Below are 72089 nucleotides of genomic sequence, written 5' to 3'. Positions count from 1 at the left end.
TTAAAGCCCTTGAATGTCATCCTGACAAACATCCTGGAAACCCCAAAGCAGGTATGTATTCTTCCTCCTTAAAAACAATCTATTTTCTTTTTTCTTATTGTAACATGACTAAGATGTTAAATTCAGCTTTAAAACTTTATTAAATGTTATTTTCCCCCAGTGTAATTTGTCAGGTGTATTGAGTATACTGTTTTTAAATAGCAAGCTTTAATATTAATTTCTAACACTTGCACACTCCTAGACACTAGAGCAGGAAGGCACTTTTTTTTTTTTCCGTAAGACTTCCAATTTTTTTTCTTTCTATGGCAAAACATCTTTTAATCCAGAAAATATTTATGGAACGTATCCTTTTCTAGTCCTGTAAAGTTGGCTTGCTTCCATGCTCAGTGGCATTCAAGTGCCATACTTGCGTCAACTAGTTAATTTGCTTACATGAACAAGCCCATCAGGAACACATTAAATGTACTTTAGTTTCTTTTAATGTAATTTAATGACTTGAAATAAAGAGAAACCAGCACCAGATGAGTAGCCATCTGTTTGCAGAACAGCAGCCAGCATTTGTGTTTATGAAAGTGTGCAGTTCATCATACATGTGACAGCTAAGCAGCACCTGAGTTATTTGGAGGCAATCTTACTGGATTCATAACCACAAGATAGCTGTAATCAATGCTCACTAGTATCTGAATAGTTTATATTCTTATAGTAAAGGTGGTTCTGATCATATTTATGATTCCCACCAGAAATTTGATGTAGAATAATTAAATATACTTCTTATTTTGAGTAATGCATAAAGGTTTTCCTTTGGATTCTTCCTATTAGTTTTAAGCTGAACAACTTACATATAAACGGAACATCCTGGCTTACCTACTTGTTTGAGTTTGACCTCATCCCCACTCTCCGCTGAAGCAGCAGAGCTGTGAATAGAGTAGATGTTAAATGAGACTTGTACTCCACTGCCTTGAGCTGAGCTCTCAGCAGGGCTTGGCTTTCCTTATTGATGTGCTGTCCTAGCCTAGAATCAGAAAGCTGATGGGATAGAGAGGTTAAACAGTGAAATAGGTGGGGGCTTTCAGAATGCCTTACAAGGAAACCCTGAGATTTGGTGTTTGAGAGGTGATCTACCACCTAATAACAGTAACCTGGTAAGTAATCATTTATTATAAATGATTTCACAAGTACCAAGGAAACCAATGGAATCAACCTTGTCTGCTGGAAATTTTGGCTGTTGCAGCAGGGAAGCAAGAGACTATTCCAGTGCATGGTCCTGTTCTGTTTGCACCACCCCACAGTCCATGTGGTTCACGCCATCACCACCCACAATTAATTGAAGTAACTGAAAGAAAGCGTCCAAGTGACAAATGTTAGAGCAGCCTTGTTTGACGAGAAATGTTGTGTTCCATTTACCCGAACATGCTGTATTTATTTGAAATAACTTTTTACAGCAGTAGTGAAAGTTTACTTTTTATTGTTTATTTCATCATCTTAAAGTTCAGTAAGGAGTAATTAAAGTAGACCTCTTATTTCTTGAAAAGTAGTAACACTAGAAAAAAGAAACCTAATAGAACTGCCCCCTTAACCTGTTGTTTGATTTATAGTTATCAATTTTGATTAGCATTTGGGCTTAGTGTATTTCAAAAGAAATCTCTCTAATTTGTAGACTGGAATAAATGAATAGTAATAATAATAGATCACTGTAATACAGGTGACTCATAGATAAAATCAAAGTCTTTATAGCCCTTCTACAAATAGTAACATGCAGCTGCATCCTTAGTAACCATTTAATGACAAATTACTCTGTAGGGAAAAAAAATAGCTCTCATTCATGCAGCCTGGTATTCAGGACAGCATTTTAGTATATGTAGAAAACATCTAATAAAATGCACAAGTTATTTAAATTATATTTCGATTTCTCTTCTTGTTTGTCAATTTTCGCTTGTGTGCTGTGACCCATCCTGTCCCCTTTCCCCCACTTATGTTTTTTCTTGGTGGTGTGCTTTGCTCTAACTTCCTTGCTGCTGTCGATGTAAGCATGTTTCTTCTAAGCATTCTGACTGGTTTAATTTTCTTTTTAAAGGAAGTCTGAAGGGGGCGAGTTGTGCCTTTTGCCTGCTGTAAGTTTCTCTGGACTTTAAATTGAGGAGATTTTGAAGATGGTAGACAAATGAGCATAGAATAGGTAGGGTTGGAATGGACCCCAAGATCATCCACTTCCAACCCCACGCCATGGGCAGGGACACCCCACACCAAACCATACCACCCAAGGCTTTGTCCATCTCGGCCCCAAACACTGCCAGGGATGGAGCGCTTACAACCTCCCTGGGCAACCCACTCCAGTGCCTCATTTGAAAAGTGTATCAGTTGTCCACCAAAGGTGCTATGATCCTAAAGTCAGCTAAACTGTGCAAAGTTGTAAGCAGAACAACCACACACATACCTTTGTGATTTAGTTCTTGTGCCTCGTTTACTCTGCTTGCTCTAAGCCTTTGTTGGCAGCTCCCCTTTCACATCTGAATTAATTTATTTGAAAAGAAATACTGACTTCAGTATCATTTTGGTTTTTGTTCTAGTGGAGAATTTTCAGAAGCTGCAGCAAGCTAAGGAAATTCTTACTAATGAAGAGAGTCGAGCGCGTTACGATTACTGGCGACGAAGCAAAATTACCATTCCATTCCAGCAGTGGGAGGCCTTGAGCAATTCTGTGAAAACGGTTCGTGGTGTGTTAAGTCTGGGCCTTCAGGAGCAGGGGGAGGTAGGACTGGTCCAGGGAAAATGCAGCAGTGAGTGGGGGTTTAACTTGAGGGTTAAGCAACTTAAGGGTTAAACACTTCAGCACACTTTGCTTTTGTAGGAACCTTTTATTATTTTCAAAATTAAAGCTAGGACCTGTGTATAATATATTCTCCTTCTGGTATGTTGCTTATCAGATGGGTTTTCATGCTATGTGATGAAATAAAGAGCTCATTGAAAAATCTAGGTTCCCTGGAACCCTGGGCTTCATACAGGTCTTTGGAGGGGCCCTGCTAGGCTAATGGGGTGATTTGTGACAAGCAGGTGTTCTGATGGTTGTTTACCCTCCTAATTCTGTTAGTGAATTAATGTGGTGGCATGTTCCTGTTAGATCCTAATTATGTAATGTTTGATTATTTTTTTTTCCTTCCTTATGAGGGTGAATGGTAGCTACAAGTCTGCATGGTCATATTTTAGGGCAGGTGAATATGTACTCATATTGCCAGTTCTACCCACCTCAGTTCTGCTTATGAGAGAAGCTTGAGAGCCTCTTCAACTAAAGCATTATGCCTAAGTTTAAATGTTTGCTCGAAATACCCTATCAAGCTTAGTTCAGTTCCAAATAGAAATAATTCCACAGACTTCAATAGTGAATCTTTCCAAATCATCTTGTTTTCAAAAGGCACCTTAAAGTCAAAGACAGCTTTGAAAACAGACATTTCTAAGTCACTCTAGCCCTCTTTAAAAAGTGTCTAAAGACATAAGAGAAGAAACTGATCAAAACACCCTTGGAATTATTTGGTGCACTTGTACTTTGTTCTTCGTCCCCTGACATAAACTATCCTCTCAAATGCTATTTCTGTAATTAGCTGTGCTTTCCTCTATCCTATTGTCCTGCAAGTTTCTCTGTAATATATGCTTTGTTTGACCATTCATTACAACAGTGTAAAAAAGAAGAGAAGTTCAGTAAAAATCTTTTAAAGCATAGTACTTTGTTCTTTATTTGTAATTTTTGCATTTCTTTAGTCAATGCATTGGGCTGTCCAAAATAAGAAGGACCAAATGCTGGAAGCTCCTGGCTCGAATAATAGCAGCATCGTAACTAGTGAGATTTGGACCCAAAAGACTGAAAACAGTGAAGAAGGACTGTCAGATGGGAACAAGGAGCAAGATGATGTTGCAATTCCTGATGGGAAACCACAGTCTTCAAAGAATCCAGACTCCCCAAGTAAGTGAAACCAGAAGTTAGAGAAAACTGCATTATCCAGGAATTGGCCCGAAAAGCAGGCTTTGTCATGAGAATTCTTCTCCAGAATATGTTTAACTGGGAGCTTTTTTAATGTGGGTTTGGGTTGGGATTTTGTTTTGGGTTTTACGTTGTTTATTATTTATTTAACTTTGAAGCTTTCAGACCTTTCTTTCTCCCTACCCCATGTTTTTTTGCTTGATTGCTAGTAAACCCTAAAACTTGAGAAGAAAAAAATTAAACCAAAATGGAAAGTTCAGTTTTACTTCTGTATCAAAATAAAAAAAAAAAAAAGAGGGGGTGGAGGAGGGGAATTATTTTCAGTGATTTTATTTAAAATAACTTTAAAAACTGTTAAAATATTTAGGTATTTTACTTTTTTTTAATGCGTCATTCAGTGTTTCTGCACAGTTTGCACCTGACGACTTAATGAGGACTAAAAATTGAGAGTTGAAGGTTTCTTTTCCATTTGAACAGTTTGTTTTTAAATAGTGCATGCAGCAGAATAAATGTGTATTTTAAAAGCTGTCATTTGACCATTTCCTGTCTGCTGCTTAGGTTTGTATGCTTGAATCAAAGTTTACTTACCACAATGGCCACCCTTTGTTCTGCTTGATTCTTCAGGGGTTTTATAACCTTAGGCTTATGTTATCAGAGAACTACTATTAAACAAAGTTCTGTAATTTCTTCCCAGCTTGGTCAAACAGGAAATTATGTTGAACTATGAGGATAGCAAAACCTGACCGAATCCCAAACATGGGTGGAATGCAGAAAAAAGATAAGAAAATTGTACAAACGTATGTGAAGTGCAACTGAAAATTTTACATTTTAAAAATATGCTTTATAACATTATACGATTGGCTATTTTTTGGTAATGAAATTGTCACTATATCCTTTGTAGATCAAAAACATTTCAAAGTAAATAAACCATCATCTTGTTCCTTGTAATGGTGATCTTTCTTTGCAGGCATCTTCTTTCTCATAATATTTTTTAAGTTTTAGTTTAATTTCCAGAGATCTGAATGGTAAAAATATCAAACTCATCCAATGCCTACTTAATTTATCCAGTAGGCATATATTTATATTAATAAATGTTAATATTAAAAGATATTTGACAGGGCCTGTATGCCCTTCAGTGTTCATAGTTGTTGTTAGGACATTGATAATGGTTTTGTCTTGGTCCAGGAAAATTTTGTATATAGAATTCCACTATTAAACTGGGATATTTTCAGTTCATATCTGCTTGTTTGTAAGAATTATGGCTACAGTACTCATAGTGAGTAAGAGATTGTAACACAAAGCCTGGTAATAGGTTTCAGCTTCTTGATATAGAAAGATCACATTTTAGCATTGAGAGGCCATAGATCATAAATTTTGCACAGTGAAAAAAAAAAAAAAGAAAGCCATCTGTGGCTTCTGTCCTCACTGCTGCCTTTCATGTACTTGAGATTTAACATGTCACTCTCCCTTTTTCTTTAGACTAAGCAAATGCAATTTATTCAGTTTTTCTTTGTAAGCCCTCTTTTTCTGTATAGCCGTTATTTTTGGTGTTCTCCTTTAGACTGTTTCCAGCTGATATATATCTTGAAGATTGGTGTTTGCTTGAGTTCTTGTTCAAGTGGTGCCAGGAATACAGGTTGTCCCTGCTAGTCAAGATCCCTGGAAGTAACCATTCTTTTACTTTTTTCTTGATAAGATTATAGAGTATTACTTCAGACAACTTAGTTTTATACATGTTTATAATAATGTACTTGTCTTTCTCTTTTAACCTCAGGATTTTCAGAGGCAAATTATTGGCACTTGCGTTTCCGCTGGTCAGGGGATGCTCCGTCAGAGCTTCTGAGGAAATTCAGAAACTATGAGATCTAAAAGTACACATAAGATCATCTGTTCAACGATTCAGTATTGTTTTTTCCAGCAGTTATAAGCTATTTGTATTTTGTATTGATGCATTGCGATGTGAACGTTGTTTGAATAAATGTTTTAATACTGGTTTGCTCACACATGATATGAGCATTATGGGTGGAGGTCTTTTTGTTTAATGAGCAAACTTAAATAAGCAAAGCCCTTTTCAGTATTAATATAAAGTAATTTTGTGACGTTATGTAACATCCTATATATTGTTTCTTGTACTCTTAAGTACTGTGTAGTGAATAATATTTTTCTTAATGCTGTGATGTTATGAAGAACATACTCTTGGTAGAATCAAAAGTCAATGTTAGACTCCAGCAAATGATACTATTATGTAATTATCTTCCAAAAGCCATATGACAATGAGCTTTAAACAAAACTGTGCTTATTTCTAAACTGTGTATTCTGGTTCACTTCTCCACTGCATTGTTCTTCCTGTAGTGATTTATAGTGCACACATGCCTAATACTGTTACAAACTTAATCTGTTGGAGAATTGTGATCTTACAGTATGAATTAAATAAGAAGGTTCTTATTATTCAGGAAGGTCACCGTGATAGATCAAGCACTCCTAGAAATCCCTTCACTTTCTTATTTGTTAAGCAAGTATACTTTTTGCACCAGCTGTTTATTGTGGAAGGCAGTTTCTGAACTTCAGTTCTCCAGTTAGCAACTTTCTTCTTAAGATTTATTGGTGAACAACTAATACCCTGGTGTGTGTGCCAGCATTGGCCTGCCTGAACCTAGAGACCGTTTCTCACACTGTGGCTTAATATTAATTTACCTCCTGGCTCTGGCTGGGTAGACAGGGTCTTATCGAGGTTTTGTATGGTGAAGAATGAAGAATCAGGCTAGTCAGCATTAATATGTTTTCCATATTTTGGACAACTTTTCATATTCTACATTGTTTATTTTCTTCTTTGTAAACCCAGATAATGTGTCGGGTATTGACATTGTATTTTTGTGCAGGCAGGTAATTCCATCAGCAACAAATAAAAACGCATGCATACAAAAAGGGGTTGTTTTCATTTTTTGTTAAATTAAAATCCTCTGCCCACCACAGAGATCCCTTTTGAATTTCTTATTTGTACCTGCAGTGGTTAAAAGCTTAAGGGAGTCCAGTTATGAATCTTCATCTCCGTGGAAAGTCTCATGTGAAAATTCCAGTCTTCTCCCAGCGTGGAAACAATATTACAATGTCTGTCTCTCCCTGCCCTGGAGTGATATATTTGGGTATGATGTGTGGAGTGACCTCCTGACCTTCTCCTGTTTGGTGCCTGTTTGCTATGAATTGTAACACAAGTGCCTGCCAATGGAATCCTGATAATATGTTCAACATTAACCTTCTTAGAATATTTATCCTGGTGCCAGTTTTCTTTATGGGGAATGATACCAGTGCTTATGCTGGCTGTGTTTGTACCACTTTAAAAGTTCAAAGTACTAGTGTTATGCTGATAAAATGACATCAATCCTAGATTTGATAGCATCAGTAGCAATAGCTATTTTTACAGCACATCATCCTGATTATCCAAAATCTTTTATTTCATCCTACATGTTTTTCCCTTGCATATTTTGCAGCTGAAAATGTTATAGAGATTAGATTAATAATTCTCTGTAATATCTGCTAAATGGAATTACAGATTTTCTTCTAGTGCATATACTTCTTTATATAAAGGTATTTTTACTCAAGAAAGACTGTCAATCCATTTTATAGGGAGGGACTGTAAGGAATGTCAAACAGTAGTAACTCTAGTTCATGTGAAGGATATAAAGTAATGGGGTAGAATTTTTCTATAACAAAAAGATGGAAATGCACCCAGCTGCATTTCTTTAAATCAGATGGCAGCTCAGATTCTCCTCTCTCAATTTCACTTGCTTGCAATGGTAAAAGGCGTAGTTGGAAGGATGATATAGCGCCTAACCAGCTGGTTTCCTGTGAGAAGTGAGTATACAATAGACCTTTAAAGAGCAAACTCATTTTTCATGTCATTAGAACCGATGTTATTATTAGCCAATTATAACATAGTTTGTTTTGGCAAAACACCTTTAGATATCCTGAATAATTGCAGATATTTGGAAGACTCTTAGCCCAGAAAAAAACTGGTAACAAAACCTACATTTTGCAACACAAAAATGCGAGTACTGATCTCTAACAGGTATTTGCCTAGTGAAGGGGGCAGATTATTAACTGATGCTCTAGTGCACCAGTACAGCCTTTTTTTTTTTTTTTATTTTTCTATTTATGTTTGTATTTAACTTGAAGTGGTCCAATTTTCTGTATTTCTCAAATAGAGTTGAATTAACCTATTCCTACCAGAGCAAACCCAGAGGCACTGGAAAGCAAGAGGAAGCTGTGCAGCCTGTTTTGCTTTTGGGAAAACATTGGTGAGACCTGACCTGTTTGCCAGTAAGAACATTTAACTGGAGTAACTGGGATGCCCAGTTCTCCCTCACATTAGTAATAGAAGAAATAAGCTGACAAATCAGTCTGTTAGATGATTCAGGGTCTACCTCCCAAGTTTGAACTGCGTTTTTTTTCATTTTTATTACTATTTTATTTTAAATACATAGTATTTTTAGAAGTTTTCTGCAAGTAGCATAAAAAGATCCAGCAAAAGCCCCATTATCCACAATAACGTGTGCCTTGGCTTCTGCATTGGTAAGCACATAACATGCTTAATATGCTTAAATACTAATTGAAGCAGGGGTTGTAAGGTGGATCTCTAAAGCTCTGTGAAGATGTGATTAAGAGGCAAGAGTTGGGTACACACAGCTTTTCAGTGGCAACAGAAAATTTAACTTTCTTTGCAAAATGGAGACAGCTGCATAAGGGACAGTTGTGGGGTGGGGAACAACAGCAACAAAGCAGATGCTATGTATTAGAAGTATCTAAAGTTGGAGAAAGAGGGCTGCTACCTGTAAGGGATGGCAAGGTCCCATTTTCTTCTTTAGCACTTCTTCTGAGTTGTTTAGCTAGGTAGCAAAGGGTTCTGAACCTTCTGGATACCTGAGGAGTCTGACTTGGAGTGTGCTTTCACTACGCAGTGACTGAGCATTAACATGCTTGAGTGCTTTGTTAGCTGTAGCTCCAAATGACTTGTCATAGATTGGTATGAAAATAAGCAGACCTGTGAGGTGCGCCTAGTTCCTCTGAAGTCTGGTCAAAAGTATGGATTAAACTTGGCTGTAACTGGACATTAGTGAGGGCTAATGATATTTCAGCCGGAAGTTATGAGGTAGCAGATGGGGGTACAGGTAGATGATGACAATAAAATACAGAGAATAGGGAATGTTGTTTAATACTGTTTCTAGGCCTCTGAAACTCTGTCAATCAATTCTGTAATATTAAAAAATAAGCAACTATTTAGCCAGCTGTTTGCAATGAAACAGAGCAGCTCGAGGGGAGGGGATGTTCTTGAATTGTATAAAATCAATATATTTTTTAATTACTGCTGTCTTGTCTGTTTTTGTGCAAATGCTGAAAATGTAGGATTGACAATGTTCTAGTTCTACACAAGCTTTTTATTTTGCCAGTATTTGCCAAGTTGTTTTGCCAGTGTTTCCCAAGTGGCAATATAAGAGTTTGAAGTTTTGATGATGAATACAGATAGTATATGACTTGAAATCTCAGGCTGAATAATGCTTAATGATAGGTAAGGTCATTTCCTGAATGCTTGTTTTCCTCTTTAAATGGGCGTGGAGGACAGGGGGAAAAAAAGGCAGTATATATGTTCTGTAATAGAAGCAAGTATCCTGATGATTAAAAGAGATAGTGGGTAGTTTTAATTTCCTGAGCACGAACATTGCTATCTTACAGTTTCATATCTGAAATGAGAGACAGGACTGCTGGGAAGGTAAGCAGTGAAGCTGTTGTGAGGCTGATAAAATTACATAGCAAAAGATAAAGCAATTCACTAAGTCAGCCTCTGTCATTGTCAGATGAGGTGATATTTATCAGTTAGTTTATGCTGGGTATTTTTATTGCAACCCAGTGTACGTGCTCATCCTGCTGTTATAAGAGGTACCGAGCCTCCCCCGTAATGGGAGACACTGTGTATGTTTGTTCTTTCACCTTCAGTTATTAGTCTTTTCTTCCGCCCATGTTAATGAAGATGAGGCTCTTCATGTATTTTTTTTGTCCCAGATTTGAAAGGCTTGTGTCTGAGTCATTATGATAGTGCACAATACACACTGGGAACTTTTACACATTTTATATCTCTGATGGATATCCTAACCTGTCACAGGTGATGGATGCTGGAGAAAACAAATTTTCTTTCCTCTTGATTCTATCCTCACGTGGTTTGATCTTGTTCCCTTCTTCTGGTGGGGCAGTAAGGAAGAGGGGTTACTTCTAGAAGAAATTTGCTGCCAGTGTTTGTTAGGTTTCCAGTCTTGATGTGCTTTGGACAAAATTATTTGCTTGTTGCTTTGTCAAAACTGTTTCTCAAAAAAATATCAAAGGACTCTTGGCACCAAAGGGAAACATCTTTCCTAAGGAGATGGATGCAGTTTGACTATCAGGCATTAATCCTTACAGAAACTACATTTATTTTGCCAGGATTGTCAGAGCTGGTCCTTCACTGGCAGTAATTTCCGTGGAGCCCCCAAGAGGAGGACTGTCAGCTTCTCGTCATAAGCAACTTTGTGTGAATAATATTGATGGGATCAGGGGGGGCAGGAGGATGAGCAGAAAGTTCCAGAGGAGTAAGAGACTGTGCCAGATGGTTGGACCTGGGTGCTTTTGGTGCTTTCTACTACTTCCAGTCCTTGCTTTCAAAGTCTTCCCATGTCCATCCTTGGCCTGCCACTGCCAAAGGACTAGGCTGCTTGCTTTAGTGTGGATAGTTGATGATGCAAGGGAACTTGACATCTTGAGCATCTCTTTGTTTAGATGTCTGGAGGCACCTTGATCCCTAACGGTACTGTGCAGTGAGCCTGAGCCAGGTTTGGGGAGGAAAATTGCACTGAGGGGCAGAGATGGTACATGTTGGTAACATGGGTTAAGCCCAAATGCACCTTTCGGGGTCTGTACTCCAGCACCAGAGTTATTACTGCCTTGCTCTTTCTCAGTGTTATACCTGAGGTTTAAAACGGAAGCAGATCAGGACAGTACTACTTTAACTCTTTGTTATAAAATGGAGATGAAAGTGATAGGTGTCAAGAGGAGAGCACTGAACTCCAAACACTAGTGTTACTAATGCATATGTAGCTTTAGTTGGCCTTTTAGCAGTCCTTACTTTCTTCTGGAAATACAAAGAATTATTGCAATTAAAACCATATGGTTCTTTAGTGCTTTCATGGAAACATTTTAATAAATCTTGCTGAAGGGTGAGGGTGGAAAATAACTTTTTTGTTTGCTTATTTTTGTGGCTGCTTTTTTATTTTTCAACTGCAAATTTTAAGGAAAATCAGTTTCAAGGAGAAAAGGTTCATTGAATGCAAATACATCCTTAAAGGAGATTTTTGCTACTTTTCCAACAGCCTGCTTTTCAACATAAAATTCAAAATAACCACATATTTTGGTGTCAGTCATTTGACATTTTCATTCCCACAAAGCTCCAGTGAAAAGGACATTTTGAAATTGCGGACTTCCTAATAATATTTACTGGGTTGGTGCTTTGTCTTCAGATCTGCTGAAGCAGTGAAACATCTTTTGGAAATAAGACTGAATGGCCAGTAAAAAACCTGGCAACTTCTTCAGAGATGCAGTGAAAAAGAAGGACTTAGTGCAAAGCTTGCCCACTCTGTTTAGTATTTTGACTCTTTTAATTCTTTTTATTAATTTGGAATGTTACGTAAAACTGCATTACATAGTTTCTCTCATCTGTTCTAGATTACAGGCATGGGTGGGACCTATTACTGCTTTGATACTGCTTTTATTTCTTTACAAAAGCAGGGCAGGAGTGTATAGGTGTAGCCTAATGAGTTGCAATCGGATAAATACCACACAAAAACGCTAACCCCCACGGGGCCGCAGCGAGCAGGGTTCGAACCTGCGCGGGGAGACCCCATTGGATTTCAAGTCCAACGCCTTAACCACTCGGCCATCGCTGCTGTTGGTATCAACTCCTCTGGGCTGAAATCCTTACCCAGTGTTCCGGCGGCGGAAGTTCTGCCTCCACCCGTGCGAGGAGCCAATGGGCACCGCCGCTTCTCACGGCTGCTCACCCCCGCCCGCCGTCGTGGCCGCCTCGCAGTAGCAGTGGCGTTGCAGCGGACGGGTGTACCCTGCATCTCAGCCGTGCCCGGTTAGAGGGTAGTCCGGGAGTGCGTGCCGGTGGATTTGAGAGTACTGTTTGAGCGTGGGGAAGCAGACGTGTTAGCAACCACTGTCACCTTTTAAATTTCCTTTCTTTCTCCCCAGTTAAAAGAATTCCATTCTGCTCAGTACCGTGAAGCTTTAGGCAGCTGAAATTAGCGCCATCTTTCATACAGTAATCTTTTCACTGCTATAAACATCAGTTCTTGCTGTTGAGAAGACAGCCGGTGCAGTTCACTGTACTTTTTCCAGAGTACGGAGTAACTTGACTGAATTACTCATGCAGCTTTTCAGCTCAGGAAAAAATAAATGCCACTTTATATGCTGCTAGGGTTTTCAACCTAAAACGTAAAGCCTCTGTGCTCCTGCAAATTCTGCCTGGGAATGTTTGCAGGCACGCTTGGATTTGCTAGTTTGAATGCAATCAGTTTGTGCTACAAAATCAAGTAACTATCAGGCATTGCATTCATTCTTACAGTGGTGCTGTAAATACCTTTCCTGGTTTTACTGTTCTGTTCCTCAGCTATAACAAGAATTCTGTTGTAACTTTTATGTGTGATTTCATTCACTGTGGTGTTTTGTTTTTTTTTTTTTTTACCCCAGCAATAGTTAATTGTGTCAGGAGTAGTATAATGAAAATTAAATCTTACTTGACTTTATATAAATGCTGCAGTAGATACAAATAATTTCCCTTTTCATCCCTTCAGTTTGCTGGGTATGCTTATGCTAGGAATTTTACCCTATTTCCCTTTCTAGAGTCACAGTTTTTGTTAACACTTTTTTTTTTTATTTAATAGCTGAAGGGATGTTGATGATTGTGCTTCTCTTCCCAGCCATCCACCCCATTTCTGTTTTCTAGGTGGGTTTTTTTGTTTTGTTTTGTTTTGTATGGGTTACTAATTAAGAAATACTCTTTAATAATTCCTTAACTTTCCTCAGCAGTAGAAGTATTGCTGGATTCATAAGGATCTCAAAATAGTCTTATAAAATTAATCTTTTAGGACTTTTCTCTCCAACCTAACCTGGGGAATATAGAGGACAGAGAGACATAGAAAGCACAAGGTGTTTCTGTAATTTCAAAAGAACTCAGTTCCCCGACAAGAGGGACACAGACCTGCTTGAGTGAGTCCAGAGGAGGGCCACAAAGATGATCAGCATGATGGAGCAGCTCTCACATGAAGATAGGCTGAGAGAGTTGTGATTGTTCACCCTGAAGAAGAGAAGGCTCTGGGGAGACCTTATAGCAGCTTCCGGTACCTAAAGGTGCTGACAGGAAATCTGGAGAGGGACATTTTACAAAGGCATGTTTGCTAGGACAAGGGATAATGGCTGTAAGCTGAAAGAGGACAGATTTAAATTAGGTATCAGGAAGCAGTTCTTTCCTGTGAGGATGGTGAGACACCAGAGAAGTTGTGGAGGCCCCATCCCTGCAGGTGTTTAATGCCTGTTTGGATGGGGTTGAGCAACCTGGTATAGTGGACAGTGTCCCTGCCTGTGGCAGGGGGGTTAGAACTGGATGAGCTTTAAGGTTCATTCCAACCCAAACTATTTTGTGATTCTATCATTCAGCTGTTTTGTTGTACTCCCACATTTATCAAATTCTCTTTACCATTGAAGTTGTTACAACTTTTAAACAGGTTTTGATTCCTCATCTTTAATTGCCCATTAACAATTGGGACTTAGGTCAGTTTGTGGTCATTGTCAGCCAGCTGTGGCTGTTCAGTTCTGAGTTAGGAAAACAGTTGCAAATTTATCATTAGTTTCAATGGGAAACAAGAATGACAGCAGTGTTTATGGACCACTGTGTAGGAACATGGATGGTCCCTTATATGTATTCAAGCCTGTTGTGGTAACAGACCTTTAATCATTTCTCTAAAGTAGGCAGTAGAAGGCTGGATTGACACAGAAAAATTGACACTACATATTAGTGATTTGTTGTTTTTCACTTCCGTGCATAGGGTTCAATGCTACTGTTTCTATTATCTGTGTTTTTCTTCTTTCTCTCCTGTATGTCCTTCTGTCTTATTTGGGATATTAAAAAAAAAAGTAAAAAACTTATGTTTTTGCTGTTTGCTGTGTTTTAGGTAATAAGGAACACCTTAAACACATTAACATATGAAATGGTCCTTATTATCCTGCTTTATATCCCCCTATCCAACTCAGTAGTTTAGTGTCATAATAATCTTCAGTTAAATTGTGGTTGGTTGATGTGCTTATATTTAAGAGTGATTTGGACAGTTTTGCCAATGTTCATCGAGTTTTGTGTGTTTGGGTAAGGCTCTCATAAACTGCATTATGCTTGGTAAGATGCTGTCTTTATCCCGTAGTGTACCTAGTTTCATATATATGAAGACGAAAAGCATGATTATACCAAATTTTTATGATAATGTAAATAGCAAGTGTGTGAAGAGCAGGGTGAGGAAAAGTACTGCCCTCAGTATACTGCATTATAGCCACAGGGTACTTCTTAAAGAACAGCTATAGAGGTGGAGACAGTCAGAGATGATGTCTGCTGGTAGAGAAACAAGTGTTTCTCAGGTGTAAAAGCCAGAAAAGACTTGTTGGGACTTTTAGTCAAAGCTGCTGCTTTTTTTTTAAATTTTTATTTGTAAACTGATTTGCAGACAAAAAGTGGAGCTCTTTACTTCTACACTAACACATCTGCTGAAGATTTATTTTCTTTACAGAAAAGAGACTAGAAATCCATGCAAGTAGTTTGTTCTAGGAAAATCTTACAGAATGCAAGAACTTCTTAGTACTCAAAGCCAAAGGAAACCAAATTGTAACAACACGTCAAAGTTAAAATTTGGTAATCCCCTTCAAGTAAAGTATTTGTTCCAACTGTTCCTGAAGAGACTGAACCATAGCTGTTGTTCTTTGGTTGTTCACCCACTCCCCCCGCATCCTCCTCACACAGAAACAGCTATGACTGTGGTCTAAGGGTCTGGATCTGGAGCTTGAGGGAACACTTGAGTTCAGTTGTTCTCCCTCAGGCTTTCCTTGAAAGGCGAAACCCTACACCCTAACCATTCTAAGTCCATAGGCTTTTGCCAGCTTACAAGGAACAAAGAATTGTAAAGAAACATACAGAACATACATGCAGTGCTCTGTGCCATTGAAACCTGGAAGCAGAATGAGTGTTCCTTTTTTATCACAATTTGCAATGTCCAGCTTCTATATTTTGAATTTAGGAGTCTTTATTTCCTAGGAGGACTAAGAAGAAATATTTCCTTTAAATGATAGGTGCCTTTATTTTGTGTTGACAGGATCTAGGACTTGAGTTAAATGTGCAAGTTCAGTAAAACATAATAAATCATGAGAGTTGTCTGACTTGTATAAATGACACAAAAAATATTATATTTAACCAACTGAATTCAAGTTAAGTCTTGAAAAACTTGGTATCTGTCTCTATTTAGAGAAAATTGTTACTTGAGCAATGCTAGAGTGACCTCCAGTGTTAGTTGTGCAAGCTGCAAGTAAAAAATCCAATAGGATGTGTTTGGAGGTACCACATGCAGAAAGAGCAGGTTTAAGCACTTTCATATAATAATCTTTGCAGATGAGCAGTGATCAAAAAGGGATTAGGGAGAAGGTTATTATTTTCTGAGTGCTATTTGAATTCTAGCGCTTCACTATGAAGATACTGTGCTCCCAAGACAGAAAGTGATCTTACTACAACAGAAATCACTAAAAATATTCTAAAGAAAGCCTCAACTAAAATAGCATTCCGGTGTTAAATTACTGAGATAGGGAAGTTCAGTATCTAAAAAAGTCATTAAAACCTTGAGATACAAGCCTGAAGTAAAACTCTGAAATTCCTGAAATGTAATAAGGTCTGCTAGCAAGTACTGGAGAGCCTCTGCAGGTACAGGTGTTTAATTAATAAAGCATGGCCCTGCTCTACATAATCTTAAAGACCTTAAAGTCTGAGATATTTGGCTACCTTAAGGGGCTGAAGCAATGTAACGGGAGAGAGAGAAAATGGGTAGTTTGAGTAGAATAGATCTTCCACAGCATTCAAGTAAGCACTTAGCTTTTAGATGCTGCAGCCAGCTGCTCAGGTCATCTTTTACAGACATCAGAGAGGGAGATCCTTGTCCACGGTGGGCAAGGGTAAGCTCACCTTCTTCAGAGTGGTGTGAGAAATTCTTCAGAAATACTTTCCAGTAGCCATTGAGCAGTCCTTAAGATGACTAGTTATGAGACTAACAACCTACTAAAGCATTTGGTATGTCATACGCTAAAATTAGCTAAGTTTATGCATATATATGGTTAATGTGCATACAATGATATTGTCAAAGAATTGGTTCATTATCAGAATTCATGCATATAACATGAATGTATGGCACCTGTTTTTAAGTGGGAATAAGAATTACAGCTGACAGCCTCCAGGATTGTGGTATTTAGAAAGTTTTCCTAAACTGAAAATGAAATTATAATACACCTGCTTTGGAAATTCAAACTAAATGAAAACCATCAGTGCCCAGAATTTTTCTTCATGGCAGTACTACAGGTGAAGTAAACACACAAAAAAGCTTTCGTGTATCTCACGGGCTTTTAATGAAGATGTAACTGGTCAAAAAAAGAACATGGGTAACAGATGACATTTCCAACCGGATAAGTGCATTTAGGAAAGTAAACTTACCTCCCAAAAGAATCTTAAAAGTTTTATTTCTTAATTTATTACTTTATTACTTAAAACTAGCAAGAGCTGGTCTCTGGAATAGATAACAAAGAAAATTTTGGTTTAGGACTTAGATAAAATAATGGTACTAGATAGCTTTGCCCATATTTTTTCCAAGTCTAACTTCTGTAAGTGAAGATGATAGATACTGCAGAATTTTTATTAGGAATATGGACAGTTTAACCAACCAATAGAAAAAATGTACAAGTTATAATCAGGTTCAAATGTATTCTTCAGCATTAAGTAATCTTTATATTGTTACTGTCTTCTTTAAAAATACAGGACTGAGCCCCAAGCATTTCAACACTTCCGTTTTCTTGCCTTTTTTGACCTCAAGTGCAACTTTCATTCAGTAATGCCTAATCCACCCCTTATCATGCATTTCCTCTGTGGCTTCTTACTTAATCAGTCTCTATCAGCTTCACAAATGCAATAGTTTCAACATTTATTCCTGATAGAAATATTAATATGTTGTATCTGTGATGCTTGCAACAGAAAAATTGGCTTAGATTCTGCCTGAGTTAGCAAGAAAAACAGCCATGTCAGTGGAACAGTAACTTTGTGCCTATATGTAATTTAAAATATTCAAGAGTAAATTTTACATCTCCCTTGAAGAATGTGAGTGAATTAATGAACCCGACACAACTTGTGTATTAAAACATCAGAAAATCTCCCTGTTGATAAATGACTGGCTTAATCACATTTATGCCTAAACATAAAATCTATTTGTAGTATCAGCAGGTTGCAATTATTCTGGGTAAACTACCACTTTACTTTTAATTCCTGTTAAGCCTCAGTGGTAGATTGTAGGAATAAACTTTTGCAATTCTTTACACATATAAAGTAAAATACTTTGTATATTTTGAATTATAAAACCTTGAATGTAGGAAAGCTAAAACTGAGTCACAGAAGAGATGCAACTTTGATTATCCTTTGAAGTCAGTTTACAAGTCTTTCAACTCAGTGTCCTCCTTGTTTCAAATTAAGCTTCTACATATACATGTTATACAATATTAGAATATCTACTAATTACACATCTACTGTTAGCATTTTGCTTGTGCAGAAATCTATGGTATACAATATTAGCACTCATTGTTAAAAGTTTGTTATAGGTCTATATTGATGATTTATGTCACTGGCAGGCTGCATGTGGAGAAACACGATAAGGTGCTTTTGTGGCATTGAGAACCTTGTGATATTCATGATATTATAATAATTTTTGCTTTTTGGTTATTCCTACCTTTATAGCTTGTGTTTCGTACTTAAGAAAAATATTCCTGGTGAAAATTCCAAAAGATAGTTTTAAGAAATAAACTTCAAGCAATGGAAGTATTGAGATTTGTGTCTTGTCCTTGTGTGGATCCCTGGAAGATTTAAACATGGGTTCAGGAACTGCAGGCAGTGCTGTTTTCTTTCTGACACTCATGGTGATATGATTAATTTTGCAATTAAGCTTCCATACTGCTAATTTCATACTGCACGGTATGGAGTAGTAATGGGAAGTAGTGCCTTGTAAGCAGGCTGTTTTTAGAGAGTTCTGTCTTTACATAATATTATTTATTGTTTGTATAAAATTACAGCTTATGGATTCAGTTAGAGTTCTGACAAGTTTGGTTAATAATGTATAAACGTGAATTACATTAGGTCTCCTCAGTACATCTATGAAAATTGAATAAACTAGTAAAGCAACTTAGAAAGAAATTAGTAATAACTGAATTTACTTACAAATAACAGCTGAAGGCAAATGGGCAGTTGGAATATGGGAAAGTGCTGTCTGTAAAAGAAAAAAATATTTCTGAAGTGATTCAAGTGACAGCTAATATCAGGAGTTCCTGCAGCAGTGTGAAATTTTGCTAAGTAATTCGGGTTTAAAATTTCCTTTGGTTTAGCATGTTCCAGATTACTGAAGCAAACACGGCACTGCACAATGCCCATTGTGGTGTCAGATCTTCACGCGAATGTGTTTAGGAGACAGCTCTCTTGTTTGCAAACACACTGCAGAACAAGAGCTGTTTGTCACACGGTGTAAACGAAGAAACTTCGTCGAAGAAGCACCAGGCCGGCGGGCAGCGGGTACATGAAGAGGGTGAGATTCCCTCTGTAAACTACCTGTCAAGGTACAAACGGAGAACGACAGGCAGCGCGCAGCATGGCTGTCAGTAGCTCGAGGGAAGGCAAACGTTGGGACGGGTGCCCGGTCCTGGGGCTGTGGCGTGTGCCGACCCGTTGGGGCGGGACCGCGGCCTTTGGCGCGGGTTGAGCGTTGTGGCGGGGTGAGGTGGACCGCGTTCTGTTCCCGTTCAGGGAGAGGCGGGGCAGAGTAGCGTGGGGAGTAGAGGGCAGCAGGAGGTGGGTTCCCTTCACCTCCGGACCACCCTCAGCCCGCGTGGGTTTTCGAGCTTACCCCAAGTAATAGGGCAAGAGCATCTGTGTCCTGTGGAGGGGGAGAAGGAGCAGAGAGTGGGAGAAAGGAGCGATGGAAACGGGGAGCTGGGAATGTTAGAATGCAGGTTGTAACGGGAGTGTGTGTATGCAGCAGGCTGTTGAGGCAGTTCCCTCAACATAGAAACTGGGAAGACACTTAGAGGCAAAAAGAGGTACACGAATATCCCTTCTTACTGAAAAGAGAATGTGTCTCAGAGAGGTGTTTCTAGATACAATGGTAGTGCTCTGGTGTATTACAGATCTGGTTGCTTTTTTGCTCAGAGCTGTTCTGGCATTTTAAACTGACTTCTGTGGCATGAATGGTACGAGCATGTTAAGTAGGTGAAAATATATTTCGTATAGGGGCTCTGACAACTGTGTTTTAGTGTACCATCTTTCATCTGTTTTGCCAGCCCACTTCCCAGGGAAATGCATGCACTCACCTCTGATGCCCCTGTTTCTGTCATATCACACATATCTTTTCCAGGAACTCCCTCAGCAAAATTTGAAAGTGCTTTCAGGGTCTTTTGGGACAAGGTGATTATTTTCAGTGGTTTGGGGAGGCAAGACCCTTGTTCAAAATCTGGCTATTCTGACTGCGGCTCAGAGGTTACCAGAGCTTTTGAAGTAATCCTTAACAATCATCACAAACTGGGGACAAAAATGGAGGGGAAGAAGGGTTGGGAGTAGGGTTTTGAGTCCTTTTGCTATTAGCTTCTTTTTCTCTGTTGGGTTAAACCTTTTAATATTGCTTAGTGGCTATGCAGCTTGGTTGGTGCATTGTGTTTTAGAAAGTTCAAGAGTAAAGTACCTTGGTATGAGAGAATAAAATGACTGCAGTGTATAGAGTTCTTGCAATTTGTCAGAGGAATTGGCAAGTTTATGGCCTGGAAGAAGCTATTGAGTTCTGTAAGTACCCGAACAATGATCATGTATTTTGTAAAGTTCTTAGATTTAACAGAAAAGGAGAAAAATAGTTGAACAAAGGAAAAATAGTCTATCTAAAAAGATAGTTTTTAAAATAAGTGTAGAACAAGGGAGTTGAGGAAAAAATCCAACAAGTGTTATTTTGTGATTAGTTTAATGTAGTTTTCACAGCAAAATGACTGGTATTTCTGTGATGAGAGCTTATTTTTTTCTGTGTGGATGCCATTGGATTGGATTGTCCAGCAAAACACTGCATTAGTAGTGAAAGATGGGCTAGGTATAGAAGTTAAAGGATTAAATTTCACAAGATGTGAAGTTATAGGTGGTTGTGACTAGGTAATAGAGAGCAGATGTTAGAGGCATGGACAAGGTTACATGAAGGCTGTTAAGGAAATCTGGAAGACAGCCAAAGTGGAAAAGTGTGAGGATGGAGGCACGGACCCAGAGGTAGAGTGCAAGCTGGATCATCTATTGAAAAGTCACTCTTAATTGCCTGCTGTAGTTCCTCCTTCCCATGGTCTCTGACAGTTTTGATACATTCTGCCCCCCACAGAAAAGTACAGTAATATAGTAGTTTACAGTACCCTATACTGTTAACATATTTTTAGATATTGTGTGTGGAGCTTTTTAAAGGTGCTTAAGAAGTGGTGCTGCAGTGATATTTGCAGTGGCACTGCATGACTTCATAACTTCTAATGACATGTGCCTGCCACTTTCACAGGTGATCTTCACAAGTGACCTATTAAAGCCAGATTCAAGTAGAAAAGCTTTGTAGCAACAAATGAATAGGAGGGGTTATTTTTTAAGCTAAAGACAACTTGTGAATGATTCAGGTGCCAGAGCATACATGTCTAGAGACATTTTAAGACACATAGGGCCTCATAAAGCATCCTCATATCCAGCCCTGGCGTATGTAGTTGAAGTCTGTTGGGAAACCTACAGTGCCCTGGGGGCTTGTATTATGAATACCCTACAGTACCTAAGGTGGCACTAGCAGCTTAGGTTAAGCAACTGAATCCAGAACAAAGAACTTTAAATAAAACCAGTATTTTTCACACCTCTCCTTAGTGTACCTGTTGAAATAAGGAGGATCTTCACCACTGTAGTAATTTGCTTAATTTATGAAGCACTGATGTAGTTACAAAGATTTAATGATTGAAAAATAGGTATCAGCTGCATAACTCCACTTGCCTATATTCAGTCTTTCAGTTAAGTGAATTCTGTTTTTGTTTGTTCTTAACCTTCAAATAGCATTTGTGAAGTAAGAGAGCTGAGAAATGCTGAGAAGTACTGTAACTGCAGTTAGTAAGATTTAGACTTGCCTTTTATCACTCAGATTTAATATAGTGCCAAGAAAATCAAATCTCTTGTTCTGGAAGCTTTCTGGTCTGACTACTGTTGTTCATGCTTTCTGAATTCATGAGTTGAAGGTTTCAAGGTTGAACCCAGAGAAAAATTCTGAGGAATGAATTCTGAATAAAATTGTAAGTTTAATATGGCAATAGTAGGTACATTTCCCCATATTAAATTATTGCATCCTCTGGGAAAGCGTGCTTAGTTTCTGTGAATAGTATTTGTTCTGTGGATAATATTTATTCTGTGAATAATATTCGATGCTTTTACAGGGGAACAAAATCTGTAATATCTTCTGTATACACATTTTATCTGCCTTTCAAATCTTTCCTTCTATGCTTCAAGCACAGAAGATGCTACTGAAATCTGTTGGCCACTGAATGATAGGGCCTAATGTGATTGATTTCCCCTCTCCCTCATTCCCTCCAGTTATTTCAGTACTCTCTCTTATGCTTGTCCAAGGCTTGTTTTTTTTTGCCTCACCTGTGAGTAGTCACATGTGTGCCCATTGCTCAGCTCTCTTTTTTTTCCTTTTTTTCTCTTCCTTTCCTTCTAGTTGAGCCTCTCCAGTGGTGTTAGCTGGTGTCAGATTACCTAAACCTTCATGCTGTATCTACCCTTTTTACCTCTAAATCAACTAAAAATAGCCAAATTCCTGCGCTTGAAATTTTCCAAAAAGAAAATTCAGCCTGACACATGCTCTTTATACAATTTTTCTGATTGAATGGTTTAGTACCATTAAGATATTAAGCAGCAGAATGGAGAGTCTCTAGCAGAATAGATAGAAGTAGTGAGCAACCTCTGCCTTTTCAGAGTTTCTAGATTTTTTTTACATGAATTCTTTTGCATACTACACTTAAGGGTACTCAAATTTGCTATAACTTCACTCATGTCCCTTGCTCGAATGGCTGCCCTGGTGGAAAGTCTTATAAATGTGGGGTTATCTGTCTAGAAATATATTTTGAATATTTTGTGACGGTAAATGAAGAAGGTTGTCATGTAAAGCATGGTTCATATGAACTTTTATAATATGTACATTGCAACTATATTTGACCTGAGTTTTACAATAATGGCCTTTGCTTTCCTTCTTCCCCTTTCCTCTCTAATGTTTGAACTAAGCCTCATTGATTTTTCAGGGGCCTTTGCCACTGACTTAAATGGCGTATGATGTAAGGTCTAGAAGCTCAGTGCCAAACTGTGTTTGCAAGTGTAGGAATGAGCTTGGGTTTTTTTAAGTGGTATTTTCAGTAGCAACTTGTCAGTCCAGACAGGAATTAACAATTTAGGAGGAGGTCTCAAATCAGTATAGCCCTCCCCATTTTGACTCTCTTGCCCCCCCCCCCTTTTGTTTCTCAGAGACTAGGAATGACAGGAACCATTTGCTGTCTCACTGTCAGTGCCTCTGGAGTCAAGCTGCATCACGGAGCTGTTTCTAGGATCTCTTGTTAGATTCTCAATTCTAAAGGTAAGGTTGAAGAGGAATGCAGGGAATTTTCCACTTAGTGAAAGTACATGAAGCTATGAATGGAACTATAGTTGCTTAATCAAATAATCAGCTCAAAAGTTTGAGTTAAAAAGCTGAGTTTTCTTAACCAACTTTCTAGAAAAAGAAGTTTTAAACATCATTATTTTTTTTTTATGTTCTGCAAATTTTTAAATCATAGTGGCCTTGTCACTTGAAGCCAGTAGTCAAAGTTGTACAATGTGTTTGCCTATTTTCCAAATATGAAAAAGCATGTTGGAATACTGGAAAAGGAAGTATAAATGTTTCATGGGTGCTGTTATTGTAAAAAGTTTAGCTTGTCTCTTGGTACTTTACTTGATTTTGCATATAATTCAAGGAAGGTACCTGTAAATACACATTTATCATCTCAATGTTAGAATACTGAATTACTGTACAAGGAAATTTTATGCAATTACTTTTGATTTTAAAATATGAAAGGCACTTGTTTAAGAGCGAGGAGTAATGGAGGGCTGTTACTTTCAGTATAACACTTGTCATATTTAAAAAACTTCATGTACACATTTTTCTGTATGTAAAATCCATTTGGATTCCTTTTATTAAAGACAAGAACTATGCTCACAGCTAGTGAAGTCCAAAAGGCATCCAACAGTGAAGCATTAGGCCTGGTGGTAGGCATTTAGAAAAAAAAGTGTAATGAATTGTTGCTGTTCTCTCCTATTCCTAATCAGTTGGTTAATTTTAGGAAGCTAATCCACCTCAAAACAAACTTGGTTTTGTTTGTTTTTTTTTCTATTCTTGATTGGTGTTTGGTTGTTTTTTATCTTTTATCTTTTTTTTTATTGGCTGCTTTTTTCCAAGTCCTTTTGAATTGTAATGAGAGCAGATGTATAAATGGGCAGGAATGTCTTTAGTCTTTATTTCTGAAGTCTTTATTTCTGAAGCTGTTCTACCAGAAATGATGTATCAACTAAGTAGGCCTTTTCTTCTGAGATGCATTTTGATTTGAAACTGGTTGTTTGAGTTGATAGAGGAAATAGGGTGGCATACAGCACCAGGAACCCCACTGGAAGAATTAATCTGCATGTCAGAGGTCTGGCCATGTATACAGGCGTGACATGGTGGGATTATGGTTTTGCTTAAATACTGTATTTCCTGTTCCTTATATTTTTGATGGTGCTTCTGTAGGTGTTAGCTAAGTAGCTGCTACATCGAAAACAATGCAGTTTGAGAAATTTCTTTTGTTTTCATGCATTTCTCAGGATTAATATATACGCTAGAAGTATCAGTCACATTTGTTACCTTTAATTTTGGGATTGTTTTGTATGTGTCTGTAGGCAACAGGGAAGAAGGGTTATACTGTTGGGGTCACTGGACAAAAATAATGCAAACCTTTATGTCAATTTGAAAATAGTTACATAAAGTGGTATGTAATGGTGACCCATCCTGGGGTAATGCATAGGTATGAAACTACAAAATAAGTTTTCAAGAGTAGCAGCTCTAAAAAGAAAAGGGAAAACCATGGGTTTTAACTCATTGCAACTAAGACATTTATTAAGCAAAACAGTGTAGTATAATGTTGCAATAGGTAACCCTCAGCAAATAACAAAAAGGGGAAATGAGGAGACTGCATTTAATAAAAATAAAATTTAAAATCCTTTTAGTAGCTCTTAGTTGATATTTTTCTTGTCCATTTTTTTAATGAGTTGAACAAATCCTATTTTTAGTGGAAGGTCAACTTGAACTTTATTTAAACAGAGTCTCTGGTTCTGAATAGAGATAGGAACACTTTAAAAGTGATAACAGAAGGAAGGGCTTGGAGCCAGACCTCTTAACCTGTTGTTACCAGCACAGGATAGCCATCCATGTAGGAACTTTATGTCACTTAAATAGAGAGGGATCCTTGTTCTGTGCTCAAAGTGCATGTGGTGAAAATAGCACAGAGATTCATGTGAAAGAATTTTTCTTTAAGAATTTGAAATGGGTCTAAAGAGTATTAATGAAAACCTTTCAATTTTGAATGAAATGCTGCGATATTACTTCACACCTCTGTCTTCTTTTGTCTTTTTTGAAGCAAATGCTTTTGTAGTATTTTAAATATTACAGCTACAGTTCTGAGACCAAAAGCTACAGTACCTCCAAAAAAATACCTGGAAGAAGTGTTAAGAAGATAAGATTGGCAAAGCATTTCTAAAACAAGCAGGATAGGTATTGGTTAAAAGGCAGAGTCTGGCATGCTAGTGCAAAGCCAAAAGTTCTGTAGCTGTAGGCCATAGAATTCACACCTCTGATGGAACATCTAGAATTTATCAGTGTGTGTATGCATTCAACCAAGGCAGTAATTGTGATAGTATGTTTAAGGGAGAAGAATTCATTAACTGACCTTATTATGACAAAGTGCTAGCATCTGGGTAACTTTGACCTGAGTATGAAAGGTGAGATTATAGTCTTATATTTCTAGTGTAAATTGTATCTGGTAATCCTTAGCCTGCTTATTGGCCCCAGTTAAGGTGTGAATAAGGTAGTCTACTGACCAGATGGTTGTATCCCAGCACGCCATCCCTGATTCTCCCAGTGGCATTTTGTGTGATCTTAAGTAAATAATTTTTCCTCTATGACTGTATTTCCTTATGTGATTTTGGAAAATGACCTCTGCCTGAAAAAGTGCTTTGATGAAATATGCTGTAGAAAAAGTAGAGATGACTGTTAAGGAAGAGAGCATGTTATGAATATTGTCTTAATTTGTTATATCACTAGACATCAGAAAGTCTGCATGACACAAGTTCATTGAGTTGTAATACTTTCACCCATCTCAAACTTTTTTCCAGAAACCTTAGTTAAAGGTTTCCATGCCATTAGGTGAGTCGTAACCTGTTCCTTGCCATATGGAGTTTCCAGCATCCAGTAAGCGCAGGGCTTACACTATGTTTTTTTCCGTGGTAGTTTCGGTGTAAGGGATGACAAATGACACTGTTTATGCTGAGAATGATGCTGAAGAACTTGGTGAAAATCTTGTGTCCTTGGGATTTTCAGCTACTTTTCAGAATGTGGTTGAATTTGGCCAGTGGGTTGAAAAAGTACTGTAGTAGACACAGAGGCAAGTGAAAGGGAATGTAAGAGAAAAAAATGTGTTTTTTTTTTTGTTTTTTTTGGGTTTGTTTTTTTTTCCCCTCTCAGCATTAAAAATGATCTTCTGGTTACTTCACTGCGTATCTAAATTCCGAAATGTAAAACGTGTTTGAACAAAGGTAGTCTTCAGTGAATACTAACAGATTCAAATTTTGGTGCTGCCCTCAGTTCTCCAGCTCTTTTTTCCTTTGTGATGTCTATGCATTAACAGACATGTTTCCTGTTACTAGTGATAAGAGGTGATAAAATCTGGGATGATTAGAATGAACCTGACATGTTTGTGTGGAAATCTAAAGAATTTGGCAGGTGCATTATAGGTTTTCTTTGGTGTTAAATGGGCCACATCCTTCCCAGCTGTCAGAGGTATCCGTCTATACCAGGGCGTAATCTGGCCCACAAAATACAGCAAGTCTTCAAGCATAAAACAAAAAAAAAGTCCATGCTGTTGTATTGCAAACAGGACTAGTATATTTTAGTATTCTGAATGTCTTACTTCGTTTATCAGCTAGATGATTAAAAACACAGTGACTGTTGTGGCTTCTGTAAAATGTGATTTGCACTTGATGTACTGACTCTGTAGCAGTGTTGGCACCAGTTAATGAAGCTGTATAATAAATATTGAAATTAAGAACAAATATTAAAGCATACTCTGTTACATATACTCAGCCATTTTTCATGTCTTCGAAATCTTCAGGTGTCCTGTCCATGTGTACCTTGCTTAAAAATACTAATCCAGACTGGTTTAATATTTTTCTTGTCTTTCCTGTTTTTTAGAAGGCAATAGGCCTGTGCATTTTATGAAATTGATAGGATAATATATTTTATGTCAGTGTAGTGTAATGTATAATAGAAAAAAATGAACCCAACTGCATAAAGAAAACAAATTTGGTACCAAGTTACTGGGTGACGGCCTTATGAATCTCTTTGCTGTCCAGCTCAGAAGTCTGAAACTGAGTCATTGCCTTGGGGCAGAAGCTGGCGTACAGTCAGAATGGATGGGAAAACAGTAGCTGTGCTGAAAATTCTAAGTACCAAAACTATCAGTAATGACATATTTCATGTCTTGTAATTGCTCATAAGCTTTTATATTTTATTTTTTTTTACATATTTTGTGCTCTAGTATATAGCTTTAAGGATGCCCATCCCCCTGCCACCCCTCCAGCAGCCACTGTGTCCTGTCAGTCATCCTGAAATACACTGGAGAGCTTGTCAGAAAGTCCCTTGTAGGTGCCTCAGAAGCCAAATAGTGAGGCGTAGCAGTTGCACTGTAGTTCCTAACACAAGGAAATTACATAGACAGTTGTTTTAGTGCTGAATATGGACCGTGTATATTCTAGGATAGGTGAGTGATGTGCTATTGGCTTTCTAATGATCTAGCAGGAAATGGATTCTAAAGTTAACGCTTTCTAATTTATGCAGAATGTATTTGGCTCTACTTTCTAATTAGTTTATCTATGCCTGTATACAGTGTACTTACAGATTGTTTAAAAGCTGCAGGTACTGTGTTCACATTGTGTTGCAAATGAATACTGTCTTTTTTTTTTCCTACCCCAAAACACTCGTCGGTTTCAGTTTGGATGCATCTGCTGAAAAGACAAAATTCTCATTATCTTAAAGTTTGTAGCACTTGGTAGGAGTGTGCAAGTGGCTGCTTTTCTGACTGTTCTGAGACACAACTGTATCTTCTGACACATGCTTAACGTCCTAAGTGTTGTAAGAGCTACTGGTCTACAGTGCTGAAATCACCTACTGTAAAGGTTAATATAGCCGAGTGTGGGGTTATAGCAGTCTTTTACCAAAATATCTTGCCATGAAGATCCCAACTGTAATTAGAGGGCAAATTATACTGGAGTAAACATATGTATTAAAAAAAAAAAAAAAAGATGGCATGTAATTCTTACTTTCCTGAGGCAAGCACCAAAAAAATTTGTCAATTAAGAAGATCTAGAAGGACACAAATTCACTTTCTAAGTGGAAATATCAGCAACCCCTCCCCAAATAATCTTTACTGAGTGCATATTTTCTTAATCACCTGTTACCCTTGATTAAAAAAAATCCTATATAAATACTTACTAGCTAGTATGGTAAATAACAGTAAGGAGAGCCTGATAAGTTTGAAGTATGCAGTCAGGGTGTTAAGATAATTTAAGAATTTGTAGTTTTCACTGCATTGGCTTGCAAGCTTGTTTTCATAATTGGCTGCTTTAGGACACATTAACATTTTTCTAAAAAAAAAATCAAACCCACAACCAAAAAAACCCCAAAACTAAAAAGGCTAGAATCAGCAAGTGAGCCCAGTCAGCAAGTAAGCCCTTAAGTAGGTTATGTATACCTTAGCATATAATTGAAAATTTCAGAAACAATTATTTTTTGCAATTGACTTTCAGTTAATGCTAAGTTGTGCCCCTGACCCAAGGCTAAAAAGCTATTGCTTAGTTCAAACGCCCGTCAAGCCAGGGCTCAAGCAAAGAATAAAAATGCTTATGTTAGATAATATGCTAAGGTTATAAAACAAACCTCAAAGCTCCCGAAATAACCCCAAAACTCAGAAAGGGGAAAGTCACAGCACATGTACTCACATTTTTCAGATCTGCAGAAGTAGAATTGGATTAGTAAAGCTTCACAAGTTTGAAACTGCTCAGGATTCTGGAGCACAGTAGTCTCTTATTACAGAAAATTACAATTATATTTTTATCAGCCAGATTTGACCAGATCTGATCACTATAGACGACCTGTAGTATAGGAAGTTGTGCTGTGAAAATGGAGAGCAGCTCCTACTGTAAACAGCAGTTTTTATTCCTGAATTTTGAGTAAACTAGTTGCTAATACTCTTATATCAAGGAATTGAGGGGAAGCCACTGCAAAGTTAAAGCATGAGTGTATCTGCAGAAAAAGTAACATGAAAATCATCTAGTGATTTCTTCAAATCTCAGTAGAGATATGAAGTCCTGTCTCTATCCAGTTCTTACATGTCCCCTTCAACTGATGTATGTCTTGACCAGAAAAAAAAAAGCACAGCATAGTCAATACCCTCTATTTGCAACTGTTGTGATGGATTTCAGTAGTACCTGTGTACGCGGGTGCTTGTGAAAATGTAAAATACTAGGGTTGTGAACCAGCAATACCATAAAGATATTTTTTTAAAATATGAATAAAAGGCAGATTCATTGAAATGCTGACCAAAGATTCAGAGAACCAGTTAACTGCATATAGTAAAAAAAAAAAGTCTGTCTTTTCAAAGATGTGACATTATGTGGTTTGATGCCATCCTAGTGGAGCTGGAGTAGAATACATTTTTTTTAATTAAAAGCCTTTTTGGTTCAGGGGTGGACACAGCAGAAGCAGTTTTTCAGAAGTGTGGGTGCTTCTCTGCTGTATGTTCATAGGCTGCACCATCGTGCTGACAGGCACAGACATGGGACACTGTTTGCCAGCGCTGTGGAATTGGCCGTATGTTGTTCTTTTGTTATGGGAGAGGCAGTTTAAGAAGCTATTAAATAGCCAATGTGGCTTGGAATTAAAGCTGAGGAGACCAGGGATGTCAGTGACACACATTTGTGACTTTCAGAGCAAGTTATTAGTGCTGTAGGAAAGTTTACTTTAACAGGTTAAAAAAGGAGGTCTCATTAATATTTGCTTTGATTCAAGAAATTGTGTGTAGGTCTGAATGTCAGTGGGAACCTGGCTTCCAGGCCACTGATAGCTGTCTTGCTAGTAAAACAAATGTTGCTGGAAATAACTCTATAGCTGTAGCTATAAGAAAGCCTGAATTTTCATCAACTTTGCAGACACGCAACCTTTCTGAATGTTCGTTGTTCAATAAAATGGTGCAGTTGTCCCATTGAGATTGCGTTTTGTACTAGACCTTTTGCTCTTGTGGTTTACAGACTGTACTTACATCATTATATATTTAGTGTATTTCCAGAGAATTAGATGGTCGAGAAAATGGTTTCATGTTTGTTTTTAGTTTCCATATGTGAAGAACCAATGGCTATTAACAGGAAGGATCACTCTAGGTAAAAAGTGAAAAAAACCCACAACTGTTTGTATGAGCACAGAGTGGGTATGTCTTTGGCCTGAGATGTAAGACTAAGCTCTTGTTGCAGAGCTTGTCTCTGCACCAAGATGTTATTATAACTGCACAGAATGAAAAAGTGAGGTGGTGGTGTTTTTTCATGATGACCTAATCTGTAGTTGTAGGAAGCCCTCTGGGTGATTGTGGATTTGTCTCTTAGTCATTCCTCTACTAAACAGCAGATGGAAAGAGCCTACCTTATTTCTTGCTTTGTTGCATATACAGTGTATTGTTAAGAGTTGATAGCCTGATCATAACAAAGATACTGGGCTAGATGGACTTCTGATCTGATTCAGTAGGACATTTATTGTGTTGGATGTGCTCATGGATATTTTGAGTTCATTGAATTTTGATGTCTTCTGTTGCTTGTTGTTATCCTTGGTCTGAAATTCTGAAAACATTAGTTAAGCAAAGTTTGGAAACAAAGTACTTTGCCTTCTGGGGGTGTGCCCAGACGTACCAGCCTTTACAGATTTGCTGTGTTTTCAGCTTGTTTTTATCTGAGCTCAGTGAGTAAAGTATTTTACCTTGAGTAAAACAGAACCAGCAGAAGGTATGGAGTCATCCATCTGAAAGGACTTCATAACAGTTGCAGTGTGGCTTTGTGAATAATAGGTGTGATCTGTACACTTAACTTGCATAGCTACAACTTCATCATACATAACAATTCGAGCTAGTACAAGGGCTGCAGTCCTTTTCCTGACTAGGAGCCACCACTTGTTTCTGAAATAGTGAATGATGAGAAGGCTCAGTTGCCTTCAAACAGAGGGGTAAGTTAAACTGGAGTATTTCAAAACCGTGGGAGTATCCTACCTACTGATTCATTGGGCAGAAAGAGAACTGCTGACACTGGTGATCTGGGGAGTCTCAAGCTTTACTTCCTTGGAGTTTTGCACAACTATCTAGAAGTTAAATATGTAAAATACAGTAATTGCTCTTACTATCTTTGCTTGCAAGTGAAATGTGAAATGAGTATTCTGTGATAAACAATTCAGATCTATTTCTACACACTTGCTATAGAAACCCTAAAGCTACTGTCCTGTATTAAACCAATGCTAGGCTCACTGGAAGGTGACAATGTATCTCTTTAGCCTTCACAATTACAGTACCTTATTACTTTATTATACAGCAGCAACGGTTGTAATAAGTCCTGCTTAAAAAGGACAGATATCCATTATATTTGTATCTGAAGTCTTTATTGGCTAAAAGGGCTCTGCAGAGCTGTTTTATGGGAAGTTAAGTTACTGGAAAATTTAAAATGTCTTTTATTTTTGGGACAATAATCATTTGCATTCCTACTAGAGCACAGTTATAACTCAGTTGGCACACACACACTGCACTGTGGCTAAAGGCCTGAACCACGGCTTAGTGAACTCAGTGAAAAGCCTTAATATCAGCAGACTTTCGATCAAGGTCCTAATGAATGATTTATTCGCTTGAAAGACACTACTTAGCTTTACTTTCATCTTATTGACTTCAGTAATAGGCTTTCTTGACACTTAGAAAATATTTGTTATTGCAGGGTGTAAAATAACTAAATGGTTCACTTTCTCCTGCTATTAATTGTCAGGACTTTTAAGGGCTGCTGTATTTTTGTTCTTAAAGAGTTTATGATGACCATTGCAATTTGGAACTGGTAAGATACAGGTATTTTACACATAGTGTTAATGATTTTGTTTTAATTCAATAATGTAATGTATAATTTGGCTTTAAAGCTTCTTTTTATTGACTACTAGAGAACTTAACATTCAAAGGTCTTCTAATGCAATTAGCTCTGGAAAATTCTCTGAACAGAAGACAAGGAATTACATGTACTTTAAATCTGTAATTTTACAGTTTATGGAGTTATCTGCATGTATTGTCACAATTTAGAAATGAGGAATCTGAAAAAAATAATCTCTTGAAATTCTAAGCCTGTTCTGGAACCACCTCTGTACTCTGATTGTACAGAGGCATAGAGGCAGTGAGACTTGTGGTTGTGGCTAATATTTGCTTATCTCTTTTTTTTGTTTGTTTTTGTACCTAGGTGAAATGTCAACAAAAGTGCCAAGCATTAAACTGAAAATTGATCCTCGGGATCTGCAGATCCAGACCTTTACAGTGGAGAAATTACTGGAACCATTGATAATTCAGGTAGTTTAGTATTGCAAATAATAAATTGGATAACCATGTTCAAATGTCAAATACACTGCAAATGGATTTCCAACATATGAAAAGTTTCGTATTGCAAGTAGTGGACAGGGTGTAAAAGACAAGCCTTGAAATCTGTAGGTGAGTTTCTTTACGTGAATTTTGGAAAGAATTGCATCTGCACTGGGTGGATTTACAAAAATGCTTTCAGGTTTGTTGATAAAACTTTTTAGGAGGAGCAATTTCACTACATATTCCAGTTCTATTTCAAGTATTAACTGGTTTAGTACCCAGTGGTTAGTGTATTAAAGATTATCTCATTGTATCTTTTATTTGGCATGGATTACAAATGAGTTTTTTAGTACAATGGAACGGACATACTTGAAGACCTGACTTCATTTTGCAAATAATGTGTATAACTATGAAAGTATTAAAAGACCTCTGTAGCAGTATTTTTCAGGGTAAAGAACAGAAAGGATATCTATTTTGAAACTCAAGCTGTTTTGAATTTCTCTTGATTGTACTTAGAACAAAAATGTTGGGGTGCCTGCATGTAATTAGTCAATTACACATAATGCAAGGGTGTTTGCTTATTGTCCTTCAGCTTTGACAAGATGATGTAGATCAAACTACTTATCACAGCTATACACTGCTTACTTAGTATTCTTTTCCTGGTACCTAGGGGTGTGTTCACATGGCAGTCTCTGCTCTGACAGTAGTTTGTGTAGGTGCAGATAGGTGTGACTTTGTTCAGAATTTCCTTTCACTTGCTATTGTACAAAGAATACTTTGTTGTTTTCCGGGTTGTGAAGATGGTCAGGTATAATTGCTATGAAGTAGATTCAGTGGTTGGTTGAGCTCTTTGTGATGCCTCTTACAAGACTAATTTTTTTTTTAATAGGTTATGTTAACAATTGACAAATAAAACTGGGAGGATGACTTGAGGTACCCAGAGCAAAGCCAGTTAGAGAACTGTACTCTGGCTATAACTGTTTCTGAACATGCAAAAATTGGAGGTGTACAGCTTAATAGAAAAAAGTAAAGGCAGGTCTACCAAGTTTTCAATTATTTTTCTCCATTTGCAACTTTTTTTTTTGATATGAACATTTAATTATGACTGAAACTATTATTATTTTACTTGGACAGATAATACAGGAAAAAAAAAATCATGCAACTCATTTGACTGCTTTTAGCCACTTAGGTACATGGTAAATTTTCTTATTCCAGGAGGGCACTTCTTTTCACACACACTGCTGTGATGACATCTTTCCTTCTTTGTCTGGAGCCAGTCCTTTGCATGGTGTTTCTTTGGGCTTGCCAAAGAATGGTGACCAGATAGAGAGGAACAGTCAGATTCTAATTAAAGAGTCAGCACATAATGATTGGAGGGAAGAAGAATACAGAGATGAAAGATGAGGACAATAACATCATGAGTATGTTTGGTGTGATGGTTCATATGTTTATTTGGACTGTCATGTTGGAAAAGTCCTTTATTCCAGAAGTGCTGTATGTGCACTAAAAGCTAGGAAAAGCAAAGAAGTACTGATCATGTTTTAGTTATAAGAAAAGTTGCTTTTAAAAATAATTTATTGAAGTAAGTTTCTCTTTAATAAAGTTGTATTTTCCCCATTTGAAACTTCTGCCTCTCACTAACTCATCCAGTTTCATTCCTTTTTCATTACAATCTTTGAAATTTCTTATTTTTGACTTATTTTGATCTTCTTTTCTTCCCTTACTCATTTGTTCCTTCTGGAAGATTCTTTTCTTCAGAAAGTAACTTTTTTTATCATTACTTCATTTCCTCCTGCCTTTGATGCATTTTTTCTGTCTTTATTTATTTTTGCTTGTGTATGATCGACAGTGTCTAAAACCTCAGTTAACAGTTCAGTAGTTTGTGGGAAATTGTTAAGCTGGAGTGTCCTAAGAGGATGGATTATGAAATCAGTTTCAGAGTACTAGGAGTAGAGGTCTTGATAGTCTGCATTTTAAAACCTACTCTTGTATACCAGTACGCCTGATTGTGCTCAAGCAGCTGCAACACTGTGGCTATTTTTAGAGGAGATAAAGAAATGTAAATTTTGGCCTGAGTTCTGCAGAATCAAGCACCCCCTAACATAACAAAAAAATACAGTTCTAAAACAAAACAAAACAGTTTTTTTTTTTTTAATACATTATTTTAAAGCTCTTCTCAAGCATCTTTAAAAGGCTTGAGTTGTCAAAAATGGAAATGCTTTGGTTCAAAGAGAATACAATTTTGACTGTCTCTTCCTCCGAACCGCAATGCTTTGTTTCAGAACAGGATTGTGGGAGGGAAACTTACATATTGAGTGGAAAGTGCTGTAAAGGGCTCTGCAGAAAGGGAAACTCGTATGTTGGAAATGACATAACTGCATTAGTGTAATTCTGTGACCAACCTTACAATCTGTATTCTCTTGGGGCTGTATTACTTTGTTTTCTATATATTGCAGAAAATATTATTTAATCCTGTCCAACTGCCTCCTCACCAGAAGGGGTTACATCTGTCTGTGGCCTTTGTTTCATTCCAGGTGCTTTAAGGATATTAGTTTTGAAAGGATGGCTTTCAGGTAAAGTCCTCTGACAATGTGTCTGGCACATTAAAAGTGATAGTTGTCCAAATTGACATAATTCAGCTGCCAGCTGCCTTAATGTAAATTGAGTACTTGCTCAGACAAACAGTCATTCCTTAATTCCGGGATTTTATTAGAGGTTAGAGATGCACTCTGTCATGGAGAAGTAGTGTGAAGCAATCAGTAGATCATAAAGCACTTTCATTTGTATAGTTGATGTCTAATATTTGTTATGCTTCTACTAGATTTACTCACAATGTATAGCAGTTAATATAATGGAAAATATTCTCTTGTTTTATGTCGTCCTGAGACACTGAAGTCTGTCTAATCTCTCTGCTATACTATGTAATGATTACAGTTATGGCTAAGTATAAACTTGCTTCTGTAGCAAGCTATATTACAAGTAAAAGTTTTGAAAGATACGACTTGATGAGATTCATATCACTTAATGTAGGAAACACTTCATAACTGTCTTTGCAGTCATTGCAAGTCTTACAAGCTGTGAATTTGCTGCTTATTTGGGTATTGTAGCTAAAGCTCTTTCTATATATTTATTTATAAACACATACTTAATATATGCGTTATGTGTGTATGTATACATAAGCAAGTATTTTTAAGAGCTTTTCCTCTTCAAAACCTATTGCTCCCATGTCTTTATATTTTATGCAAACATATGAGCCAAGGAAAGTTTATGGCTGCAAGAGATAGGTACGTTTTACAAAGTATGTAGAAAAATCCATGTTTTTAGAGTCTCTTGCTTCACTGATGAAAAATGGGCAAGTTGAAAGTCATTTACTCTCACCCATCATCCACACTGACAGAAGTCTGCTCACACAGAAAACTTACACTGTTGGCTTTAGTTTTATGTGTTATTTTGGTTTTGATGAGTTTTGATGATGTAATATGAGTTTTAGTTATGGTGAGTTTGCTTTATGCACACTGAAAGTGATTAACCAGTATTTATTTGTATGAGCAATACTTTGGAACTGAAACAGTGTGCAGGGTTTGAAACAGTTCTGCTGTTCTCATTGGATCACTGAGTTCATGTCTTGTTTTTCTAAAAATATCTAGGGATTGTAGTTACACTGAAAATAATTTTAAACAAAAAAAGCTTTATGATGTTTAAAAATAATTTTTTTATTAATAGAAAAGGTGAACCAAATCTTCTGATACCCAAGGTACCAAGGCATTGTTTTCTTAACTACTGCAATATTAAAAGATTGTCTATAAGGGCTGGCAGGAACTGAATATAGCATTGGAAGAACTGCTGCACAGTTCCTTAGGAATTCAGTATTTGAGATAATCATGACAAAAAATCCCACCCTTTCAGCCTAATAAATAATGCCAGTAACAGGCAACAACATCATGATTCAGCTTTGCAGCTGTGATGGCATATGGGCTTGAAAATATCACTTAAAGCTTTGTGCTTCTAGTACAGCTCTGTTATTCCTACCAGAGATACAAAACAACCTCTGGACAATGATGTCAGTTTAACCCTGGGAGACCTGCTGTAATATGGCTGTAAGAAGGTGTTAATAACTGGGAAATGCAATTGGGCATAAGCAGGATTAATGGGGGTGTTTTGTTTTGTTTGTTTAGTTTGTTTTTTTTTTCTATAAAGATATCATTTTGACTTGGTATTCTGCCACAGCAGCACAAGCTGTGTTGACAGTGGATCAAAGGGGCACACTATATTAGCTACTGTGTAGTTCTGTTCTTTCTATGTAGGATCTGCATGAACTTTTTGCATTCCTCAGTGGGATTCTGTTAGAAAACTCAGAGTAGTTCTATATACTTAATCTCCGAGAGCTGAGAATGACCTATCAAATTTTGAGTTGTATTTGAGTTCAGAAGCTGCTTCTGATATTTCCTGGCAGTTGAAGATGAAGAGTGTTACGGTCCAGAGTTTTCACGCGCAGGAATCATTTTTCATATTTTTCCATTTGTTTTGTTTCCTCCAAAAAATATGAGTGAACAGTACACAGAATGGTATTTTGCATATAGAGGAGACTACAGTAAAAATCTGAGAAATAACATGCATTTTCTGGGAATGGTTATTAAATAGTTAAGACACAAAGTCTTTTACTTGATATATTTCTGGGGCAGTATCTAATTTTTTACAGTGTTTTATGTCTTTGTTATTGGAAGTATCAGCCTATACGCTCTTTAACTGCTTTAAAAAATATGATTATGAAAACTGCATTAAGTGCTCTAGAACTAATTTTAAAGGATTTGTAAAAATAAAAGATACAAAGATTATTATCCACAGTGCATTCTGTATCAGCTGGCTGATTTATGTGCAGTACATAATTTCATTTACTTTCTTTGAAGCCAGAGTCAGAAAGATACCCAAGTCCTCTTCAACTGTCTGAGCTAGAGTTATTTATGTTACTGTCTCCCTTCTGACATGCCCAAGCATCAATGTCAAGTGGCTGATCCTTTTTCCCCCCACAATTCCACATGAATGATGTAGGGGACAGGGCTTTTGTCTTTCAGAGATGTGTTTATAGAAATGCTTCCCAGAGGATGTTTGTCAGTTACTTTTAAAAGTACTGATTCATGAAAAGCACTGAAGTGTGTGATCTCATGAAAAAGATCTAGAGGTGAGGTAGGACACAGCTAGCACATATTTACCTGTGAATGGAGCACTCTTCCATAGAGCAGCTCAAACCACAAGCTGTACTGCAGCTATTTTAAAGTAGATTTTAAAAGCATAATTAAAAAATATAAATTATTATAATTAAAAAGTATAATATATAAGTATATTTTAAAATACCTATATAGAACTTTTATTTTTAAATCTTTTAAGATTCTTTCCTTAGCATGACAGCTCAAGCAAAGCCCTAGAGACCAGTCTGTTAGAAACATTCTGTTGGAATGTGGGGGCTGTACTCAGATGATGAGGAATGTGGAGTGGGATGCTATATAAAAATAAGTTCTTCATGGGTGTTGAAGTGCATTGTTAAAAAACATAATTTGAACAAAGCTGCAGTAAACCTACATTCTTTATAAAATTATGTACAATTATAATGTTGAGAGCCCCCTGAGAATTCTGAGAATTCTGAGGTGCAATCCTGCTTTATAAGAGAAGAAAGCATTTTGAAATGTGTCTGTACTCATTTGGAGTATTTACTTCTGAGATGGCTTGGGAGATGGAAAGATTCAGCACTGATTGTAATTCCTGCCTTGGCTGAAGCTTCCTTAGATAGCAGTAGTAATTTTTTTTCATCATGAAGAAATTTTAAAATAAGCAGTGTCAGGAATTTCCATCAGGGTTAAAATGACAGATTTCCATTGACTTTGCTTTGATCACACAGAAAGAATACAAAGATGAGGCATGTTATGTAAAATTATCTGTCAGATTCAATTCAGTAGTTTTGCCCATTCTCAGTATGTATGCTGAGCTTGCCTGTCTCTCTCTAAATCAGGGGGAACAGCACTGCTTACTCTTAACTATATTTGATTTTTTTAAATCTGAGAACTATAATAGGTGCATTTATAATGAACTTACATCTCTATTGTCTTTTTTGTTTCTTCTAAATGTAGGTTACAACACTAGTGAACTGTCCACAGAATCCTTCTAGTAAGAAAAAGGGCCGTTCCAAAAGAGCTCGTGTCGTGTTAGCGTCTGTGGAAGAAGCCACATGGAATCTGTTGGACAAGGGGGAAAAAATTGCCAAGGAAGCAATTGTGTTTAAAGAAGAGCTTCATGCAGCACTTGCTGATGTCCAGAAAGAGAGTAAGTATATGAAAACTAATTTAGGCACCACAAGGAATTAGTTTAACCATGTAACACTGCTATCAAAATGAGCTAGGATATCCATTAGAAATATATTATGATGTGCAAATGTCTGAGTAGTCTGATTGTATGTTCTCATATGCCACTTGTAAGGAGGTAAAGTGTGCAAGCTGGACCCCATTGTGGAAAAACATTCCAAGTGAGACAGGTTGGACCTTCTTAATTTTAGTGGCTGTTAAGCACAAGCTTAAGTTAATGCATGCTTTAGTGCTCTTGAAAAGACCTATTTACCTGTATCTGGGTTTAAGGGCTTTTAGTAAAAAATTTAAAACCAGAAATCATCCCTGTGCCTGAAGGACTGTGTGTTAGCCACTTAAATTGGGTCTGTATGTCACCCTGCTGTTACTAAAGTTGCAACCTAATCAGGTTGGGTTGGGTTTTGTTTGGGTTTTTTTTTGTTGTTTTTTTTTTTTTGTTATCTTCGATGTGCAGCGGGGGCAGTTTCTGAGTCTCTGCTGTTGTTCAGGGTACTGATTACTAGCTATTGGCTTCCTCTGGATCCAGAAGTGGCTGCATTTTAGATATATGCGTATGGTGTCTGAGATACCTTAAGGTCCTTTGTGATTAAAAGCATTATGACCAGCAAGGGTCATTGTTATCTGTCACACTGATCAGCTAAAGCTTTTAAAAAAATAATTAATTGTGGAATACTTTTAAAGTTTGCCCATCCATTCCAGGCAGATAACACAAGAATAAAACACATAATTTCATATTGATTTTTATACATAGATAATATAAAAATATTTCACATTTTCTTTATTTATTTATTCTCAGCCAAGACCAGAGATAACTACAAAAATAAAATATAAAGTAGATTATCTATACCTCATACATTTTAAAAGAAAGTTAAGTCCGTGTTATCACCTACCATTATGCAATGACAAATTTAGTGCTCACAGCTGATCTTCCTCCAAGAATTTGCCAAACTGCAGAAGCTAATTTTAAGAAGTTGGTGGACAACTGTAAACTAAATAGCAGTTTACTAATATTGCAGATATTTTTAGTCTTCTGAAGCTGTGTATCATTTTTGATTTGTGATATGCTGCATTATATGTAACTTTATTGCCTGTTATTCAAGCCACATTCTGCTGCTATTAAATGCCTCATGTTATTTACTTCAAGCTCTTTTAAAGGATGTGGATCATAAACTGTGCTTGCATGCAATCACCTGCCATGCATGTCATAGCATATAGTGTTTAATCTTCTGTGGGCATACTTTTGTGGTGACTAGCAGCTGTGTTTATTAACATGCTCTTAAATAAGTTATGAATTTTCACATGCAGCTACAGCTTGTATTTTCATTCAGATGTGAACCAAACTATCATTCCCAGAGTTGCATACCATCTGGAACTAATAAATACTCTCTCACCAATTCTTGCATTTTCACTTGTGTCACTCAGCTTGTTGAGTTGAATCCGTAACATGAGTATTAAATTATTTTCTTTTGAATGTCATTTGCTAGTGTGAAAATGCTGCTTTGATACTTTTGGAGCTCATTAATAGGGATTCCTTTCAGAGGAGTGATAGGCTTTTTCCAAGATGCTGCTGCTGATCTTGCTTATAATAATGTTTTGGGGAAGAAAGGGGCAAAATAGGATGTAGTGAACAGTGAAGGTAAGATAAATGGAAGATTTGTCATATTTAATTCATCTGATGCATTAGTGACTCATCTAATGTCTTCAGAAATGGGGACATGGCTATGGCTTTGCTGACTACAGTTCAGTCTTGACAAATGTTGTCAGTAGATGAGCTTTTGGTCTCTCAAACTCAAATGAGTTGTTAGTGACACCTAGAAGGAGGTGTTGCTATAATGAGTGGCAGGCATGTTCCCTGAATAGATCTAGTTTCTGCTTCTTTTGACATCTGCAAAGTTTTATTGAAGATTTATAGTCTTGGAGCTGATCATTTTAATATAGAGGGCCTCCACATTTTAATTTGAGCTTCCTCTTGAGAAAGGAAGCTCAAATGGTTATGGAATAAGGGGTGTTCTGAGTTCAGCAGTAATAGTCATTTTTCTCTGTGGTCCTGGGACACCTTCAGCAAACAGTGGCCTCTCTGCAGCCAGTATGATGATGATATCAAGCTTAAAGGGTTCCTGCTGCCTGACACAGAAGATACAGGAAGTACACACCATGGGCCACCCTGTGGTTTTACCTATGGGATCACGGAGAAGACATGAGAAGGTGGGATGGAAAACCTACCTCAGCTCTGGAGATAAAGTACTGGCCACTTTCCTCTGTCTCCAAAGCAGCAATACCAAAAGCCTATTGGCCTTCACCACCAGGTTCTGCACCCAGGCAGCGATATCTTGCCACAGTGGAGCAGTGCAGATGGGTTTACCTCTGCGTTGTCAGTTGCTCTCCTCTTCAGCACACATCACCTCCTCCTCTGGTGACATTCCAAAATCTTTGCTCTCTGGCCCCCAGGCTGAAAGTCAAAACCACAGCAGTGCACCAGCTACTAAGAAGGAGAAAAATGACTGCTACTGCTGAACCCAGGACAGTATCCCCCCCTTATTCCATACCATTCAAGCCATGCTCAGATCCCACATTTTTCAATATACCATCACTTTTGTCTCATATATATATATATGTATACATCCACACACACACAAACATTGGCTGTTTTCCCCTAAAATCAAATCTCCTTGAGGTACACATTGGACTTCCCCATCTTCCCGCATTGCCTCCATGGCCTATCTCTGTCCACATCTTGATTCACCTTCTGGAGTTCTACTGAGTCATCAGGCAGACTTCTGAGTGGTGGACTGTGTGCATCGCCTAGAAATGCTATGTTTTCCTGTTGATCTGGTTTGGTGAAGCTTTGTTAAAGGTACTCACGTTCACATTTTTATTCTGAAGTAGTGTAATAAACCCAAATACAAGTATTTTGAAAAATTCTTGCTGCCAGATTTCAAAAAGTTGCCTTCTGACTCATAATGTGCTGTGAATTAATGATAAAATAACTGACTTCTACACAAAGAAGTAAGAAGCAAGGCCCAAGGAAGTTGTGAATGCTCCATCCTGGCAGTGTTTAAGGCCAGGTTGGACGGAGTCTTGGGTCACATGGTTTAGTGCAAGGTCTCCCTGCCCATGGCAGGGGGGTTGGAACTAGATGATCTTAAGGTCCTTTCCAAACCTAACTATTCTATGATTCTATGGTTCTAAGCATTGTTCAAACATGAATGCTTCTGACACTGTGTATCAGCCTATAACTGATGTCCCAGTTCTGATATTTAATCAATTTTAAGACAAACAGTGTAGTTTGTGTAGGGAAACGTTCTCGTAGGAATTTGCATTGAAGTCTAAGCGTTATACATAGGGTAGTGATTTTTTGCATTTATGTCAAGGTATGGTTGCTTATAGGTTTCAAACAATTGTACAAGCATAGCTTAAATGTTTGGTATTTATTGCCATTGCCTACTGACTATATATGGTCAGAATCACAACAGTTATTGTCTGAGTTGTTTCTATCTATTGCCATGTCAATGTTCCATGTGTCTAGCTGTTATCAGGCCTAAGCATGTTCCTAGATAAGCCTTTCATCACACACAACAGTGAATTCAAAGCAAGTTACTTGTTGGAGTTACATTTTGAGCCTTCAGTTACCCTTTAACAGGAAATAAGAAAAAAAAAAAAGGTATTTCAGATGTCCATGTTTAATGTCTTTTGGCATTAAACAGGGGAGACAAGACTTTGGTGGCATAGAAGAAACTACCATTCACTGGCAAGATGGGGAGCATACTGTAAGGATATTTACTACAGGAAGGGGATAGTGATCTCCTGTATTATACTATATTCTTTTTTGTCCCCCAAAAAAGTCTTAAAAATAAGCTTAGTTTTCTCATCCTGCATTAAGAGGTACATGCGTGTGGTCTGCATCAAAGGGACTTTCATTTTGGGAGTCAGAATTTAGACAGTCAAGTGGTTCAAAATAACCTGTCCTGTACACCCTTTTAATCAAACCAAGAATAGATCCCTTGTAAAAAAACTTCTGACATCGCCATCATTGGATCAGGTGTTCCTGAGTGGGAAAGGGGGAATGAAGAGATGGGTGTAAGGTATGAAGGGGGTGTGTGGTGGCTCTGGTTACACATTAGGAAGAGCTGTATGACATGTGGAAGTGGAACTTCCTGGAATGCAGTTCTGAAATAATTGCAGTGCAACAGAATACAGTGGTATCTCAGTGGGTAAGAGATTGTGTGGCAGAAGAAAAATGTCCTTTAATATCTACAGAAAGCTATTGTGAGAATCTGAGTTACTATGGTGTTGAATATTAGGAACATGCAGAAGGAATCAGTCTGTTTTGCCCTGACACTTACAGTGTCACTTACAGCTGGCTGGCTGAAGCAGGATCCTTTATTTGCTGTAGCAGATGGAGATGGTATTTGTGGGAGCGAACAGATGATTATACCAGTTACTAGTATTGCTTAATCTCCTGGTTTTTGGAAAGGGTAGGTTGTTTTGGGTTCTAATGTGACATTGACTCCCAACCTTCTCTGGTAGTGATTCTGCTTATGTGTTAGTTCACGCCGAAGGAAATTGAATTTGCAAATAGTAGTGTAAATCATTTTGTAAGTTTTCTATTATTAGTATAAGCCATTGAGATTACCCCCCCCTCCCCGTTTCTGTCAAGTTTGAGACTAGGACATTCAAAATCCTCTCTTTTTACTGACTCTTTACTGTCCTTCCCTCCTCTAGTCAATTAGCTCCTTTTTACAACTATTTCTCTGGAACTGTAAATCCACCATCTTCTAAGGGTGCAGTTCAGACGAGTGGACTTTCTTGGCAACAATACCTCCTTGTGGGAGGATAGAAGAATGGCGTAAATTCACTGCATTCCATGTGGATTTCACACTGTTGCTGTTAAAAAATGAGAGAAGAAAACCAGATGTAAAAACAAATGGAAATGTGGTCCTTAAATTGGATTTAGAAGAAAGAAAATCTATTCAAAGAAATAAAAGAAGAAAGCATAATTCCGATGGTCTTGTGCAAACCAATAAAGAACATTTAGCTGTTGTCAGAGTGTGATGTTGAACACTGTCTCTAAGTGGTGCTCACTGACTGCAGTTGGTGTTCCTGCAAGTGTCTGTGTAGACAGGTTGCCTGCAATCAGCCAGCAGCCCAGCAGAAGTGTGTGCCTTTTGTCAGCTATTTACCAACAGGATTACAGTTTACTTTGTTTTTAAAGGAATTGCAGTGACAGTTTTTTGATATTTTTGGTGCTGTATATAGTGCATGGATCCTCTTAACTTTTTTAAAAATTACGTGGGAACTGTGTTTCTATCTTTCCCCATGCCTGAGCATAGGTTTTCTTTCTTTCTTTTTTTTTGTGTTGTTTTGGTTTTATTTATCCTTTTGTGTATGTTAATCAGTGGACATTCTTGGATGTATGTGTCTTCCAATAATTATGTAGTTATGATATATCCTGACTTTGGTACCTTGAATTAATTCTCATTTGAATGTCTAAAATAATTGAAATACTATGAATTCTCCCATCTTTCTGCTTCCGTATTTGTGTGCCACTAAAAGGGCACTATTTTCCATGTTTAACTGTTTTGTGACATGTAATTATGGAATAGCATCCACTTGATGAGAATTACAATAAAATGGATAAAACTGCATCAACCTGTCATGCTGTGTACTCCATTTTAAGACAGCTCTAACATCATGTTGTTGTTGGAGCTGTAATTTTCTACTGCTTGTATTCATAGCTCCTGTCTGCCCAGCCTGCATCTCTGGCTCTGTTTTAGGGTCATGATTTTATAGTTGTTCATCCAGCCATCGCAGCTTATGTCCAACTTATTTTTAAGGAGTTAGTCGTATTCACATCCTTCTGGCTTGTCCTTGCTCACACACTCAGTCACGAAAGCACTGAGGTTGAAAGGGGTCTCAGAAGGTCATCTGGTTCAATCGCCCATCTCAGGCAGGGCCAACAGTCTGCCCAGAACCATGTCTTGTCAGCTTTTGAGTATTGCCAAGGATGGAGACTCCACAGCCTACCTGGTCAGCCTGTACCACAGCTAAGTCACAGTGGAAAAAATACTTTTCTGGTGTTCAGCCAGGATCTCCTTTATGTCAGTTTTTGCCCATTGCCCTTTGCCCTGTCCTGGGTACCACTGAGAACAGTCTGTCTCCATCTTCTCTGCAGCCTCCCTTCAGGTATTTATATATACCGATAAGATCCCTCTGAGCTTTCTCTTTCCACCCTGAACAGTCCTCAGCTGTTTTGGCCTTTCCTCATATGAGAGGTGCTCTAGTCCCTTAATCATGTTTGTGGCTAAGTACCAAGAAAATACCAGCATTGGAATGGTACTATTTTCAGGATTTAGGACTATTTGATGTTTTGAAATTTCTCAGGTGCTTGAAGGACACCATATGGATTATATGGCTGTTGTCTTCTGGAAGGCACAATAGCCTTCAACAGCATTGACTTCTGGAAGGCACATGCAGTTCTCTGGGCTCACCATTCACTCCTGTCTGGCTTCTCATGACTGAGTACTTCAACTTTCTTCCACTCCCAACCAGTTTCTTTCAAATCTGTAGGTCTGCTTTACCGGCCAGTTTTGTTTGGACCCCTTTTATTGTTTGCAAAGAGACTACTAGCAGGAGCTACTGAACTTAAAAAATAAAAAGTAGTTGGTTATTGGCTGATGCATTCAGTAGACAGCTAAGAATGAGTGACTGAGCAAAGTGTTAATGTATTTATTACCCCAGTAATGCTGGCAAGATGGTTGTCAGTCACATGGGAAAATGCTGGCCTTTGTTGCTGCTTTGGAGCTGTGGCTCAGTTTTGCAAAGTTGTTATTTTGCAAGTTCCTAGGTCTTTTTGCCTAAGGTTTATAACTTCTCATTTCAGTGGTTTGTTTTTTTTTTTTCTTTTTTTTCCCTTGGATTCTTTGACTGCTGATTGCTTCTATTCATGAAAGAAATGAAAGGGCAAGGATTTTAGATTTATGGTAGTATGTATGGATTATATTTCCCATGTCCTTATTAAGGCACAAGGAAATTCCAGAGTTATCATCTTAAAATCACACTAAAGCTTCCCAAATTGCTATTAATTTATTAATATTTGTAGTAGTCACCTTCAGAATTACATTTAAAGATATGTATGCATGTTAGCAGGATTTATTCTCTCATTGGACTCAAATCAGTGATTTGAAACTTTTAGCACTGAAAAGGGTACTCATCTGGAGAGGTGTTTCTGTCCATTGCATATAGGGAAATAAAAACCTTAAACATTGGTCATTCTGCTTAATATTTGATTTTTTTAAATTTCCTGTAGTTTTATTTGTAGTGATATGCTCAGCTGTGGTGCATTATCTCACCAACTTCTAGAGAAAAGTTCAAACTTGCTGTCCCGAGCACAAGAAATTGGTATTTTTTATTTTCACTGGCTTATGATGTAGCAGGTGCTAGAACCTGATCTCAGTTTGGTATGATTTTTATTTATTTATGGAGTTTGCTAAGCATGTACTTAAGATACATGATTTGCACAAAGACTTCAACAAATCCAAGAGAGAACCAAACAGCACTATTAAAGATGGGTGTTATTGGAAAACAGATGAGTTTCAGCATGTTGGAAGTATCCAGTGTTCTGAGAATCAGGCCAGTATTATCTCAGGTGCTCGTATAAGGACTTTGAAGTAATTAATAGGTTTATTTCTGTAGCCTTTGCTCAGTATTTGTCTCAAATGCAGTTTCTACTAAGAGCAGTAAAACTTGTTCTATCTCCAAGTCTTGAGAAATGAAGTCACACATAGAACCAGTCAGGCAAACTGGTGCAGTTGAATAGTTCTCATTCAATTCCTACTGAGGGAGCACATGAAAGTCTATAACTATGTAATTACAGGAAATCCCTTATTTTTGTATGTGTATCTATAAATTTGCAGTAGTTCCTGATTAGTACATGATTTGTACAAAGTACATACGATGATGTTTCCTAATTTTAGCAAGCTGAAACTATTAATTTTTGTGAATTTGATCAACCTATCTTTGGTTTCCAAGCTGTTACAGAGAGTTTAATGGGTCAAATTTTTTTTTTTAATCTGTGCTGAAAACAAGACTTTTCCAGTGCTGTTCTGCATAGAGTGATTTCTCTCCAGGTTGTGCCATCACTAGCAAAGCTCTTCAGGTGGTAATAGACTTCAAAATGCTTTTAGAAATGTGTGATGGCATTTTCTTTTTTCTCAGTGTAGGTGTTGTACTGCTGAAAGGAAACTTGGGTGTTTGTCATTGTTCTCGCTGTTAAATTTCATTTGCAAATCTTCATGTTTCAGAGCAATATATTGTTGTCTACTGGCACTGTTAAAAGGTCCACTGCATAGATTTCACGTATTTTATGTCAGTCGTATGTTCAAGTGTATGAGATTTTTCATTCCATTAACTTATAATAAGAAAATTTGATTCCCTTCTGTAACCAGGAATTATTTAATAGCAAGATCAGCAAAGTACATAGTAATATAAAAAAGCAGTGACTGGAAAAGTTTAACAAAGCATTCCTGGCGTCATTGTGTACAGTGAAGAGAAACAGTGTGATTGCCAAAGGGATTATTTCAGAATTAAATGATTCAGAAGATCAGGAAGGGGACATAATTCAAAATGTGGAACATTCTGCATGATCTGTAATAATTGACCTTCATGTCAAGGCATGGCAACCTCGCTGTTGTGATATAGTCTAAGGGAATTTATGTCTTCATTTTGCAGGTCAAGCCTTAAAGGTATCAGCAGAGGCATTTACCAGTGATCCCTGCTATCTGCCTAAGAGGCAAGCTGTTGTCCAAACAGCACGATGTCTGCTTACAGCTGTCACAAGGCTTCTAGTTCTGGCGGACATGGTTGATGTGGCATACTTACTGGAACATTTAACTGTGGTGAGTAGAATTTTACAGTGCCTGTTCATTGTTCTTTCTGCATTGAAAATTCTTTTATTTTGTGCCTGGGGGTTGAAGATCTCATGCACATAACACTTTGGCAATTGGTAGAAGTATAGATTCTAGGTGAGATTTGTAGAACATACCAAAAAAAAAAAAAAAAAAAAGAAGTCTTCTAACTGAACATATTTGATCTGGGGAAACTGATGGTTATCCATATAGTTATATTTTAAATTCCTTTGATTTGTTATTTCCTATTTTATTGCTTGTGTTGCTACATAGCTTTTCATGCATGAAGCCTTCTTGATGTTCGTGGCAGTAGTAGGGAATAATTTATTTGTAGAGAATCTTGAAGGTGGAATTTTATGTGGATATTTACAAGCGAAAGAACTGGGTAGGTAAGGATCTATCTCTGTATTCAAGTAATTTTGTGGGAGACATCAACTAGAAGGAGAGGGGGAAGATGTGTGAGAGAGGCCCGTAGCAACCCCCCAACTCCGGCTGTATATTTGTACACTGCAGATGGAAGACTAGAAAGCCCTAATGCTGGCAGAGATTTAAAAAATGTGCAGTAGAAAATATTCTCTAAAAGCCACCTATTTTTTTTACTCAAAGGAATAATGTATTTTGGAAGCATATTGTAAGTGTTGTGTTTTGCATCACCTTTTGTTTTTCCACCTGGCTCTCCTTATACAGAAGGGATTGCTTCATTCTTCTTTTCTCATATAAAGCTAACCAGTGATTTTGTCACTATTGCTGAATTAGGCAAAATGTCCACACTTCTTTTCTTCAACATCAACATACTTTCCTGTCTACATAAATTCAAGGTCCTTTAATGTCAGCCATAGTGTCCCGTGTGAGCAAGCTTCCTTCCTTTTTTGAACAGTGTGATTTTAATCTTTCAAGCATTATGTGATCATGTGTCTGACCACAGAAATGTGTTTGTTGACATTTCTTCGCTGGCTCCTTACTCCATTCAGTCTGTGTCTTTGATGGGAAGAGCAAGAAATTGGTTTATTTTTGTTTTGTTGTCTTTTTTTTTTTTATTCCTCCTAATGTCTTCAATAATGTGTGACAGACTGATAAAAATTGTAAGTTCCATTGACTGATTTAATGTTTCAGGGTAGAGGTGAATAATCAGTGCCACCTCTAATAATGCCTTATGCCAAGAGAGCCTGCTCACTTAAAGCTGACCCTTTTGCAGCAAGTTCAGTTTGGTAAGGACAGGGGAATGAAAATCTAGCTCCCACTCACAGTAGTAACAGCATTTTATAATAAAACAATGTTGTGTGGGTTTCAGTGCTGTGTTTGAAACATCAAATGTTGGCAGTTGTTGGAGATGCAGTACAAGCTAAATGAGCTCTGACTTGCAGAAACTTCTGTGTTGTTACATATGTATGAAATTTGTCAGCTGTAAGAGGAGTGAACTGCTTTTGCACCGTTTGTGGAAAATTTCTTAAATTATGATCTTTTTCATTGGTAGCCTATTACATTTTTGCATATTCATTTTCGTAATCCTGGATGCATCCTTCTAAAAAGTTTTCAGTATGTTTTACATGAGAGACATAAAATGCGTAGTTTTCCTTCCTAGAGTTTCAGTGTTTCTAAACAACTGTATAATTCACTTCATGTTTTCCATTTGAAAATCAAAATGAAAAGCATATTCAGGAAAAACTCCAACACTGCAAAGAGTGCAATTAAGTTTTCTTGTTCTTCATACTTTTCTCTGAATGACAACTGAATTCTTTAATTAACTCTTAGAATAAAGAGTTGCCAGTTGGACTGGTTTTGACTTCTGTGTAATAAAATCTTCATATAGAAGAGTAAAAAGCTGAAAATACAAACATTTTTGTCGCAAAAACCCTGAAATGCAAGTTTTGAACTACAAATAACAGGTCAGTCTCTTTGGAGGAATTCGATAAACTTGGCAGGAATTTAGCTCCAAATGTCCAAAACCATACTTTTGTGAAGATTAGGTTAGATCTTTCTGAAATTTCACTGATAAAGTAAAGAGAATTTGGCTGGTTTATGATAGTATGGTGCAAACAGCAAGTTCATTTTAGAGTTGACTAAGAAAAAAAGTACATCGCACTGATAAAAAGGGTGTTCCTTCTTGAAACAACACATTTTTATTTTTTTTTTTTTAATGGGGAAGAGTTTAAATAAATAGCTGTCTGTATCTGAGTTTCCATACTAATTTTAGAGATTGAAGTATCTAATAAAAAAAAACGAGTTGTGAAAAATTTAGTCAAAGGGCTATTGCATTTATTGCACTGTGTTTCAGACCTGTATTACCAGCCTCATTCACTATGGTTAGTAATGCTCCATATTATTTAATTAAGTGAATTAACAGACTAATGGAATTGCTGGAATTTATTGATCAGGAGAGAACAGCAAGAAGGTGACAAATTCTGAGAATTTCACTCAAAAGCACATTAGCAGTCTGTCTTTCTCTAAACTATTTCAGATCATGCCGAGCCAACATGTTTTATCTGCCTTTTTTCCCTTCTTGTCATGCTTGTAGATTTACTGTTTAAGTCTTCAGTATTTTTCATTAATGCCTCAGACAGTGTGATCTTTATAAAATGCTTGCTTACAGTTATTTAAAATTCTTGCCAGGAAAAAAAAAATTAGAAGGGCTGCAGATAAGCAGCAGCTTGTGAACTTGGAACCTGTGGGCATAGTGCTGTCTGTTCTTCCCTTCCCTGCAGAGTGTTCATCAGCATTAAAAATGTTTTGAGCAGGAGAAAAACAGTATAGTTACATAAAAAAAAGAGAGGTAAGTCATCTCAGGCTTACCTGTGCTTCAGGTTTAGGTATTTGGTTTGACTTGCATAACTCTGCTTCAACTAGAATTTAACTTGCTCCTCGCATTACTTTCTGACTGTTCTTGTGGTGTGGTATCATGCAGTAAAACATTAAAAAAATGAAAAGGGGGAAAAAAGAATGTAGGTTACCCTGAGGTCACAGGGTCAGGTTGTGAAACTGAAAATTATCAGAATCACATAATCATTTGGAAAAGACCTTTAAGATTGTTGAGTCCAACCATAAACCTAGCACTGCCAAGTCCACCACCAAACCATGTCCCTAGAGCCCCATCTACATATCTTTTAAATACCTCCAGCAATAGTGACTACCACTTCTCTGGGCAGCCTGTTCCACTGATCACCCTTTTGGTAAAGAAATTTTTCTAATGCCCCATCTAAACCTTTCCTAGTGGAACTTGAGGCCATTTCTGCTTGTCCTATTGTTTGTTACTTGGGAGAAGAGATTGACACTCATCTCACTACAACCTCCTTTCAGGTAGTTATAGAGAGCAATAACGTCTCCCCTGAACCTCCTTTTATCCAGGCTGAACAACCCCAGTTCCCTCAGCTGCTGCTCACAGGACTAGTGCTCTAGAACTTTCACCAGCTTCATTATCCTTCCTTTGACGTGCTCCAGCACCTCTGTTTTTCTTGCAGCAATGGGCCTAAAACTGAACAGTGTTCTAGGTGCGGCCTCGTCAGTGTCAGCTACAGGGGGACAATCACCTCTGTAGTCTGACAGTTTTTTGTTCAAGCCAGGATGCTGTTGGCCTTCTTGGCCACCTGGATACACTGCTGGCTCATATTCAGCTGGATGTTGACCAATACCACCAGGTCTTTTTCTGCTGGGCAGCCTTTAGTCTTGATTTGGGTTGTGACCTAAGTGTAGGACCTGGCACAGAGCCTTGTTGGACCTCATACCACTGGCCACAGCCCATTGATCCAGCCTGTGCAGATTCCTCTGGAGAGTCTTCCTACCTTTAAGCAGATCGACGCTCATGCCCAACTTACCATCTGCAAACTTACTGAGGGTGCACTTGATTCTCTTGTCCAGACCATTGATAAGGATATTAAACAGAACTGGCCCCAGCACTGAGCCATGGGGAACACCACTTGTGCCCAGCCACCAACTGGAGTTAATTCCATTTGCCACCACTCTTTGGGCCTGGCTGTCCAGCCAGTTTTTAACCCAGCAAAGGGTATACCCATTTGGGCCATGAGCAGCCAGTTTTCCCAGGAGAATGCTGTGGAAAAGAGTGTCAAAGGCTTAAGTAAAGTCTAGGCAGACAATATCTACCGCCTTTCTCTCATCCACTAAGTGGATCATATCATGGAAAATCAGGTTGGTCAAGCAGGACCTGCCTTTCGTAAACCCATGCTGACTGAGCCTCATCACCTGGTTGTCCTGTACATGTCACGTGATCGCACTCAAGATGATATTCTCCATAACCTTTCCTGGCACTGAGGTCAGATTGACAGGCCTGTAGTTCCCTGGATCCTCCTTCTGGCCCTTCTTATAGAAGGGCATCACACTAGCTAACTTCCAGTCAACTGAGACCTCCCCAGTTAGCTAGGATTGATGAGAAATGGTTGATTGAAAGTGCCTCAGTGAGCACTTCTGCTAGCTTCTACAGTACCCTTGTGTGGTTCCTATTCAGCCTCATAGACTTGTGCGTGTTTAAGTGGTGTAGTGGGTCACTAACCCCTTGGATTATGGGGGGCTGGGTACCCCAAAACAACTGGTCTTACTATTAAAAACTGAGGCAAAGAGCGCAATAAGTACCTCAGCCTTTTCCCCGTCCTTTGTCACTATGTTTCCTGCCACATCCAATAAAGGATGTACATTCTCTTTAGTCCTTTTTTTGTTTTGAATGTATTTATAGAAACTTTTTTATTGTCTTTTATGGCAGTAGCCAGATTAAGTTCTACTTTCTTCCCACCTTTCTTTTGGTGGGCATGGATTGTTCCCATGGAGAGAGATCTCCGAAATAAGGAGTATGAAGAAGATGACAGGAGTCTTAGGGAGAGGGTTTGGCATCTCCTTTGGTTCATGCTCATACTTATTTTCTCATCAACCAGCAGAAAAGGATTCTTGCTACTAATATGAGGTCAGTATGTGGTACGTGGAACACAGTTGTTTGTATTCAGGGCTACAGTGTTTATTATTGAACTTTGCAAATTCTGTGGCAGTCTGTAATGTGCCATAAATGACAGAGAAAAAGCAGCTTCCAAAGAATTATTTTTGGGCTTTTCAAAGCGAATATCATTTTGAGTGCAAGAGAAACCTGGATCCACTTCTGTTCTTGGTATAGTGTGGCCTCTTGACTGCTGCTTTGTAACTCCCTAATGACTCAATAGCTTTACCAGCCCCAAGGGCTTCTCTTGAAACAGTCATATTTTTAATGTTTCTAACAAACCATTCCAAAGGAACAGACTCCCCAGTGACTGCACTTCTGTTTATATAATACCTGGTTTTGGTCTTAACATGGGAATCACTGAAAAAAAGAGCATTATCCTTTTCTTGCCTATTGGAAACATGACTTTGAAGGGACCCTAACTGGCCAGCTTCAGGTACTACTGTTCCAGAATTGAAGTGGTGAAGCACGAAGGCTCCCAAACCTATTTTACTAGAGCACAAGAAAACCAATGGAATACAGTGGCTGTATTTCCAAGAGAAAAACACAATTGCTATGTTAAAAACACACTCAAATGAAAAGGTTTGGAAACAAATCCAATCTTTGCTTCTTTGCAATGTAGAGCCTTATTTTCAGTCTTATTTCTAGTTCAGTACCTCTCAGCAGATATATCAGCAATACTCTTCAGTGTCTTTACATGCACTGAAAACTGTTCTTTGCTGTCACATCTAAGACTTAGGTATGGGTCAGCTCCTTTGGGAATTCTACTTCTTAGTTTTTGTTGCAGGCACCTTGTCTTTCACTGTTTCCTGTCCTACTGAGTATTCTACAAGGGTCTTCATAAGCAAAGTATGCTTGGTAGATTTGAGAGGATCATTACCATTTGTTCCAGAGTGTCTGCATAATTCAGAGTATAGTAGGAGCAGATCTTTGCCCTTAGTAGTGGCAGGGATACGCAGCCTTCCTCTCTACTGCTAAGCCACTGCCTTTTTAAGGGTCATGGGTTGTAATAGTGAAGGAAAATCACCCCCATCTGCCACACTCTAGAGAAGAACAAAGATAAAAAAAAAAGTTAAAAAAAAAGTTAAAAAAAATAAAAAAAGGAGAGAGAGAAAGCACCAAGAGGGAATAGGTTGCCATTCCAAAACTCGTGCCTGGGAGAGAGTGAAAACTGTGCATGTAGGGGTGGGTGGACAGACTGAGAAGGGAGGATAAAAACTTTTCTTCTTATGAATTAAGAAAGAGAGTTAAGGAAAAAATTGCTAAAGTTGGGTTAGCACCAATAATAATAATGGTAAGGGAAATAACAAGGGGAGAAAATACAATTGCTCACCACCCACCAACTGATACCCAGCCTGACCCAAGCAGCGATCTGGGCCTTCTGGGTAACTTCCCCTGCTTTATTTACTGGGCATGACATGCTGTGGTATGGAATACCCCTTTAGCTAGTTTGGGTCAGGTGTCCTGTCTCTGCTTCCTCCCAGCTTCCCATGCCCCTCCTCACTGGCAGAGCATGAGAGACTGAAAAGTCCTTGATTGAAATAAACATTACCTAGCAACAGCTGAAAACATCAGTGTGTTATCAGCACTGTTCCCAGACTAAAGTCAAAAATACAGCACTGCACCATCTACTAAGAAGGAGAAAAATGACTCCTACAGCTGAACCCAGGACACTTACTAATTAGATTAGATCAGATCATTATCTGAGAGGAGGTTCCCATACTAATCAGGGGCATCATGTTTATGAAGTGGCTGTATTAATAACACTCATCCATCCATATCTGGGATGTTCATCCTTTTCAGAGTTTTGATGGTATTTGTTGCTCCAAGATAGCTGAAATAGGACCGCGAGAGTTACTCCACTTAGTTTGACATCCATTGCGTATTGGCTTCCAGTCGGATAAGCATCCAACCTTCGTTCAGCAATGTCTTGACAGTGCATGTTCAGGACATAGTATCTGGTGTGCTATCCACTTTGTGTGTTGTAGTGTCAAGGTGCTTGGCTCTAGTTTTACAGTTGTTGATTTTTGTTTTTTTTTTACCTTTTTTTTTTTAATTGTGAAAGGAATGTTGTAATTTTCGTGAATGCACCTTAATGTCCTTGTGTCAGTCTTGCTATTCACTCCAGAGTGGTGGTTCACACTGATAGCAGAATGGCACACAAAGGTCCAGATGTGATCTTAAGTTTAACATGTGTTCTGAAAAACTTTGTATGTCCAAGGCTGTCCTGGGTTCAGCAGTAGCAGTCATTTTTCTCCTTCTTGGTAGCTGGTGCAGTGCAGTGTTTTGACTTTCGGCCTGGGAACAGAGCTGATAACAATGATGTTTTGGTTTGGCCAAGGACTGTGTGAGGCTCATGCTCTGCCAGGGAGGAGGGGAAGCCGGGAGGAAGCAGAGACAGGACACCTGACCCAAGCTGACCAAAGAGGTATTCCATACCACAGCACGTCATGCCCAGGATGTAACTGGGAGTTAGCCAGAAGGGCTGGGGGACTGCAGGGTTGGAGGAGGTATCGGTCGGTGCTTGGTCAGGCTGAGGGGGGCAAGTTATCGGTCAGCTGGTGCTGAGGTGTTGTATTCTCTTCCCTTGTTATTTCCTTTATCATTATTATCATTGGTGGTAGCAGTAGTGATTTGTGTTATACCTTAGTTACTAAACTGTTCTTATCTCAACCTGTGGGAGTTGCATTCTTTTCGATTCTCCTCTCTGTACCTCCGGGAGCAGGGGGAGGGCAAGAAAGGGGGGGAAGTGAGCGAACAAATTACCTGACTGGGTTTAAACCACGACAAAGGCATACTTGTCTGATTTCATATTGATGGCAGTGAAAAGAGCATGTGTCTGTTTTCTTAAAATTGCTTGTTTATTTACTTTTGGGGAGGAAAAAAAAAAGAAAAAAGATATTCCTTGCATCTAAAGACAGATTTCTTCCAAGTGGATGTCCTGACTATTACTCATCTATTTTATTGAAGTATATTATCCTTAGAATTACACATTTGGTTTGTATTTACTCATCTTCACATGCTGGTTCTTGTATCTCTTTTCATAGCGCTAAATGCATTATTAAAGTTTAAGTTGCTTCAGAACATAAGGAAGTGGGTGAGCTTTCTAGTAGACTTCCTGCCAAAGGAAGAGTTGTGAAGCTATGGTATTAAGTGGTATTAAGTACATCCTTAGCTGGATGATACTGCTGCTTCTACAGCTGTACTGTAGTCTAACATATTGATGATTAAAAAACAAAAAAGCAAGCTCAAAGAAGAGGCTACCTTATGTCCACTTAGTGAGTTTGGGAATCATTAGAGACCTTTTCCTTGTATTACTCAACCCCATTACAGGGGGCAGCAGCTTTGGGGTAATTTCTGCAGATACAAGGCATGATTTGGAGCTGAAGGTATATGATGAACTTGTACAGATATATTGTAAGCTGTTTCTTCCACACATATATAGAGAGCACTATGGATAGCTTTTGGTCAGCTTAAACTGTACTTGGGTCATGCTTGCAGATGTTGTAAATAATTTGCTTCCGCCTAGGAGGGCTATTCTGGAGTGGGAACCAGTGAAAACAAACATTCCGAATCAGGGCTTTAAGAGCACCTCTGGAGCAGAGAAAACATGAAAACAACAGGTTCTATGAAAAATGAAAGATAATGAAGCCAAACAGAAAAGAACAGTCTTGCATTTTTGTTTTATCATTTATGTTGTCACCCATGTTGTTACAAAATTCCATGAAGTGAGTGGGGTGAGAAAGTTTTCTTTTTATTTCTGATAGCACACATTTTAAATGCAACTAGAGAGTCTCTAGCTAACCTCTTGCGGTGCTGAATGAGGTGTAGTAAGGTAAATTACAAGAAGATATAAACACTGCCTTAACTTCCTTCTTGGTTATGAGAGCAGTGAGACTGAAATAAAGGCTGCAACATGGCAAACAAGAAGTGCTAACTTGCCTGAAGATCCAGGATGTATCTCTCTGTTATCATTGAAGAGGAATTACGTAGTGACTGTTCAACACTGTGTACAGCTTGGGCTTGATCTCAATCCAGTCAAATGCCCTCAGAGCACATCACACTATGGGGCAGTGGTCAAATATTTTGTCAGCTTTGTAAAAGAACTGAAGATGAGTGAAGTATTGTTTCTTTTTTCTTTTTTTTTTTTTTTAAATCTTCTATGGTTCATTTTCTCAGTTCAGTAGGATTAGAGAAATGTGAACTGTAGTTACTAGTGAAGTACTTGGTTTTCAGAACTGACTGGAAAGCGGTCCATTTCTTTTGGTCCTTTTCCTCATTGCCTAGACATCAGTACCATATGCAAGCTTTTACAATAGATACGTCATCTACAGGGCCTGTAACTGTAGTAAGCTAAGGCAGTATTTTGGATGGATTCAGAAGACATGTAGTTCTTCAAGATTCTATCACTGTAAATAAGCACTTATAGACTTGCTTCTGGTGGTAATCACTGTGATAGCAATTCTGAACTACTTACAGCTTTGCAGCTGTCAACATGCTTATGAGGTGAAGAAGAATATTTATAGATGGGAAAACAGAGAAAGTCAGAGGAGAAGGTTCATGATTTCCTGAAGGTGGCAAAGGACCTATAACTCCCATTCTCCTTTCACACAAATCTTAGCCTTTCTGTTACAGATCTCTAAAGCTGGGTTAGTAGTGTTCATCTCTTTGAAAAATATCAGTACTATTTTTAATAATAGTGTATGCATAAAAGAAATTTTAAATTTGGAAGTAAGATCTGTAATGGAGTATAATTAAGGTCACAGCTTTCGTACAGAATGTGAGCACATTGCCCAAGGTCAGTATCTGGCAAATTACTCTAAAGCAAATTAACTTGACAAGGAGTACCCTGTTATATGTAAGATCTACTGTTGTGCATGATAGAATGAGGAGTTCATGGCCTTTATAAAGTTGCATGTGCTTTTATTATTTTTTTTTTTTTCTGTAACATGGCATAGAAAAAGAACTAACCTTTAGAGATTGTGTTGATTGCTAGTATTTTGTCTTATGCAAGTCTAAGCTATCAAATTAGAGGATTTAATTTAATTAAACAGGGCATTTGTAGTATGCTTTAAATTTTGGGATTGATTTCAAAACAGAATTGTGAGAATGTCCGGAAGGTAGTATACCCAAGAGGTGACACAGCTCCGTAACATGAGTATTTAGTAGAATGAAGTCCTAATGGAGCAGAAAATACAGCAACTGTGTGAATTACTTATTTTATTTTATTTTTTACCATCACAGTTTCAAAGAACATTTGAATCTTTAAGAAATGTATCCAGTAGATCTGATCTACAGAAAATCTACCAGAAGTTTCGAAAAGACCTGGAAAATCTTGATTATTTGGCACACAAGCGTCAGCAGGTAAGAACATGGAAGCTTGGTAGAAAGACATAGAATACTGTGCATAAACATGGTGGGTGGGAAAACCGATGTGTTTTTAGAGTGACTGTTCTGTCAGTAGGGTTTATGGTTCTTGTAATGTCAGCAGGTAAGCTAGCAGGAGGGGTGACAGTTCTACTTAATGCATATAATGTTGAACTGCATTTTTTTTATTTGTCAGCAGAGAGGTAAAGCAACTGAGACTTGGCAGACTATTAAGCTTTGAATTAACATGTTTTGGTGGGATTTTTTTTGTTTATTTGGTTTTTTTTTTTGTTTTCTTTTTTTTTTTTTCAATTAAAGGGCATAAGAGTACTCTTCGGATTTTTTTTTACTTGAAAAATGAACTAAGTCCATGCAAGTTAATAGAATCAGATATTAATCATGTATGCAAACCACTGATTTTTTTCTTCTTTAGAAATTAATTTGAGGCTAGATTACATAAACTCAAGTGTATGTGGTCTTTGGCTTGTGCTTGCAAGGTCAAGATGAAATAGAATTAACAGATTTTTAATGTTGGACATATTTTCTGTGACTTATGTGTGGCTTCTGTGAAAAAGTCATCTTTCATAATAGGTCTTCACTTTGTGTTCTTGGTAAAAAGACACCTTGCCTCTTTCACAGAATTGATGAAATACTCTCAACATTTCTATGTGGGAGTTTTTTGGTTTTTATTTTTCTGAATTCTGTCGCTTGGTGTCAGTGTTGTCAAACGTCTTTTGCTTGGAAGCAGCTCACAGTTGTTTTTATCAGGTAATTGATTAGATAGTTAAAACCTAGGAAAGGGCTCAGGGACAGATGGTATCTGAACACATGAATATTTTGAGATAGGCAGGTCAGGAAACAATTGGCTTGGGTGAGTTTCGTTGTGGTGGGAGATGTTAACTCTGGCAGCTCTAAGCATAGTTCTTTGTGCCCTTTGACATGGGGCTGCCAGCAACCAAAAGACAATGTTTTAACAGGCAACTAATGTGTGTTTATGTTATCTGGTCGCATAATTGTTTCAAACATAATAATGTCACATCTGAAAGGGCTTGGAGAATGTTTCTAAACCAGGGAAGTGTAAATTCTATAATTACTTCTTAGGCCATCATTGCACTTTATTTGGGCTAGTTTTCTGTAATCTGAATTCCCACTCAGGACTCTGCAAAATTCCATGTTATTTAAAGGGATATATATCTGGTTGTCTAGCATACTCTGAGTATGCTTCAATAACATACTTCATTTCACCTTGAGCAGGGCATCTTTTTTCCTGTTGTCATGTCTTGTCTACTCTTCCCATTCAATACTTTGCACTTTCAAGCCATTTGGAGAATCTGAACATCTTTATTTAATGTCAGGCATGCATACAGCTCCCCATGCTGTTTCTGCTGTTTAACTGTGTTGGCAGAAGCTTTTGCATTTGGAGGCACTAAAGGTGTGTTAAGTGTAATATCACTTCCTGCTTTTCTCCAGTAGTATTTTAGCTGGTTTTGATACTGAGACTTTCATCTCAATAGAGCTTGCTGGAGAATTTGCAGTGATGGATTTGAAAAGCTGCCATATCTGTTTATTATAAAATATGCTTTAAATTGTGTTGTCCTTTGAAAAGAAAGTGACTTTTCTGTGAAAAGGTTAAGATTTGGTTTACTGTGTAAAAATCACAGGCCTGGTTTGAGATTGAAGCTGTCTTGAGGCTGTGATATTTGTATATGAGTTTGTGGAGTGTGTGCATTTAATTGATAATGACTTATACGATCTCTTAATAGATTAAGGGTGTATTCATAGCCCCACTGGGAAAATGTTGAGTCATACCCATGTATTTGGAGACAGACAATTGTATACAATGTGAATGTGAATCCATTCATGGTAAAGTGTTTTGTGTAGTCACAGTAATAAATACTGCTTTTGAATGAAATACGGGTATCTGCTTCTGTCCTTATTTTTTAGACAAGAGATATAAAGTGCAATATAGCAATGTGATTATTCAGTGATGAAGTTTACAGGGCAGATGGGAAATTAAAACTGGGCTTTTTAAAGGAAGTTTAAAATGGCCCACATGAGTCTGATTTATAAATATGGACCAAACTTCTGTAAGTGGTAGAAGTATACAAGGGACAAGCATGTTTGGGATGATGGTTCACATTAAGTAATTTTTAACTGGCAGTTTTCAGAATGGGGCAGAAGGGTCTTGAGTTTTTAGATAGCCAGGAGATTGCCACCAGAAATGTCTCTTTAGAATGTGCAGCAAGGTCAAGAATTTAGGTTTGGCTTTCTTTATACAAAATCCCCAAAGCTGTTAGCATATTTTGGTCAAACCCCAAAGAGCTTTCAGATTCTAATTTTGCAAATAGGCTGAGTGTATGTATAAGCTGGCATGGAACTTGTCAGGGTGGCTAAATTCTTTGGTACAAAGGAGGAAGATGGGAAGTTTTTGGAGTTGGAGACTTCCAAATGTTGTGAAGAAGGGGGGCTGTAAGGATGCTGAGGAGGGACTCTTCATTAGGGACTGTAGTGATAGCACAAGGGGTAATGGGTTCAAACTTAACAGGGAGTTCAGGTTAGATACAAGAAAGAAGTTCTTTACTGTGAGGGTGGTGAGGCACTGGAGTGGGTTGCCCAAGGAAGTTGTGAATGCTCCATCCCTGGCAGTGTTCAGGGCCAGGTTGGATGGAGTCTTGGACAACATGGTTCAGTGCAAGGTGTCTCTGCCCATGGCAGGGGGTTGGAACTAGATAATCTTAAGGTCCTTTCCAACCTTAACTATTCTATGATTCTATGAACTGTATGGATGACATCTGTTGTTATGGTCAAGAAGCCTGAATGATGCTCTTCACTGTTCTGTGTCCCAAATAAAATATAAAGTATTGAATTGCATCTGTATGCCCGATCTAGTTACTGTTGCTGTCTGTGAACTCCCACTATATTCAAATCTGCTCCCAAATATATTGCTGCATGTCAGAGCTTTCCTTCTTGCTATTGGTTAGTGGAACACACATTTCCATCTTTACAGACTTCCCATGCTTTTCTGAGAGAGATGGTTTATTAGCCAACTTAGTTGAAAGTATGTTTAACTTGGGCCAGGTGAAGATAAAATACAAATAAAACATTTATACTCAATAGTGGAATGTAGGCCGATCCCTTGCAAATGTTGATAAATGTTAAGTAAGCTTTACATTGAACATTATTTTGTATGAACCTAAATATGAACACTGCAAAATGAATATTTAGAGGTGAAATGACATAGGAAAAAATGGTAAAACACTTTGGCATAAGAGGAAACTCAGTGATAGATCCCTGTCTATCCCAACACTCTTCTTGGGATTCTGTAGCAGGTGTACACTTCCATTTTTATTATATAGGATGCTATTTCTGTTGAAGGGAAGTTGTCCATATATATCTCCATATATATATGTTCAGCTGGAACAGTACTAGTTTAAGGCCATTCATTGTAATTATCTTACTGTGAAGTCATTTCAGGAGTGCTGGGCATGGCTACAATAAAAATGGAATTATAACTATATTCAGTGATATTTAGCACATGTCAAAGTGAAACTGCTGTTCTTAGTTTTAACTTATTGTTAAGAGTGCTTTTAGGATGCCTGTAGCAGTACTGGCTGTAATGTGAAGATACTTAGGTTTTGCCTAGAATTCTCCAGCAGTGTGGTAATCTTAACAGTTGACAACAGAATTTTAGTATGTGAACACCACAAAAGCAGTATCCTAGTGTAAAGGTATGTTAATTTAAGGTTTACTAATTTGATTTTGATTGTTTGCCCTCAAGGTAATTGTGTGTTAAAGGACTGAATCTATGTGAAAGCACTTTGGTTATTCCATTTTAAAATATTTTTAGGATTGCTTACGGATAATTGTTGTATTTAGAAATGATTTGAGAAGTTGCTTTAGAAACTGAAGGAGTTGAGGGCTCTATCAAAGATACTTATGGGGCACACAGTAATTGACTTTGTTTATGGGAAATGATGCTTCCAGGAGATGAAACAGAGCCCTTAACCTGTTTTACTTCAGAGCAGTCCATATTATCAGTATTGCAGTTGTCTTCATGATCACACGGGTCAAATTTACATTTTCAAAGTCTAAATTTTGGAATTAAGACTTGTTTCTATGGTCCAATTGTATTTCTCTTTGTTAAAATGCAATAAGTGCAATTTTATTCTGTACCTTTGATTGTTCACTTTGCTTTTTAAATAGCATTGTGTTGAGCCTGTGTTGTGGTTTAACCCCAGCTGGCAGCTACGTGCCACACAGCTGCTCGGTCACTCCCCTCTGGTGGAGTGGGGGAGAGCTTTGGAAGAGTAAAAGTGAAAAAACTTCTGTGTTGAGATAAAGACAGTTTAATAAGTAAAGCAAAAGCCATGCATGCAAACGAAGCAAAACAAGGAATTCATTCACTACTGCCCATCAGAAGGCAGGTGTTCAGCCATCTCCAGCAAATCACGGCTCCATCGGGCATAATTGTTACTTGGGAAGACGAAACATCATAACTCCAAATGTTATTCCCTTCCTTGATTTGCCCCCAGCTTTATATGCTAAGCATGAAGTTACATGGTCTGGGACATCCCTTTGGTCGGTTAGGGTCACCTGTTGTGCACCTCCAGCCTTCTTCCTAATGGGGTGGGGCAAGAAACAGAAAAGGCCTTGGCCTGTGTAAGCACTGCTGAGCAGTAATAAAAATATCCCTGAATTATCAGCACTGTTTCCAGCATAAATCTAAAGCATAGCTCCATAGTATCCATTATGAAGAAAACTAACCTCATCCCAGCCAAAACCAGTACAGCATGAGATTTGTTCATGAAAGTGTTCTGCTCCGGAAACTGGAGACAAGTTTTCAAAAGACACTGTTGCCTACCAACTGGCACCTTTTTTTTTTTTCCTTTTTTTTTTTTTGTGTGTGATAAGCAGTTTTAAAAGTATGCTGAAATTTGGAGGGAGTTCAGCGTAGAGGTGAATTATTTGTTGTCAAGAAAACAAGCATTATGATGGAAAACTTGAGGAATGCAGTCATTGGTAGCTTGTCTGGAGAAGGTTATGGCATGGAAATACCACAAATACAGGCACTTTAACTAAATCTCTTTTCTAGTACCTAGAAATGCGACAAGATCCAATGGGTGGAAGTCTGAAAAGTTAAAACCAGAAAGCGCATGAATGTTTTTGAGAATAAACTACTGAGATGGCTTAGTTAAGAACTACAGTACATTAATCATTGCTTGTAGCCTTTATATCCATAATCCATGCCTTTCTAAAAGATGTGCAGCAACCGAGATGCAAATCAAAGGGCATAAAAGGTTTTTGAGGCTTACACTATCCAATGAATTTGAATTAGAATATTTTTTTTTTCTCTAGACTTAAGAATGACAGTGTATTTTGGTTGTGTATTTGGGAATAATGCTAAAATTATGTCTTTCGAATTGCCATCTTGGATTAATAAATGAGTGAGTTTGTTTACTTTTGTATTTACCACTCTGACACTCTCTACTCTTCTGGAGGGTTGGATGTGTTGGTTTCTTGTTCAGGAATTTTTAAACAAGTATAGCACTTCAGAGTATAGATATGTAGGCATCTGATTCGCATAGACTTTTCTGAAGATGCCTTCTTTCTTTCCTTCTTTAATATTTAGCCATGCTATATAAATTATAAAATGAGAGTATAGGTTGTATTTCCAGTATTTTAGCTTATTATTTCCCCTTGACGTAAAAACATCTATTATGTTGTTGTGTAATTAAAATAATTGATTTATGCATTCATTAAAAGCAAACAATGAATCAGTCTCAGTAGCTAAGAGAGTAAAAAGTTGTGACAAACCTGTTTCCAGCCACCTGATATGTCTTGGTAGTTCTATGATTATAACTCTATAATGTAGCCATTGCTTCTGTGTGTCATGGGGATGAAGAGGTTTTTCTTTCCCCTGCTCTGCTAAAAGTGCTGATATGCCCCTGGTTACAATTTTTTGGTATGCATTCTGTGTAGTGGGGTGGAAGACTTTTGCATCCCCCGTCAACTTTGCCACTGCGTGCACCATAGTTTTATAGCTAAGATCTTTAGTTGGATTTTTCTCTAATGCTAGTCGTGCATGATTTTAAGCTGCAAGCAGTTTGTATCTCCATGTGTGTAGTCAAATAATAAGGAAGATAAAATGGGACATGGTAGAGAATTTATTAAAAAAAAACAACTCTGTCAGCTTCTGTGTATGGTTTTGTTTGTGTGTATGGCTCATGATATGGGGACCTGGTGTGCACACTGCAGCTGCACAAAGAGTAGGAGGGAGGTTTTTCTGGTCTTCTCATAGATACAGATTTTAATTGTAAAAATCTGAGCATCAGAATTATTTAAAATAGACAAGAAACCTTAGGTGGAAGCCAAGAATTATAGTTGCATAGTTGGTAACATTTGCATCTAAGTGCCTGATAGCTGTTCTGTGGTTAATGCGAAAGGTACCTGATGCTCATGGCTTCAGAATCCAGGCTGATGTTAGTCAATATGATCAATATAATGAGGGAATAACAAGAAGTAGATTTTTAGTAAGTAATTGAAAGCATCACTGCAGAGCGGTACTCTGATTTTAAAAAGGTATTGAAACTTTTGAAACTGTGAACAAACTGACAAACTGAAGAGTGGGTAGGCCTCCTGTTTTGGATCAATAAAAGTGTATCCAGAATTCAAAGAAGAGCCATTTGCACTTGATTACTTTTTCCACAGCTGTGATAAACAAAAGAAACTTAAAAAAACAGGGAGGTATATTTTTCTCTTCCAAATGTAAAAGTAGTCACTCAAATTTTCTGGAAGTCCAGTCATGAAGGTAAAAGCATAACTGTTTTGCATGTCTTTGAAATATTCTTATGTGAGCTATTGTAAATGTTTTGGAATTTGGGGGTAATGGACAGAATTCTGGTTTATCTTGAATCCACAATGACAATTATGAGAAATAATCTCTTTCCCTCTTTCATATAGTCTGTGGAGGATATAAGTACTTAGTATAGTATGTAAACAGTCAAACTCCAAGATACGAAGAGCTGAACTATCATCTGACATGCCTGTGCCAAAAAGCCCTTAAATTTTGATACTAGAAAGGAAATAAAAAAAAAAAAGGAAGTTCAGAAACAGGAATAAAAACAGTGGTGCTGTAAAGAGGTTGAAATAGCTATGAGGAGTTTATTTAAACCTGCTTCTCACTTTCTTGAGGAAACAGGTGACTTGTAGGGAGCTTGGGACTTGAGCAGAAGGCTGAAAAGACTCCCCACCTCTGGTCTTTTCAAAGCTCAGTTTGTTGCTGTTTATATGAAACTGAGTTACCATTTACCTGCTCCCAAAATGTCCTTGGTTTGAGGAAAAGATTCCAGTCTAGTCTTGTCTCTGATAAATGTATATAAAATATCTGGGGAGCAAAGGAGAGAAGGACAGATGATGCATCATCCTTGGCACCCAAGTTTAACCATGGAACACCTTGGTAATACAAAACCAAACAAACAATACAAAATTGAGTATAATAGCAGCAAGGAAATAAGATCTTCAGCTAGGAATTAAATTACAGTACTAACTAAGTAACACTAAAAGGGCATGACTTAAAAAGCTGATAAAGATTTCTGAGTGCATGACGTGGGGGACTTGCAAACCCACTGATTTTGGACCTGAACATTTGATATGGTATTGTGTATGTGTCCTATGTGAGTTGTGATGTGTAGGTATCTTATTTCAGTAGTAGTTGGTTAGAACACTAGTCTTTCAGTAGACTAGAAACAGTTTGTTTTTCTTTTTGTTTTTTTTTTTTCTTTCCCCTTTCTGCAGTGTAAGTGGGGTCAGTCTAAAGAGAATGGTACTTACTGATGCATCAATAACTTAGTATGGCAGTTACAGTATTCTGTTAGGTGGCAATGTCCTCTCAAGGAGCTAATAAAACTGTTTTTTATAGAGCAGGAATGAGGTAAGACTTGAAAGGAAGAAATCATTTGGGGTTAATAGCTCTAGTTTTCTCAGGAGAGTTTATTAAAGAAAGAAGAAGAGTGCGAAGTATTTGTCAAGTGTATTTTAACATTTCACATCACTGATAAAGCAGAGTTAAGTATTATAACTCCGTTTCATGTTGATGCTAGATGAATCTGTGCTGCATGCTGAGCTCCCACTGGCCACCTTTAAAAAACAGTGGTTGATTACCCTGGCCTGATTTAATCAGCTGCTAATAACCCATGTTATCCTAATGATTTCTGTCCCACAATCCCTCAATGCTACGGTTAGTGGCAACACTAGTTTCTCCTTGCTGCCTCCCATTTATTTGCAAATGTTGACCAAAAGGATTGGCTGTTCCCTAGACAGGACCTTGCAGAGTGCAGTTTTAAGACATCTCAGATCTCTACTGCTCTAGACACAAATGAGTAAGTAAGGAGTAAGGTGGAAGGAAGTAAGTATGGTGAAAAGGGAGAGCCAGATTTTCAGTGATGAACCAGTTCCAGGTGATAGGTTAAAGTGGGCACCTTTAATTTCACTCTGCTGCTCCTGTTTGTCAGCAGCACTTCACTGGTGGTTACATACTAGTAATAAAAAATGTAATTTTGCAGGTAGTATACCATCTTTTGAAATAGTAGTAGCTTTTAATTGGTTTTCAGGTATAATCCATGGCAGTGTATGTTTTAATTATTTAGCCCTAATCAAAGATGTGGGAAAGCAGATAATTTATTTCAGATACAATCTGCTCTACAAGCAGGTGTGTCCTTGCTGAATCTTTTTATTGCATCTTAATTTGTACCCGCCAGTGGTTCAGAATGTGGCTGTTAAAATTGCCTGCAACATCAGTAAGCATATATAGTGGATTAGACAAAGCGATGAATAAAGCAGGATATTGTATAGCAGAGTAGAATTTTAATCATGGAAAAATGGTCAGAAGAACCACTCCCACACAAGCCAGAATCTGCACTTATATAGGATGATGCAGAGATTCAAAGCAGAAACATCCAGTGCTTGAAAGAGAAGCAAAGTGATTTAGAATTAATTTGATTAAGCTTGTAGTCTTAGTCCTTCAGCCTTTCCCAAGGCAAACCTATTTCTAACTTTAAGATGGTATTGGATTTTCTTGAGCAGGGACTGTAGGATCAGGCTTTCTATCTTAATAATTAGGATTTTAAAAGAAAAAGGTATTCTCTAAGCTACTGAAGATGCAATTACATTAACTAGGTTTAGGTGCATATATTGGGAATCTAGGATAAGAGAGTGGTTTGACAAAGTGACTATTTGCTGTTGTTTCAATGATAACTTTTCTGGCCTAGTAATTTGAGTTGCTCACACTTGCAAGGAAGACAGAAATAAAGAGTATCTGATATGGAGGAATAACTGCGGGTGGAACAGATAGAGTGCTCTAAAGTAGATTGTATGATTTAGGAGAGAGTAAAGATGAAATAATGAATCTGTATTAAAATGCATGAAGGAATAATTCCATGCTGCAAAGCCCAGACTCTCTGAAATGGCAGTCATTAGCTGTGACATTTCTGGTACAGGTAGCTGCTGGAATTGGTTGGACTTTTTTATTAAAAAGTTACATTTGGGTGTATATGTATATACCCAATATATATATATATATATATACACACCCCAAAAATATTTTTGTTTTTTTTCTTGTTTTTAAGAGCATGAGACGGACAGACTTCTATCCAGAAATAGTATTTGCTCCAAATTCAGATTAAAGTCCCTGTTCTGTTTAATTTGTGAGGCTTATGCCAGCGTGGTCTAGTGAGTTTGATATTTATAATTCTGGGTAATGTGTCTTTCTCTTGGCAAAGGTTTTTCAGTTTCTGGTCCACTGCTTCATTTCTGGTCCACTGCAAAATGGCAAAAGCCTTGAAATTCATAGGATAATTTTAGAATTACAAGTGGTCACCAGCACTTCTGATGAACAAATACAGGAAAAATCAGTGTGTGGCTGCATTAACATTATGTCTAGTGATCCAAAGTGTTAATTAGTTTAAACAGAAGATTTTTTTTTTAAATTGGATTGAAACCAGCTAAAGCTAAAGTTCTTAGTACACCGGCCCATTAGCTGTAAAAATCTAACAGCACTGAAGTTATAATTTTGGTGGAATTCAGCCATTATTTCACAGAAATTCCATTCTTTGACCTTAGAGTTATCAAAAGTATACTTTCATACCTCCAAATGCCAATATCAAACAGGCATCTTTTGCTGTGGACTTTGCAGATCAACACATTTAAATTGTTTCAGCATGACCTAATGTTTTATAGAACCACAAAGAATTGCACTATCTTTTCTTGGAGTTGCCTGGGTTTGTTTTCTTTTGATAATAGTCATGGCAGTCCAAGTTTACCTGAAAATTCCTGGGCAGTCAGTGTGGTTCTGCATTCTGGGGTACCGCACGGGGTTTCTAGGCAGTTTATGTAGATGGAGAGATACTACCTTTCCTGGAGAAATGAGACAGCACAGTGCAGTGGCTGCAAGCTCCTGCTTAGTTCAGAACACAGGGATAGTTGAAGTATTATTTCCTTGCAGATACAAAATTGCGCTGATCTTGTTGCAGTGAGAGACAGCTTGCTTCTCCAGGCATACAGTGCATCAGATGATTGACACTGGTTTGCCTCGGGTGATTTGCTGGGCTCCCCTGAGCCCCTTATGCATGTTCCAGGATACACACACAATGAGACACACAAGCTGCGTTTCTATGTGGCTTGTCCACTTTATGAGCCACATCTGAACTGTAATCAGTGCAAATTTTGTCATCTGTATATGATCAGCTTCTTGTTAGTTCTCTCTGTAATGGAGAATGAGTATTAAATTTTAAGAAAAAGTCCTGGATGAGTTTGTGGTTCTTAATAAGATAATTCCCGTGTTAGCTAAATGGCTTTGAGGTATGCAAAGTTTTTAAGAGTAATTGGAAATGTTAAGAGAGCAGTGGCTTGAGAAGCACATCTAAACCGGGCATACCTCAAGTTTATATGTTATATTTTCTGATTAATGGAAGCTCCTCTGAATAAAGGATTACATTTTAGTAAACTTATGTACTGAGGAGATAATCAATGATCATAAACAATCCACTTTGCAGGGGACTTGTTTTATACTGTCCAATTAATGCATTGTTTTGTCTGATCTCTGTTACAGTCAGTATCAATAGATCTGTATAACCCAGGTGGTATATGGACTCCATGTTAGGTTGTCTCTCTTTTATTTTATTGACTTCAGTATTTAGTTTCTATATTCTGAACTGACTTCATACTGGTTTAAATGTGAAGTAGTTTCAGCAGTTTATTAGTGTTGTAAACTTACACCAATATAGCTAAGGTCAGAATCTATTCTAATTGAATAAGAACAATATCAGTAAATGAAATGTTTTAAAACTAAATTGCCTGCCTCTTACTTTGAGGCCTGGCTTTGTCCTCTATTTTCACACAATTTATGTGAATTGTATTCAGAATGAACTTTTAGAAGACACAGCAGTATTATTATTACTGCATAATTCACTTTGAGATAATAGAAAAACTTTAAAAAATTGTCTGTCTTTGGTGGCATGTGTAGACTTATTCAACATATACTTTCCTTGCAAAGAGTACCAAGATAGGTGTGTGTGTGTGTATTTTTTTGAGTATCTGTAGTTGTAATTTTCCTTCCTTCCTGAATAGTATTTTGTTCAGGAGAGACATGAAGCATTCTGCCTTTTAGAAGAGACCAAAGAACAGTGGAATTGAGGGGTCTCTATAACAATTTCCCATACTTTAGCAAGCACTCCCAGCTAAAATAAAAATTCTTTGAAGTGTTACAGGAGATATCAAGCAATTTTTTTTTAAATGTTTTATTTCCCCTCTTGTTCATTTTGTTTAGCCTTCCTTTTTCAGAAGTAAAGTTCTTTCTGAAATGCTGTGTAGTAATTTCCATTACATATACTTAGTCCTATTTCTGGGGAAGAATTTATCAACAGTAAGCTTTTCATGGACTAGTGTAAACTTAAGCAATACACAACTGTGAACACCACACATCTCTCTCCTTTGCAAATCAGTGTGAACTTCATGAATTATATCCTTTACTTTTGGAATAAATAATAACCTACTAGAGAAAACAATAAAATATTCTGTGTGTTCAGGAGTCATTGAGAGTGAGCTTAGCAACCAGGAAAAAAATGATTGGTGAATCTTAGTTACTGTATTTGTTCTGTTGATTTTTTCCTTTTTCAAGATACACAGGCAAAATAATTTCATTGATACCTGTAAGAATTTTGCAATAGAAAGGCATTGATGCAGATGTTAAAGGAAAAATAAATCTCTATATGGTCATAGAAGAAATGTAGTACTTTGAGTTGTGAACTGCTCATGTGTATAAGGGAACAGCCTGGAGAAGACTCTGGGATAACCTTATTGTGGCCTGTTGGTTCTTAAAAGGGACCTGTAAGAAAGATGAGTTTTTTTTTAGCAAGGTCTGTTGCAATCGGTTGAAGCGTAATGGTTTTAAAGTAAAAGAGGACAGATTTGGGCTGGATGTGTGGGAAAAAAAATGAACAGTGAGAGTGGTAAGGTACTGGAGCTGGTTGCCCAGAGAGGTGGTGAATGTGCCATCCCTGGACACTTTCAAGGCCAGGCTGGATGTGGTTCTGGGCAACCTGGCCTAGTTGAAGATGGTTATTGCAGGGAGTTCAGACTAGATGAATTTGAAGGTCCCTACCAACCCAAACTATTCTATGCTTCTGTTAACTGAATAGTAGCATCAGTGCAAGAGACATTGGAAGAGAGGATAAACAAATAATTGTGAAAGTACAAGCAGAGAAAATCAAGTACAGCATCAAACTTGATAACAAGCCTTACTCGTGGTTGTTTCTCCTTCTAATTATTCTGGCCAAGTAGCTTCATACAGTCATAGAATGGTTTGCTTTGGAAGGGACCTTAAAGATCATCTAGTTCCAACTCCTTGATCTGATTTCATATTTGATTGTTTCATGTATGTTTGAAGCTACATGAAGATTAATGAGACTATTTATTGGAAACATTTGGTTATATATCCTTTCCTGTTTTTCAAAACTCCTGTTAGAATGGAGAGAACATTAGGGAGGGAAAAGAAGCAGCAGTAATATGGGAAGGGAGGATGGAGCAGAGAGAATCAGAGGAATTATCACTTCTTTTAAGTGCTGTTTTGGTTCGACTCCAAGTGTACTTGTGGATATCGAAGTTTGCATGGGGTTTCTTTGGTTGTCAACAAGAGCCATTTGCATTAAAAAAGTATAAAACATTAGAGAAGTCTAAAGATAAGTGTGAATGTCACCAGAGAACCTGTGAGCTTTGAGGTCTAGGGCTTAGCGGGAGGAACATCCTCTTGGAAAAAAGGCCGTGCCTCAGAACCATGAAAAGCCTGTGGTTGTGGGGTATGCAAGTCTTAAGACCTACTTCTGCTGTGCAGAGAAAGGTTGGGAATATTTTCTTTTCCCTCCTAATTTTTAAATGCCTTTTCCATTTTTATGAAAGAGTAAATTATAGTGTTCAGTATCTTTTTAGTACTTTTCTCTTTTTGCTAAACTGTGACATTCTACCTCAAGAGCAAAATGTATTCTGTGGCTGTTTTTATTGAAGCAGTAGAACTTCTAGTTGTAAGTTGAGTGCTGTATGACTTGTCTCAGAACCAGGCAAAGAAGGTTGAACCCTTCTATGTTCAAAAACCCATAGGTCAGATTAAGCATAAATGAAGTTTCTTGTGGCTCAAACCACATCTCAGGAAGTTATCATTAGCATATCTTAGGATGGAAGGAGAAATAGCTGACAAGCATTTGAAGGAATTGTAGAATCATAGAATAATTTAGATTGGAAAAGACCCTGAAGATCATTGAGTCCAGCTTGTTAACCTAACACTACCAAGTCCACCACTGAACCATGTCCTTAAGCACCATATCAGGGATTGTGTCTTGGGGAACATGTTCATCTGTTACGACTTCCGTTTTGTCTGATAAAAATTATTTTCCCAGTGGAAATTTTACATAAGCGAGTTCCAGTTCGGCGTCGTGGGAAACCCTCCCCCCTTCCTGCCCTGCTTCCGCAGGTGTCCCTCCGTAATAGGTTCGAGGCCCTGGATCTTGAAGGAGAGGTAGGTGAGAATGTGGTGCAAGGCCAGCCTACAAGGCCACATAGGAAAAGGCGGTCGACTTTGCACCTCAAGACTGCCTCTGATAAGAAAGAAAGAAGGGTCATTGTAGTAGGCGATTCCCTTCTGAGAGGAA

General features: G+C 37.8%; 2 protein-coding genes and 1 non-coding gene across 4 annotated transcripts in view; 2 read left to right on the top strand and 1 right to left on the bottom strand.

Annotated features, from left to right (window-relative positions):
* Window positions 1-6898, top strand: part of DNAJC12 (DnaJ heat shock protein family (Hsp40) member C12) — a 9677-nt gene extending 2779 nt beyond the window's left edge. Inside the window, exons 2-5 of the mRNA XM_062635543.1 lie at window positions 1-51; window positions 2568-2707; window positions 3754-3955; window positions 5748-6898. The exon at window positions 1-51 is cut by the window's left edge and continues 28 nt beyond it. Coding sequence (XP_062491527.1) covers window positions 1-51; window positions 2568-2707; window positions 3754-3955; window positions 5748-5842 — 488 coding nt within the window. The 3' untranslated portion in view covers window positions 5843-6898. The remainder of the gene's footprint in view (window positions 52-2567; window positions 2708-3753; window positions 3956-5747) is intronic.
* A 4957-nt stretch (window positions 6899-11855) lies between these two features.
* Window positions 11856-11937, bottom strand: TRNAS-UGA (transfer RNA serine (anticodon UGA)). Its single transcript has one exon. It is a non-coding gene; the product is annotated as a tRNA-Ser (tRNA).
* Window positions 11938-19199: 7262 nt separating this feature from the next.
* On the top strand, window positions 19200-63991 carry LOC134172439 (catenin alpha-3-like). Of its 2 annotated transcripts, XM_062635541.1 has the most exons (7): window positions 19200-19235; window positions 22889-22995; window positions 32223-32329; window positions 38461-38653; window positions 47419-47585; window positions 57772-57891; window positions 62987-63991. In XM_062635541.1, the coding sequence occupies exons 3-7, from the start codon at window positions 32228-32230 to the stop codon at window positions 63032-63034; spliced, it is 630 nt and encodes a 209-aa protein (XP_062491525.1). In that variant the 5' UTR covers window positions 19200-19235; window positions 22889-22995; window positions 32223-32227; the 3' UTR covers window positions 63035-63991. The 2 variants fall into 2 exon arrangements, with proteins under 2 accessions (XP_062491525.1, XP_062491524.1); XM_062635540.1 differs by lacking the exons at window positions 19200-19235; window positions 22889-22995 and adding an exon at window positions 27271-27463.
* The last annotated feature ends 8098 nt before the right edge of the window (window positions 63992-72089 follow it).

Source organism: Pezoporus occidentalis, unplaced genomic scaffold (genome assembly GCF_034315485.1).
Source record: "Pezoporus occidentalis ecotype Australia unplaced genomic scaffold, CSIRO_AGI_Poc_V1 ctg457, whole genome shotgun sequence".
Taxonomy (NCBI): domain Eukaryota; kingdom Metazoa; phylum Chordata; class Aves; order Psittaciformes; family Psittacidae; genus Pezoporus; species Pezoporus occidentalis.
Note: the sequence above shows the minus strand (reverse complement) of the source record. Positions and strands in the feature narration are given on the sequence as shown.

Bases quoted from the DNA above. Each gene is read 5' to 3' on its own strand.
- LOC134172439 (XM_062635540.1), top strand. From the start codon at position 27,439: ATGGACCGTGTATATTCTAGGATAG. The intron at 27,464-32,222 runs GTGAGTGATGTG...TTTTGTACCTAG, and splicing joins CCGTGTATATTCTAGGATAG to GTGAAATGTCAACAAAAGTG. The intron at 47,586-57,771 runs GTGAGTAGAATT...TTACCATCACAG, and splicing joins TACTGGAACATTTAACTGTG to TTTCAAAGAACATTTGAATC.